Source organism: Peromyscus maniculatus, chromosome 2, assembly GCF_049852395.1.
Source record: "Peromyscus maniculatus bairdii isolate BWxNUB_F1_BW_parent chromosome 2, HU_Pman_BW_mat_3.1, whole genome shotgun sequence".
NCBI classification, from domain to species: Eukaryota; Metazoa; Chordata; class Mammalia; order Rodentia; family Cricetidae; genus Peromyscus; species Peromyscus maniculatus.
Window position 1 is genome coordinate 56,151,965 of NC_134853.1, and position 72,089 is coordinate 56,224,053.

Below are 72,089 nucleotides of genomic sequence, written 5' to 3' on the forward strand. Positions count from 1 at the left end.
AATAGTTCGTAGATGAGAAATATCTCCAAATAATCTTTGAAAGTCATTAAGAGTCTGTAGTCTATCTCTCCGAATTTGCACCTTTTGGGGTCTAATTTTTTGTAGCTCTATTTTATATCCTAAATAATTAATAGAATCTCCTCTTTGTATCTTTTCAGGAGCAATTTGTAATCCCCAGCGAGGCAAAATTTTCTTTACTTCTTCAAACATTATTTCTAAAGTATCTGCATTTGAGTCAGCTAGTAAAATATCGTCCATATAATGATAAATTATAGATTTAGGAAATTTTTTACGTATCACTTCCAATGGCTGTTGTACAAAATATTGGCACAGAGTTGGGCTATTCAACATTCCCTGTGGGAGGACCCTCCATTGAAATCTTTTAACTGGTTGAGAATTATTATAAGTAGGCACTGTAAAAGCAAATCTTTCTCTGTCTTTTTCTTGTAAGGGTATTGAAAAGAAACAGTCTTTTAAATCAATAACTATGAGAGGCCATCCTTTTGGTAACAGAGTAGGCAAAGGCATCCCAGATTGTAGAGAACCCATTGGCTGAATTACTTTGTTAATTGCCCTAAGGTCTGTTACCATTCTCCATTTACCAGATTTCTTTTTAATAACAAATACAGGAGAATTCCAAGGGCTGGTTGATTCTTCAATATGCTGAGCATTTAACTGTTCTTCTACCAGCTCTTCTAAAGCCTGGAGTTTCTCTGTTGTTAAAGGCCATTGCTGGACCCATACAGGCTTGTCTGTTAACCATTTTAAAGGTAGAGCTGTTGGTGTCTTTGGAAGATCATCAGTTATTGTGCCCTGTTCTTGTATAATATGGATGGCTGGTGACCACTCATTAGAACAATATCTTCTAATATTTCTCTCAGTAACATGTGCTAGTTTATGATTTGTTTCTGAGATTGGAGGGATGTTAATCTGAGTATTCCATTGTTGCAACAAGTCTCGACCCCACAGGTTCATAGTTATGTTAGCCACATATGGTTTTAATTTTCCTCTCTGTCCTTCTGGACCTATACATTCGAGCCATCTTGCACTCTGTTTCACCTGAGATAATGTCCCAATTCCTAACAGTTGAACGTTTACCTCCTGAAGAGGCCAAGTTGGATGCCAAAATTCTGGTGCAATTATGGTAACGTCCGCACCTGTGTCTACCAGACCAGACAACAAAACACCATTTATTTTTATCGTTAATTTTGGTCTTTGTTCATTAATAGAAGTTTGCCAAAAAATTTTCTTTATGTTTTCTCCTGAATTTTCTATTCTCTCTGTTTCATCATTCTGACCAGCATGATTTATTCCAATAGGCATTTGGTTATTTAATCGCTCTCCAGAGCAGGCATTTCCTCTATGGCTGCCGGAAAGGTTTGAACTGGATTTGCACTGGGGGCCTGCCTGAGGCCCCTCTGGGAGTTTCCCGAAGACTGAGGCAAAGGATTACCCTGTCTGTCCTTTGTTGATCTACATTCGTTGGTCCAGTGTTTTCCCTTACCACACCTTCTGCATACTCCAGAAGGAAGGGGCATTCTGTTGCCATTGTTCCTTGAAGAAACATTGTTTCTGGAAATGACCTGTCTACAGTCCCTTTTCAAATGTCCTTGCTTTCCACATCCAAAACATCTAACACTCCTCAAACCTTTTGAAATTACTTCTCCTACCCATGTATCATCATGCTCATCAGCTTCAACATTAATTGTTTCTCTAATCCAATCTTCCATAGGTGCAGATCTTGCCCTTAATGGCCTGATTATTCTTTTGCATGCTGCATTCGAATTCTCAAAGGCCAAAGATTCAATTATTGCCTTACCAGCTTCTGAATCCGAGACCGTTCTCTTTACTGCTGAAGCCAGTCTTTGTAAAAAATCTGTAAAAGACTCTTTTGGGCCTTGCTTCACCTTTGTAAATGACTCAGATTTTTTTCCTGGTTCCTCAACTTTGTCCCATGCATTCAAGGCTGCCGTTCGACATAAAATTAGGGTTTGGACATCATATAAACATTGTGCTTGTGCTGAAGCATATTGGCCTTCGCCCATAAGCTGATCCTGGCAAACTTGTACTCCTTTATCCCTCCACTGTTTTTCTATGTTTTTAGCCTCCTCCTTAAACCAAGTCAGAAATTGAAGTCTCTGGCTGGGTTCCAGAACACCTTGTGCGAGGTCCCGCCAGTCCTGTGGTACTATCCTATTATATGTTGACCAAGTGTTTAACATTTGCTTTACATATGGGGAATGCATGCCATAAGATACTATTGCCTCCTTAAACCTTTTTAAATCCAACATTTCAATTGGAGCCCAAGTATTTTGTGTAGCTATTTGATCAGGCATCTGCTGTACTGTTACAGGATAAATTAAGGGTGACTGTGTGAAAACAGGCTTTCTTTCTGCAACCTTATGATCCCGACTTGAAACAACTTCACTGTTAATTTCTTCTGTCTGAATTTTTACAGGTTTAACAAGTTCTTCTAACGCTGTTATCCTGGCACTTAAATGGACTATCTTTTTAAATATTAAAATGTGGATTATTATAGTGATGAGGTGCATAATTCCACCAATACTAATATTATATAGTTGTTCCATTGCCAGACTGCCTAAAATTTCGAACAAAAACCAATTTTCTTCCAATGCACACATAAAACCCATTTGTTTTTTAATGTGGAAAAAAAATTCTCTTTTAGATAGTTTCCTTTAAAATATCTGATATATTATGACTTACCAAATCTGCGTAGAACAGTAGAAATCCGAGGGGATTTTCAAAGCAGCCACCTAGTGTCCCAGGTGTAAATCCAGAGAGAGAGAGAGAGAGAGAGAGAGAGAGAGAGAGAGAGAGAGAGAAGAGAGAACGCACAAGAAAGCGTAGCCGGCTAAAGCTTAAATGCAGCCACGTGTTCCCTCTTGTGCCGAGTCAAGGCTTGGGTCTGGCTTCCTTAAGCTCCGACCACGTGCGTTGGCTTTACAGGCAGGGCAGGTCTGAGTTGTTTGTAGCACCGGCTTTAGGCAAGCTGCTCACAGACCTAGGCCCGGGCTAGAAGTTGCTACCCGGACTAGGACGCCAGCAGCTCGGACTAACAAGCCGATCGCCGCCGGCCGCCGTGTGCCGCCGCTGCCGCCGCCGCCGCGGGCCGCCTGCCGCCCTTGCGGGAAAGCGGACCTGCCGCCAAGCCAAGCAGTTTTTAATGGATTCTTGTCACGTTGGGCGCCAGATGTAGATGTAACCAACCGTCTTATTAAATAAGAAACACAGAAACAATGTAAAAGAGAAAGCCGAGAGGTCAGAGCTCAGAGCTAAAATCTCACCCTTCCTCCTGCTGTCCCAGCTTCGCGAAAAGAGAGCTACCTCCTGTCGGTTCGTATTTTTAAAGTATGTTGTTCTGCCTTCTCATTGGTTGTAAACCCAAACACATGACTGCCTCGTCACTGTCTGAATGTACAGCCCCCTAGGTCTTAAAGGCATATGTCTCCAATGCTGGCTGTATCCCTGAACACACAGAGATCTTATGGGATTAAAGGCGTGTGCCACCACCGCCACACTCTTGCTATGGCTCTAATAGCTCTGACCCTGAACACACAGATATCTATGGGATTAAAGGCGTGTGCCACCACCGCCACACTCTTGCTATGGCTCTAATAGCTCTGACCCCCAGACAACTTTATTTATTAACATACAATCAAATTAATATTTCAGTACAAATCAAAATAATATTTCAATACAATTAGATTACCACCACACTCGGGAGGCAGAGGCAGGCGGGTCTCTATGAGTTTGAGGCCAGCTTGGTCTACAGAGCAAGGTCGGGGACAGGCACCAAAACTACATAGAGAAACCCTGTCTCAAAAAACCAGAAAAAGGAAAAACAAGAATTTCCTGATATTTCTTATTTCTATGATATATGAGAATATACTGAACAACTGAAGACAACATCCACATGACCTGGAAATGCACAACAAATTCAATTTTCATCCACTAGTGGGATTCTTTTATTCTAACTCTCAAATGATAATACTGTTTTAGAATGTGAAAGGACAAGTCAAAAGCACATGGATTAGATATATGTCATTCTTAGTCTATAAGATGCTTCATTCACTTCCTGACTTATTTCTTGCTCATTGAAAAACATGCATGTACAAGAACAAGCAAGGAGTGTTATTTTATATTTAAAAATAAATCTAAATGTCCTTTAGCCATCTAGAAAGGTATTAAGAGCTAACATAAGTTTAGGGAGAGACAGTGGTATGATAAGCACTGCTTTAAAAATTCTTGCTGGTGTCATGCATAATAAACACTGAAGGAAAGCTAAGATGGAAGACCGATTAGGAGATAGCAAAATAATTAGATGATGGATGATAAGAAGCAATACACACTGTGACCATCACTGAAGATGAAAAATGAAAGTGGATTTAAAATATATGCTGAAGAAAAGTGGAACAATCATCTCCCACTGAAAGGGGATGTGCACTATTTTCTCTCAGGTGTTGCTTGAGAAGAATTCACACCACCATTTCTCAGTTGCAGAAGCTTCTACGATGAAGAAAGAAAGCAATGTTATATCCAAACTACACCCCAGGACTGAGTTGACTCATGACCTCTCCTGAAAATGCACTGTCATATCAATAGTCATGTCAGTGTGAAACATAGGAGTCTGTGGCCCTCTGTTAGAATTAGAGCATCCATATTCTTTGTAATGTGTTGAAAATAAAATTCAAATTTCACATAAACTTTTGCAAGTACCAGTGATATGGAAGTACCAGTGATACCAGCTGATTAGTTATACCTTCTGTTGGCATGAGTGTTCCAATAACAGCCTTCTGGTATATATTTTCCAGAATATTAAAGGGCACATTTGTAATATGCTGAATGGCAAAAAAAAAAAGAACAATGTATACAAAGAAATGTGCAGAAAGAAGGGCTTTGGAGCTCCACACATTTACATTCTTGTCTTGTTCCATTCCTACTTAGGTTTCTGACATTTGTTATGCGAAGGTTTTTAAATCACAATTTCTTTCAAGAAATTAAATTGAAATTCACTCAAAGATTGACAATATCAAATAAAGTAATTTATGTAAATACTAGGGACAGTGCCTGACACTTAGTAAGCACTAATAAATATGTATGATTAACTTGACCCTCCTTATAATATTATTAGGGATGATTTGATAAATGCAACTAGGTAAGTTGATTACAAAGATATTTTATTAAATCACTCTGAAGATTTAAAAGTAGCAACATTTAAAATATCTATGTTTTGCTTTATTTACATACAAAAGGAGGGTTTCTTGAGGACACTGAGAGTCTTTGTTAGGACATAGCAAGAATCTTGCCAATTGTGTTTACTCTACACAGTGATTTGCTGAAAGGGGAGTCACATTAGCAAAAGACAAGGCTAACACACAAATGTCTTTTTCACAAAATTGCTAAAAATCACAATTGACTTTAATTGCCCAATGAGCTTCATAAATGTGTGAAACAGGCCTTCTATTTAAAGAATAGTATCAGGCTGGGACTGTAGCTCAGTGGTAAAATGCTTGCCTAGCTGTGCGAGACTCAACGCTCAATTCTCAATACTTCAAATATTAATAATTGTCATTAACATAAAGTGATGTCATATTCTAATGCTTTTCAAAGGTTATAATTCCTTCTATATATAACCAAAGCAAAAATATAGGTGCTTTTACAATTTTCCAGTTCCTTAACAGCTGAAAAATCCTGGAGTACACTGTGTATTAGGTCAGAATATTCAACAGTTTCAAAAGCAGTTATATGATAACATTATCTTTAAATGTCAAAGAGATTAAAATAATCAAGCAAACGCTTCTTATATTACCTAAAAATAAAACCAAAAAATCATCCACAAAGTGAATAACACTCATTATACATTCTTAATGAACTATATTTTAACTTATATTTTATTACTTTTTGAGGTTAAAAATTCTATTAGTGCTTCTGTCATGTTATATTCATAGAAGGAATGGTGTATCACTTTATAATATATATGTATATATATATATGGCTGGAGAAATGGTTTGAGAGTAAAGCACTTACTGACATATCATGAGGACCTGGGTTCAAACCTCCAGAGCCCTTCTAAAGTTAATGCAGTAGTATGTCTCTAGTCCCAGGACTTCTAGAGGTGGATAGGTGATCAATTGAGACAGAAAATAACCCAAAAGTATATGGGTCAGTTATTCTGGCAGATATAGCAATGAAAAACAAAAAGAGACCCTATTTTACACAACATAAAAGGTGAAAAACAACTCCCAAGGTTGCCCTCTGATCTCCATACACAGTGGCATTCACATTTCCACACTTACACAAAACTAAATATAATGACATAACTATCAAATTATTCTTTTAATCATCAATCTATTATCTTAAGTATGATTATCACTAAATAAAAACTAAAAAAACTTCACTGGATATCTCATATATTATATTGGTTTTTTTTTTTGTTTGTTGTTTGTTGGTTGGTTTTTTATTTCTTTTTGTTTTTGTTTTGGTTTGTTTGTTTGTTTTTTTAGAGACAGGGTTTCTCTGTGCAGCCATGGCTGTCCTGGAACTGTGACTCACTCTACAGACCAGGCTGGCCTTGAACTGAGAGATCTGCCTACCTTTGCTTCCCAAGAGCTGAGATTAAAGATATACACCACCACACAACTATATTTTCTAAATACCAAAAACAAACAAACAAAAACCCTGCTATAAGTAATGTGACTATAATTGTTTCTCATTTTAGATGGGAAAAAGAGACTAACAATGTCCTTCAAGAGAATATAGTAGCTCTTAGCAGAGTGGTGCCCTTGGGCATGTAAAGAACAGCAAATAGTGCACATGCCTTCAGCCTTCATCACAACTGAAGTGAGCTGCAAGCTCCTCTGCATGCCTCTGGGCAGCCATGGCCATGGCCTCTCGCTAAGCCATTCCTGTCTCCAGGGAACATTGTTATCATACCACAGGAAGAAATGCTACTTCTTCTTTAACTGGGCATGATTATGTTTCCATGTCATGTACTGACGATTTACCTATATTACACAGCATTTTTCCTGTGTAGATACATCATAATTTTTCTATACATTTACTTATTTAAGGATAACTCCTTGCTTCCAGTTCTTGGATGAGGTGATGTGAACCTTTGTGTACAAGTTGTCTATGTCTATGACATACATTTTTATTTTTCTTGGCTGAAGAACAGAGTTATAAGTGTATACAAAGATGTTAGAGAGTCTGCCAGTTTTCCCAATCTCTCCCTTTACATAGAAGGAAAAAAGAAAGAAAGAAAGAAAGAAAGAAAGAAAGAAAGAAAGAAAGAAAGAAAGAAAGAAAGAAAGAAAGAAAGAAAGAAAGAAAGAAAGAAAGAGAAAAGAAAACAAAAATAAATAAAAAAAATCACCTTGAGCACATAGTCACAGTTCAGCTTTGATCTGATTTTTTTCTAGAGGAGGGGTGGTTCTTTTGTTTTCTTCTTCATTTATTTTCATTCTGAGGTTCATTATTTCTAATATTGGATTCAAATGACCACCTTACCCCACTTCCCTAAGACAGATGCAAATGTCATTTACTTAATCCTTCCATATTTCCTAGTATACAATTTAGCACCATAAATTGCTCCCTGTGGGTTGTGTGTAGTAGAATCCCACAAATTATGATGTGCCATGAGTTTGATTTCAGCCAGTTCAAAGTTCTAGATTTTACTTTTAATTCATTCTTTGATTATCAGTTGATTTAGAAATATGCTGTTGAATTTTCCATGGCCTGGGAACATTTAAGATAGCCTTATGTTTTTAACTCTTAATTTATTTTCAGTGTGTTGAGAGACTATACTTTGTGTGCCTTAAACATTTCTAAATTATTGAGTCTTGTTTTGTAGTCAGTGTCAACAGATCACGCATTCTGTTGTTTTTGGTCAGTGTGTTATAACACTGTCTATAGGTCAATGTCATCGATGCTGTTGTTCACTTCCTTAATATCCCTCCATTAAACATTCTATCTGTGTTCTATCAATTATTAAAGAGTGGGTATTGGAACTCCAATCAGGGAATTGTCTACTTCTTTTTTGCAATTCAGCCAAATTTCTCTTTTATCACCATGGTGAACTAGCCCCCTCAGAACCAGGAAATGGTATTGTGTGCTGTAGCTATTAGTGTTTCCCTGATACCACTCTGACTAACATGATGTTTCTTCACATTCACCTTCCTTCATATTCATGTGAGCATGATAGGTGTTTTTTCACACTTTTATCTTTAAATTGTTTATGCTTATATTTTACATGAATGTTAAAACTTGTTACCATTTAAAATTATTAGTAGTATTAATAGGGTAACAATCTGAGCTATGTTAATTTTTCTCATTTTTTGAATTTTTCTGTTTATATGTGAATTGAGTTCATGTATAACACTCCATTTTTATTGTATTGTTTATCAACAGTCTGTTGGGGTTTCAGCAATGGATCAGTAGTTAACATCTCTTCATGTCCTTGCAGCAGATCCAAGTTCAGTTCCCAGCACCAGCATCAGGTGGCTTATGCTTTCAGTAATTCACACACACACACACACACACACACACACACTTAAACGTTGTAAAATATCTCTCATTTTTTAATTATTTTTATGATGTTGTAGAGATTATCTCATACAACGACAAAGTAGAATAAATGACCTGAAAGTGTAATAGAAGCAAAAATCAAAAAGGAAACCCATAAAATTTAGGAAAATTGATAAAAATGTACATCACTTGTTCTACTTTGTCTAATCTAATGCTGATTTTACTTTTAAAAAATGTATGTGTAAGACTACTTTGCCTATATGATTATACTTGCACCATTTCTGAGGGCCTACAGCAATCAAAAGAAGGTGTCAGATTCCTTGGAAATGGAGTTATGGATGATAACTTTGGGAACAGAGATCCACTACCAGAGCATCGAGTGTTGTTGGCAAGTGAGCCCTCTCTCCAGGCCCCCTAATTAATGTTAAACCCAGTGCCTAGTTCAACTCTACTACCTTAGTTTTCATCCTTTATATGTGTTTTTCCTTTGTTCTTGTATCTCTATTAAACTTTTTAATGAAATGGAATATAGATATAATAACTACTTAATGTCCTTGCCCGCTAAGTCTGAGTCTGAGTAAAGTTAGACTTATTTTAACTGATCAGTTTGTTTGTCTTCAGTATGGCTTATCTACCTGTTCTTTGTATCCATAATACATTTTATTAGCTCTTCCATTGTGCATTGTGGTATTCTGCTTATCTTCCATTCCAATCCATATGCTTAATTATTATGATATGAAGTGAAATTTCTCAAGTATTTTCAGAATACATAAAAATATTTTGTAGACCTACATTTTCCTTTCTTACTTTGTAGTAGAACACATAGACTCTTATGATTCTCACTTTATCCGCATTCAAGAGGTCTGCTTCAATTTGTTCTGTTTTGTGGTACAGACTCATAGCATCTCAGAGGAGTAAAAAGAGGGAGCTGTTGATCTAATTTTATGCCTTGTCTCTTCTTTTGGTTATTTTTATTACTCCCCAAAATGACACGCTCAAAAATCACTATTTTATATAGTTTTTTCACCTTTTTGTTTCATCTGAGAGGACTAAATCTTCTCTGTGTAACTCTGCCTTGTTCAGAGATAGCAGATTGTCTTCTAAGTAAGAATTTAGTGGATTATCTTGAATCTTGGTCTTGGTCTTATTTCAGTGCTCAACACAACTAATACCTGTTCCTAAAGTTTCTTTATTTCTTAGGATTTATGGATTTCTCTTAACTGTGTTCTTTACTTCAGAACCCACTAGGTGATTACTTCATTTTACAAAGGATTCTGGAACCACAGAGTCTTTCAGGACCAAAAATTAAACGTATATGTTCAGTTCTTAGAAATTCTAACATTGTATGCCTGGGTGAAACCTATGTCTTTACATCCTGCTTGGTAAGTTATATTGAATTAATTTTCACATCACTAATCTTCCCACTTTTTTTCCTAATTCTTATGAAAATGTATTTACTTATTTGTATGCTTTCTTTATGTTTTCCTTATAAAAATCATGCAAAATACATTATATATATATATATATATATATATTTGTATGTACTGAGGAAAGTATGTTGCTATTCTGTGCAGAGAAGAATATTAAATAGTAACAATAGTTACAAGTTACTGAGTTTCTTGAGCAAAGAAAAGATATTTCTGCTTCTAATAGAAGTTTCTCACTGAAAAGAAGACAGTGCTACAGCTTGATTTACACACAGCCACACATTCTGAACATTCTTACAATTGTAGTCAGGCCAAATTCTAACATTGTATATGTTGTCATGATTTCCAAGGTCACTTCAAGAAGTATCGAGGACTACAGGGGTCCAGCCCCTCGATAGTTCCCCCCCCCCCTGCCAGGGTCCGAGAAGAATCTACAATCAGCTGATAATTAATCTTTGAAGAAAAGAAATGAATCTATGTACATGAAACTCTTTAGTCCGTACACTTTATTATTCTGTGTCGGTCCTCTCTCTACAAGCTTATACTCTGCTCTAATTTTTAGCTCCTTTCTTGCCCAATATCTCTTTACATTTATCTGCTGTCCCCTCCAGGTTCTATCTTAAATCCTTCATCTAGTTCTGCCCCTTCTAGTTTCTCATCCATTTAGTTCTTTCCCATATCATCTCCTCTCCCATCTCCTTCTCTCTCATCTTGTTCTTCCCCATCTGGCTCTTCCTCATCTTCCATCTCATTCCTCTAGTACTCTCTTCTAGCCCTTCAGTCTAGTTCTTCCCCATCTCAGTTAGTTCCTCTCAAGTTATTACCCATCTAGTTCTTCCATTCTCTGTCCAGTCATGCCCTGGAATTTCCGGTATATATATACACTTACAAGCAGTAATCCCTTGAAAGTGCTAAGCCAAGCTTCCAGGGGCAAATGGAGGGGTGATAAGAATCATATAGAGGGCCAATAACCATTAATTATCATTTGCAACCCCAAAGGGTAGTGACCAATGGGGAAATGAATTAACTAAAGGCTAAATTCGGGTAATATCTAAGAAGAGGGATCTTATGTACTCAACTATAGTCTTAAACGTGATTGGTAGAAAATGTTAAGAATTGGTAAGTTGCTAGGTCAATGGGAGAAAATAAAACTGTCTTCTTTTTCCTGTGGCTCCTATCTGTCCAAGCTATCTGCCGTTTTTCTGCAGGGTGGGGGAAAGTGTACTCGGTTGCTAGGCAACCAGTGTACAGCTAGATGCTTCTGGTGACAGGTAAAGGGAGATCTGGAACTAGAGGTAAGATTTGGGAAAGAAGGAAGTTAAGCTTAATTGGCACAGCCACCAGGTCTTCTCAAATAGGTAGTTTGGATGCTTAAGTCTGTTATTAGAGAGTACAGAGGTATCTTTAATAAGGTACTTTCCTCCATCTAGGGATGGACCCAGCCAGCTTTTGTCAATGATGATAATTACAGTGAGGCTTGAACTTGAACTGGGCTTCTGTCTGAGCATAGCTGTCAGTGCAGAAGGTTATCCAAATATTCCTAGAAGTGGTTAGGTAAGGAGTTAGAGGTCTATAAAGTAAGGCTGTAAGAAAGGAAGGTCTGAGCTGAATTGTGTAAAGCTATTATTTAACGTCCACCTGACCTAGGCGGTGTCTCCTTGTGGAATTTACCTTAAATCAGGAGACTTGCATGTGGACTGTTATTACTGTTAGTCCTTGAAAGTGGCTAAGGGAGATCTGATTCCAGAGGAAGACTTTCTGGGGATGTTCTCCAAATACCTTGAATGTGTATGTCCAGAGAGTGATCAGTCCATACTGTTAGCCCTTCTTAGGAAAAAATCAATTGGGAAAACTGTGAAGGCACACATGATTTTCATAACAGAATACAGCTGAAATATAACAAGCCAAATAACACCAAAAGCTTCTTGGAATTTGGCTTCCTCTGGAGGAATTCCTTGATCCCTCCAGGTAGTGACTTTGCCATAACCAGCTGAGTTCTTATGATCAAATTCTGTGGTCTGCAGCTAAGAAGCCATTCAAGTTTTCTTATGTAAACTGAACCCTGTACACTTGGGTCTTTGAGCCATCATTTGATACAAGAGTAGCATGAGAAGTAGAAGAATCCTCAACCCATATGCCAATGCTTCATGCATATGCTCTGACTGATAGCTTTGTCACAGCCTGTACTTTGAATAACTTGAAACCAGGTATCACAGATAGATAAATGAGAAAAGAACATCTTACATCTTTTTAGATATCAGCATATTTAGTTACCCCAATAATTTAGATTTGTGCAACTAATGTGCCAGATATTAAGGCAGAGTATAGAAACAAGTCAGCCCCATTATGTTATCCAAATTTTAGACTCAATTAGTGCATGTGGCAAAATAATCATTGCTCTGTACTTCATTTTCTTCTGCAACATATAATGACACGAGAACCCAAAGGACAGGGAAAGCAGATCAGTGACAGGATAATTCCCTAACAATCGTATGGTCCTAGGCTCAAGCCCTCTTTTTTTTTTTTTTTTTTTTTTTTTTTTTTTTTTTTTGGTTTTTTGAGACAGGGTTTCTCTGTGTAGCTTTGCGCCTTTTCCTGAAACTCACTTGGTAGCCCAGGCTGGCCTCGAACTCACAGAGATCCGCCTGGCTCTGCCTCCCGAGTGCTGGGATTAAAGGCGTGCGCCACCACCGCCCGGCAGGCTCAAGCCCTCTTAACTCAAAGAATATATTAGTATTAATTACTTTTCTCATTGCTGTGAGAAAATATCTTACAAAAAAGGGCATATCTTAGCTCACAGTTCCAGGATTTAGTTCCTAATGGTGGGGTAGTTATGGAGTATGAGGCAACCAGTAACATTATATCCATAGTTAGGAAGCAAAGAGTCATGAATACAGACTATCAAGTGCTTTACCCTCTTTAATTTGGTCTTTAATTCCAGCCCATGGAACCAAGCTGGCCACAGATATAGAGGTTCTTCCTACTTCAACCTAATCTAGAAACTCTTTCACAGACATATTCAGAATTTGTTTCTGTGATGTTTTGAATGAAAATGACTCCCACAGTCCCAGAGAAAGTGTCACTATTAGGAGGTATGGCTTTGTTAGAGTAGGTGTGGTGTTCTTGGAGGAAGTGTGTCACTGGGGGTGGTCTCTGAGGTTTCAGATGCTCAGCCAGGCACAGTGTCACTCTCTCTACCTGTTGCCTGCCAATCCAGAAGTAGAAATCTCAGTTCCTTCTCCAGCACCATGTCTATCAGTGTGCCAGTTTGCTTCCCACCATGATGATGATGGACTAAACCTCTGAACTGTAAGCCAGCCCCAGAATGTTTTCCTTTATAAGAGTTGCCATGGTCATGGTGTCTCTTCACAACAACAGGACCCCTAAGACAGTCTCCTGGGGGACTATTGATCCTATTCAATATTAACCTATGTTAACTCTCACAATATTCAAGAATCAATATTCACATATAAACACTGCTTATAAAAAATTATGTAGCAATGACTATTGATAAAGGCTGTGAGTAATATCTAAATAATTTATATCAGAAGTTGAGTAGTTATTGTCTGAGCATCAAATTTTAATAACTCATTTTTTTCCAGTAATTTAGAGCTTTCCTAATCATAAAATAACCCATCAGTTATAGTATAGTGTATAGGTTGTCGGGAACCTCTTTTGAAAATTCTGATGCAGCATGACTCAGGTATATGGAACTTAATTATTAATATACCCCATGCCTTTTTGAAAGCCATTTGGTCAACCAATAGATTAGATAGATTTAGACTCTAAAGTATAATTACAGTAGCCCATTTAGTGTCTTGCCATTTGAAATTGTAAACTTAATTTTATGAGTATCTGTACATTTTATTCAGGGATGGAATATTTATTAAATTTCAAAGGTGTTTCAGACCTCTAAGGCAGCAAGGAAATGGAAATCTAAAGGAGGTCTCAGATAAGCATTCATTAATAGTTTTTCTTTTATATAAACTTGTCTAAAAAAACTAACTAATTGGTAGGTGAAAGTTTTTTAATTTATTAAAGAGCTTGGACTTTACTATTAATTTCTTACTGTTTTGTTGGGTATAAATATTATTAAGTATTTAAGAATCACAGAATGTACTTATATTAATATTACTTTAAGAAACTTAATTGTCTCACAAAGTCACTTTAGTGAAAATTATTTTATCTCTTATTCTTTATTAATAGAAAGGAGATTAAAAGAAATCAGAAGCAAAAGAAATAAATGGGGTGAATATGGACAAAATAGACTGTAGACATCCATAAAAATATCACAGTGAAATTCTTTATTTTGCACAATTAATAACTACATGTGAACAGACAAATAATAATAATGAAAATAATTTCACTATGTGGTGAAGGTCACACAAATATACCTCATTCAGTAAACTAAACATTTTCAATCAAGTAATAAATTGGATAACTCTAATAGAAAGTGACCACCAGTCGCTAATTTTGTTTTGAGGCTCATAACACATAATCATTTTGATCTATAAAGAATTTCAAGCCATTGTAACACAATATACTCTTTGGTCATTGTACCAGACTTATAAAATTATAAACCTATTTTTCTACCTGACAAGAGAATTTCTGTTATCTAGACATTATGTACAAATTTATTATAGAGTCTAAACAGGACAATTACCTGTCAAATTTTACATCTCCTTGATTCATTTACCTAATCCTTTCAGATATTATGTAACAAATTACCTGAAAGCTCAATGGATTAAAATAGTAATGGCATGTTTTGTATGACAAGGATTCAAAGAGGTTTGTGGATTCAACTTAGGTGGGTGGTAGTGGCTTAGGGTCTTTGTTGAGGTTTCCATCAAAATATTGGCTAGGACTGCAGACAGCTGAAGGTCAGTTGGTGCTAAAGAATCCATTATTATTAGATTGCCCCTATGAAGAAGGGACACTAATGGCATTGGAAGTGAGGCTCAGTTCCTTACAAGGAAGGTCTACCTGCTCACATCACTGCATGAGTATCTTCAATACAGGGCTGCTTGTTTGAAAACAAACTCTCTAAGAAAGACCCCATAACTTAGTCACTATTCTATTGCTGTGAAGAGATACCATCACCAAAACAATTCTCGTAAGATAAAGTATTCAATCAGGGGCTTGGTTACAGTTCCAGAGGGTTACTTGATTATCATCATGTCGGGGAGCATGGCAGCAAGCAGGCAGGCACTGGAGCAGTAGCTGAGAGCTACTTTCTAATTCATAGGCAGAAAGAGACCTGACCTGGTTTGGGCTTTGGAAAAATCAAGATATTTCCCCAGTGACACTCTTCCTCCAGCAGGGCCATACCTACCCCAATAAGGCCCCAGCTAATCAGTCTCTCTCCTTGCTAACTAAGCATTCAAACATATGAGCCTAAAGGGGCCACTCTTATCCAAACCATAGCCAATCATCTTCAGAACCCAGTGTTAGAAGTTATATAATCTTAATCTCATTGGTTAACCTCCTTGAAATATTTGTGTATTACTCTCTTGTTTGTGCTTCTAAATAGTGCGGTGATTATTAATACCTCTCTAATTTAGGAAAGGACCTCACAAGTGAATCTCAGAAATAGAAATTTAAACGACTTTTGAGGCTAATCATCAGGTGACACACATAGTTAGATGTGTTGCCATGGTAGTGCCACTGGTAAATATAAAGTCACTGTGAATAATCCATCAAATAATAAAGATAATAAAACTGAACTCCTGCCAGTAAAGCAGGTAGGCTAAATACAGACCATCGTCTCTCCCTTTTCCCTCCAAATATACTCACCTAGTCTTATCCTCAGCTCAATAGCAGACCAGCCTGCTGAGAACCCTCCATCATGTCTGCCCCTATCTGAAGTGAATCATACAGACTTCCCCCTCCCACCTTCCTACCCCTGCATATCACTTTATCCATATCAACTGCAACAGATGTTCCCTGGGAAACTTCAGGAGACTACTACCTTGGAAGCAGATAGACTAACTGCTAATCTTCACCTCTTCCTTCTCTCCTACAAAACCAATCCTCCAGTTTCATCCCCAACTCTGTAGCAGAACACCTGCTTCAGCCTTGCCTCCCTCCATGTAACCACCTCCAGGAGATCACTGCAATCTTCTTCTCCAAATTTCTCCCCCCATTCATTCTGTTGTAACTGTCCTCAAGTCTAACAGGCATTCTCTGGAAACCTGCCAACAAAGCCTTCCAGAGAAGTAATTAGGCCAGCAAATCAGGAAGGCAATCTTCAGACAAGGACTCTACCTCCCAAACTCCATCTCCCCGGCCTCATCCCTAGCTCTGTAGCAAACTCTCTTTTTGTAGCCTCTCCTCCCATCCTGCCGCAAGGACTAAGCAATTCTGGTGGAACACCCAGGTTTACTCCCTCCTGTAGACCTCCTCAGCCCTCTATTGTTAAGTGTGAGGTACCAAGACCTAGAAACACATTTTACATAGAACCCTCTTTGGCCACAACTATCAGGATAGCAGATGAATTTCCCAACAAGTAACACACAGTAGCCACGCTTTCCTAAAGAACCAGAGAGAAAACAGAAACAAAGGAACAAAGCACCAGCTCAAGAAAGATAAGACCATATGTCAGCACCTAGAATTCTGATCTTCACAACCTCAGATCCTTAGATGCCAGGGTAAAACTACAACCAGTAACAGCTAAGACAATACATCTCCACCAGAGCCCTGCAACCCTATGAGAGTAGGTCTTGGGAATTACAACATAGATGATGCACAAGACAAAGGTATTAAAATAGCTGTTTTGAATATATTAGAGATCATTAAAGAATAAATTAAAAATCCCTTAAAGAAATGTACAAAAACTCAAACAGTAGAAGGAAATGCATAAAACGGAGGAAGACCTGAAAGTAGAAGTAGAGTCAATTAAAAAACCAAACTGAGTGAAGTCTGGAAATGAAAAATTTAGGAACTCAAACAGGAATGTCAGAGGCAATCCTCTCCAACAAAATACAATAGGCTGAGGAGAGAATCTCAGTGCTGGAGACACAATAGAAGAAGTGGATACCTCAGCCAAAAGAATCATTAAATCTAAAAAATCCCTGGCATAAAACATCCAGGAAATCTGAAAAACTATGAAATTTAAAATCTAAGAATAATGGGAATAGAGGAAGAAGAAGACACAGTTCAAAGGAAAAAATATTTTCAACAAAATTATAGAAGAAAATAAAAGGGAGATGCCACTCAAGGTACAAGAAGCATACAGAACACCAAATAGACTGGACCAGAAATGGAAGTCCCCTCAGTATATAATAATCAAAACATTGAAAGTACAGAACAAAGAAAACCATTGAAAGTGGTAAGAAAAAAAGACCAAATAACATATAAAGGCAGACTTATTAGACTAACAATGGAAAAAGGGCCTAGAGAAATGGAGAGTCTAAAAGACAAAAGGCCTAGACAAATGTTCTAAAAACTTTAAGAGATCAGGGATGCTAGGCCAGACTATTATACCCTGCAAAATTATCTTTCTCAATAGATGGAGAAAGGCATTCCATGATCAAATCAAATTTAGACAATGTCCAGTTATAAATCAAACTCATCATAGATCCCAAAAGGACAATATTCAAATTCATGTGGAAACACAAAAATAGGACACCTAAAACAACCCTCAAGAATGAACAGACTACTGAAAGTATCACCATCCCTGGTTCAAGTTATTCTACACAGCTAAAGCAATAAAATAGCATGCTATTGGCACAAAAAATAGACATAGTGATCACTGAAAATGAATTAAAGATCCAGACATAAATCCACACACATATGAACACCTGAAGTTTTATAAAGAAGACACAAATACACATTGGGGGTGGGGAGGAAGACAGCATTTTCAACCAATGCTGTTGGTCAAACTGGATGGCTGCATGTAGAAGAATCCAAATAGATACACACTTATGACCCACCCACACACACACACACAATTTCAAATGAATCAAAGGCATCAACATAAAACTAGATACACTGAACCTGGTAGAAAAGGAAAGTGGGGAATAGCTTTAAACTCATTGGCACATGTGAAGACTTTCTGTACATAACACCATTATCACAGGCATTAAGAGAAACAATACATTGTTGACCTCATGAAACTAAAAACCATCTGCATAGCAAAGGATGCACTCATTTATACAGAGCATAAGCCTATAGAGTGGGAAAAGATTTTTTATGAACTATAATTCACATCTGACAAAGGGCTAATATACAAAAAATGTAAAGAAGTAAAAAAACTTCATATCAAGAGTACAAATAGCCTAATTAAAAATGGATTACATCTAAACAGAGAATTCTCAATAGAGGAAATTCAAATGACTGAAAAAAAATTATAGAAACATTTAACATCCTTAGCCATCAGGGATAGGCAACTCAAAATTACTTTGAGATTTTGTTTTGCACTCACCTGAGTGTGTAAATTCAATAAAACAAGTAATAACTCATGCAAGTGAGAATATGGAGTAAGGTGTCTTAGTTAGGGTTTTTATTGCTATGAAGAGATACTATGACCACTGCAACTCTTATAAGGAAAACATTTAACTGAGGAGGCTTGCTTATCATTTAGAGGTTCAGTCCATTCTCATCATGGCATGATGCATCACAGCATGCAGGCAGATGTGGTTCTGGAGGAGTAGCTGAGAATGCTACATCTTGCAGGCAACATGAATTGGAATGACATTCACACTGAGGGAAACTTGAGCAAGAGACCTCAAAGCCCTTCCTCCCAGTGACACACTTCCTCCAACAAGGCCACACCTCCCAACAGTACCACTCCCTCTGGGGGCTATTTCAAACTACCATATAAGGCAAACACTTATCCATTGCTGGTGGGAGTGAAAATTCATATAGCCTCTATGGAAATCAGTGTGTTCAGTCTGCAGGAAGATGGAAATCAACCTATTTCAAGGTCTAGCTATAACATTCTTGGACATATACACAAAGGATACTTTATCCTCCCACAGACACACTTGTTTAACCATGTTCATTGCTGCTTTTTTCATAATAGCAAGAAGTTGCAATAACCTAGATATCCTCAACAGAAGAATAGGTTTTTAAAAATTGTAATTACATAAGAGTATATTATTCAGCCATTAAAAAATGAAATTCACAGGTAAATGAAAGGAACTAGAAAAAATAATCATAGTGACTAAGGTATCCCAGACCCAAAAGACAAATACCATATGTATTCACTTAATCTGGATATTAGTTGTTAAGTTATTGATAACCAAAGTATAATTCAGAGTTCCACAGGTGTTAGGTATAAAGTAAGTGACAAGAGAGGGTGCAGATAGATGTAGTTCAGAAAGTAAAATAGAATAGATCGCTGTGGATGGATGGGAGACTGCAATGGAAGAATCAAGTGAAAGAGGAGAGGAAGAGGGGACATGGAGGGAATCAGAGATAGGTAAAATTAAGGGGTATCTGAGGGGCAATATATATCAACAAAGTAGAAGCTTCCTAAATACATATATGAAAGTAATCTAAATGAAATAGGGAGACAGAGATCTCTCATCTCTAAATGAAACTTCCAATACCAGGATTAGTTTACATCAAATTGAGTTGTTCACCAAAGGGGTCCCATGGGAAACTTTAAACAACCCAGTCTGTTACCAAGGCTATATGTTGCTCTCCAGAAACCAATGGCAAGTTCTCATTGCTGCAGACAACACCTATGTAACTCATTGAAGATGGAGAAGTCAAACTTGTACCTACCTAGAGCTTTTGCCCTATATGTTCAGTACATGAAGGTATTTTGCACACTACCAAAGGAGAAACATGAATACCAACCCAGCCACAAACCCTTGGGTTGATAATGGTATCCTGCATGAAAGTTATGCTAGTGCCATGGTGAGACAAATCTTGTGGGAGTAACCAACAAATACTAGTTTGAATGAAGGCCTACTCCATGTGAAGAAACTTACACCTGACACTGCTTAGGTGACCAAGAACCTGAGACTAGATAGCCCATGTACCTAGAATAAACCAAACACTACTGTTCTAAAAGAAATATCATATCAATAAAATGACTCCTTATGATATCCTGCTATTTTCATATATCAGTGTCTTATTCAACCATCATCAGAAAAGTGTCTATCTATAGCAGATGGGAACAAAAACACAAACCCACTGCCAGACATATGCAGAGAGTTAGAGACCTTGGAACACTCAGCCCTAACAGGTTGTCTCCATTAAATTCCTCCCCTCAGAGCTCAGGGAAGACTCTGGAAGAGGAGAAGGAAAGAGGGTAAGAGCCAAAGATCATGGAAGGTGGCAGGAAAGAAAACAAGGTCCTGTAAAGTAATAGGATCAATGTAATTACGAACTCACAGGGACTGAGGCAGCATGCACAGGGCCTGCATGTTTCTATACCAGGTGGGGTCCTCAAGCAGAAAGGATACATGGACACATGCCCCTATCCCGAACACAAAAACAATCTCCAATGATAACCACATGCAAATGAAAATTTTGTTTCCTCCAAGGGAGTCTCACTGGGGAAACAGGTTATTTTTAAGGGCAGGCTGCATGCCCAGCAATAGATGTCCAACAGGAAATGAATTCAACAGCATCTTTGTAAGTTCCTTATCTCATAAGGAAGTCAGAGTTCCCTTCTTTAATTTTTATCTCATTATTTTTATTTTTATGATATATATTCTTCTCTTTGTACTCTGTAGGTCTCTTTTGCATAAATTATGGCTTCTAGTATTGTGGTATTGTATTCCCCCAAATATTGTGCATGCTAATAAACTTATCTGGGGTCAGAGACAGAGCAGCCACAATATTAAACATAAAGGATAGGCAGTGGTAGCACACGCCTTTAATCCTAGCACTCCAGAGGTAGAAATCCCTCTGGATCTCTGTGAGTTCAAGGTCATATTGGAAAGAGCCAAGCGTGGTGACTCAAGCCTTTAATCCCAGAAAGCCGAGCCTTTAATCCCAGGGAGTGGTGGTAGAAAGCAGAAAGATATATAAGGCGTAGAGACCAGAAACTAGAAGCATTTGGCTGGTTAAGCTTTTAGCTGGTCAAGCTTCAGGCTTTCGAGCAGCATTTCAGCTGAGAGCCATTTGGGATGAGGACACAGAAGCATTCAGTCTGAGGAAACAAGACCAGCTGAGAAGTTGGCCAAGTGAGGTTAGCTGTGGCTTGCTCTTGCTCTCTGATCTTCTAGTGTTCTCCCCAATAACTGGCCTCAGGTTTGATTTTATTAATAAGAACTTCTAAGATTCATGCTACATGGTATAGTGTTTTATGGGATTCATGAGTGTGTGAACATGTGGGTCTCCTTTTTTTATTTTTATTATTTATTTATTTATTTTGTGTGTGTGTGTGTGTGCGCGCGCGCCATCTCTTGAGCTCTTTTCTTTCTTCCATCAGTCACTGGATGAAGGTTCTATGATGACAATTAAGGTAGTCATCAGTCTGATTACAGGGGAAGGCTAGTTCAGGAACCCTCTCCACTCTTGCCAGGAGTCTTAGATGGGGTCATCCTTGTGGATTCCTGGGAATTTCCTTAACACCAGGTTTCTCTCTAACTCCATAATGGCTCCCTCTATCAAGTTATCTCTTTCGTTGATTTCTCTCTCTATCCCTCCCCCTACTTGGCTGTCCTGTTCCCTCATGTTCTCATCTACCATGTGTAAGACAAATTGCTAAATAGTATTATTAATTAAAAAAAAAAAACAGAGCCAGATATTGGGGTGAAAACTGAGAGATCAGAGGAATAGAACAAGCCAAGCCACATGTTCTTGCCTCTAGGAAATCCTCAGCCCAGGAGAGAGCTGCTTCCTGTATACTCATGCTTATATACCATTCTGTGCCTGGCCATCTTACTTCCTCTCTCTGCCCAGCTACATCACTTTCTCTTTCTGCCCAGCTCTATCACTTCCTGTCTCTCTGAACAGACCTACAGACCTCTATGGTTAACTAATGCTGGGATTAAAGGCATGTGCCACCATGCCTGGCTCTGTTCCCAGTGTGGCCTTGAACTCACAGAGATCAGGAGTAAATCTCTGCCTCCTGAATGCTAGGATTAAGGGCATGTGCTACCACTGCCTGACCTCTATGTTTAATATAGTGGCTAGCTTTTTCCTCTGATCCCCAGATAAGCTTTATTGGGTTGCACAAATAAAATATCACCACACCCATTCTCTCCCCTCTCCCCGCTCAGTTTACCAAGGAGATCTTATCTATTTCCCTTCCTTAGCCCTGTGTTGTTGCTTCCTCTTTTCAACTTTTCTTCCTCAAAACATGTAGCTTCAATATTTGGGGATGTAGAGGAAGAATTCACTTCATAACACGTTCGGAGAAAAAAGCACCATTTAGTAAAAATAGTAGATTGTGATTCTTTTTGGAGGCCTGGGGGAGAAAAGGATTTATTTCAGTTTATACTGTCACATCACATTACCATTCAAGGAAGTCAGGGCAGGAACTCGAGGCAGGAACTAATGCATAGGCTATGGAGGGGTGCTGCTTACTGGCTTGGTCCCCATTGCTTGCTGATCATGCCTGCTTTCTTACATACGAAGAACCACCATCCTAGGGGTGGCATCACCGCCAATGGACTGTGTCTTCCAGTATCAATCACTAATTAAGAAAATGCCTCACAGGCTGGCCTATAGGCCAGTCTTCTGGAATCATTTTCTCGACTGTGGTTACTTTTTCTCAGATACCTCTACCTTCCATCGTGTTGTACAAACAAAAACAAATAACAGTATAATCTGCGAATAATAAACACCTTTGTTAAAGCTAAGACACAAAAGAAAAACTAGCTCAGGGTTTAGTTCATTTCTGCATTTGCTTCTTTCTTAAGATGCCATGGACTCAGCATTTACTGAGCATTGGCTCCTGTGCAGCCATGGGCCCCAGTCAAAGCTGTTCTATGAATAAATATTGCCTTTTATAACATGAAGTCATTCTATTTCACTAACAGTTTTCAGGTTTTGTTGTTAGTTTTTCAACAGTGAACTTCTTCCCAAGCAGAACTCTTACACATAATCCCAGCCTTTGGAGCACAGGGGTGGATTTTAAGGTTGACATGGAGGTAGGGGTCATATGACCTGATCTGGTTATGCTTCTGTCCAATGTGATGTGGTTTGGTGAGGCTGTAGGAATTGGCATTGCACAGGCAGGGTTTTGGCTCTTTAGAGTGGTCCATATAGCCAGCCTTTTATGAGTACCATAGGCTCAGAGTGTTGTTATATAGGGGTCCATGACAAAGCTACACATTAATCAGAAACACTCTTAGGGCTCACAGGCATTTATGTTCTTGGTTGCAGTGTAAGACAGCAAGAGGAAAAATTAGGGTCCACCCAGGCAAAAGATGTATCAAATGGAGGTGAGTATTCTCTCAGAGGCTAAAGAGATATTTCAAGTCCTCTGTCCAGGGAGAAGAAGCCATCCAAGCTCCAGTTTAGGGCTTTTCTGGGCCTGGGAGGTAAGCACGCACTACCTGTGTAATCAGCTTTCAATTGTGAAACTGTTCCAAAAGGGGGGGAGGGAGAGTGTAGTGAGTAAATACTGGACAAAAACAAGACTGAAAGCCAGCTGGCAAACTCCAAACTCTGCAGCTCCACATCTGATGTCAACTGCATCTTCAGAGCTCCAACTCCTTTCAGCTTTGTGGACTGCAATACACTTCTTTATGTTGGGCTGATTTCCAGTCCCTGTTAGCTCCTCAGGACTCTGGCATCTTCAACATCTTGGGGTCATTGAGACAATCCAGGCTTCACCTCCACAGCTTCATGCAATGGTCTCTCTAGGCCTCCATGCAAGGACACCCCTGACACATGCCTGGCCTCAGTAGCTTTCCTTAGTCACAGAGGGAGAGTCTATAAACCCTTTCTTCTATCCTTGACTCTAAACCAGAACCATGTGACCGAAGCTGCCAAGTCCTGCTGCCTGCTGGGGCTGGAGCATGCTCCCCTCATTCAAGTACATTTTCATTGGCTCTCAGTTTTTGATGGTTTCCTTCACTGCCTATGCTTGCCTGTCCTGGAACTTGCTCTGTAGACTAGACTGACATTGAACTCTGAAATCCACCTGCCTCTGCCTCTTGAGTGCTGGGATTAAAGGTATGTGTGACCACACCCAGCTCTAAACTTTTCTTTAATTCTTTTTCACAAGTTGGAAGCTTAGCAGGGTGAGGTCTTGCTCAGAGGTCACCACTCCCTTTAGTCTATCTACAATCAGGCTTTACTTTCATCTTTCTGTCTCCTCAAACACAAGGTTTAGCTCCTTTAAACTTCCTGGTTGTGCTTTTCTCCTCTAACTGTATATTTTGTATTTTTCCTTGCTTAGCTTGCTCCTTTTCATTATAGATCTGGATAGGACTGGCCACTAATAACCACACAACACAGTCAATGCTAGGTTGTTCGGAAATATTCTCTGCCAGGGCTATTAATCTATAACCCTTCAATTTAGACTCAGGCAAAATTTTAGATAAGGGCCAAAAGCAGCCACATTTTTTTTAACCAAAATATCACAAGAACAATCTCTAGGCCACATATGAACATTCTCCTCTGAAACCTCTTGAACTGGGCTCTCACAGTTTGAATCACCCTCAGCACCACTGCCTTCTATGTTTCTACTAGTACAGCCCATTAAGCCCCACTTAAAGTATTCATTTCTAATCCAAAGTTCCAATGTCCACATTCTTCTAAGTAAAAGCATGATCCAGCCTATCACAGCAATACCCCAGGTCCTGGTACCAACTTCTGTCTTAGTTAGGGTTTCTATTTCTGTGAAGAGATACCATGAGCATGGCAACTATTATAAAGGAAAACATTTAATTGGTGCTGGTTTACAGTTCAGAGGTCCATCATGGTGGGAAGCATGGTGGTATGCAGGCAGACACGGTGATGGAAAGGTAGCTGAGTTTTCTATAACTGGATCCACAGGAAACAGGAAAAGAGAATCAGATCGTGATGCTTAAACATGTATCTCAGAAGGGATTCAATTACTCCCATTCTCTGATTCACTCAACAAATCCAGCACTGTACAACTCATTTACTACCTTTGTTTGAATTATAACTAATCTTTAATTTTGTTACTGGGGAACTGGGCTCCATTCTGGGGATTCTTAGTTCCATAAAGAAATTTATAAATAGACTTAGAGGAAAACTTGCTTTCGTTACTCTTCTTGCTATTACGACAAAACAACTAACAAAAACAACCTAAAGAAAAAGAGTTGGTTGTAGTTCACAGTTCCAGGGTATAGTTTATGATGACAGAGTCATAAGGTCAGGAGCTCAAGGCAACTGGTCACCTCATACCTGCAATCAGGAAGCAGAACACAGTGGATGCTGGTTATGTTTATTTCACTTTCTCACTCCTATACAGTCTAAAAACAAAGCTATCGGATAGCACTATCCATGTGTAGGATGGGCCTTTTTACCTCAGTTATCACACTCTAGAATCTCCCTCACAGACATGCCTCATAGATTGTCTCTTAAGTAATTCTAGGTCCTGCAAAATTGACAATCAATATTAAATACCACAAAGTACAAAGACTGTTTTATTAAAGTCTGCGAGGAAAAGCAACAGAACAGACAAGTTGTAAATATTGGCAGATGCTGGGATGAGTGAAATGGATGAGAGGAAGAGAAAAAAACTGGACTTTTTCAAATAGAGTTCAAGAAAGGCAGGTTAAGCAATGGGGATCTACAAGCAGCTGTATGGTGTAGGATAGTTCAGAGAAAGTTGGAGTGCTGTGCGATGTCTTTCTGTATGTTGTGAATATATGTTGTTGCTATTGGTTAATAAATAAGCTGCTTTGGCTTATGGCAAGGCAGTTTAGAGGCAGGTGGGAAATCCAAGGAGAGATACAGGAAAGAGAAAGGTGGAGTGAAGAGAGACGCCAGCTCACGGCCCAAGGAGAAACATGTCAGTAGACTGGTTATACCATAGCCATGTGGCAAAACATAGATTAATAGAAATGGGTTAATTTAAGATCATAGAGCTAGCTAGTAAGAAACTTAAGCCTTTGGCCATACAGTTTGTAAATAATATAAGCCTCTGAGTGATTGTTTTATAAGTGGCTGCAGGACCGCAGGGCTGGGTCAGACTGGAGAGACTTCTGGCCACATTAGAGAGCATTCAGAGTCTTAGGACAGGCATGCTTAAGAATTTTTGGTGTCTAAAGAAGAGATAAGAAGGAGGAAAATAATGTTACATTTTTTACAGTTAGAACTCAGAGTAGTGTGCAGGCTTAGCAGAGAGGATCTTTAAGTAATCATATGAAAGAAGCTTCTGGGGTCTATGCATACCAATCTCATTAAGGGCATAGCTATTCCTTCCCAATCTACCATGTTCTCAGATCCATCATCTTTCTGAGAGATAGCCTCCTGGACAGGGGACTGGCATGTTCAACTGGAGTAATTGTTAAGGAAGTGGGCAAAAGATACTCTGGAATCCTGTTCTGGGCAGGTCAGAATGTCATGTTACCACCTATGGTCCCCAGAAAAACCCTGACACTTCTGTCTTTTCATATGGAGGGTGCCATGTTTCCTTTACTTTAGAAAGAAAGAGTAAAGTAAAGATCAATATATTACCAGCTCAATAGGAGGTGGAGCCATAGGTGATTGTGAGGGAAGGCTCAGTCCCCAGCGGCTTTCCATGCCTGCTAATGCCTGAATACCTACCTAAGAATTTTATCCCTGTTTGGCTTCAGACAAGATCAATATGCAAAAATCCATACCCATCTATTCAATTTCTTATTAAGCATTCCAATTTAGAGACATGCACACACCAATATGCTACCTTTTTCTCTGCTTTTTTATTTTAATCTTTCTGGTTTTCTACCTCAGCTTACGCCAATACCGAATTTTCATGAACTTAAATCACAGAATCTAAAGTCATTCTTCATTTCTCCCTGTTTCACACCTGTCATATTCATTCAGTTGACACTTTCTCAAAACTGTCCTCCGCACCGTTTCTACACTCTGTGTAGAAATTCAAATTTTTGCCATTTCCTGTCTGGACAGTGGCAAGTGTGTCTTCTTTCCATGCATTTGCTGGCTGCCTCTGTAGCATCCATACTTCCTGTTCACATCCTTTTTCCTTTACAACCTATAGACATCCTTTCCTTGATTTCTCTCTACTGGACAGCTTCTTCCACATAGTAAGGATCGGTGTGACTCTCAGCTCTGCCTGCTGCCTCTGATTAGTCTTCAAAACCACGCTCCTTGTGCAGCAGTGTTCAATGAGCCAATACAGATATGACTTTGAGTTATTTAATAAATTGTAGGGAGAATGATCTTTCTGCATGAACATGAAGAATATGAATATGTTCTTCCTTTCTGATAGCAGCTATTCTTTTCCATGAGAAAAGCCAGGCCGAGGAAATGCCCACTCACAAAGGAGGGCAGAATAAAAATTCAGAGAGAAATAAGTTTAAAGTTCCACTAAACTCATGCAAGGGCCACTTTAACATGTTATGAGCTAATTATTCACTTTGTACTATATGTAATATTATTCTAATTTTCTGTTTGTTGAAACTCGTTATACACTATCTTAATGTGATTAACCCCATGTGTCTCATTGTTACTATAGAAGTAGCTGTAGTCAGGATTCATAGGATTCATCTTCTTACCAAGAAAATTGCAGTTTGTCACAGAAAAAAAATTCTCTGGTGGCTTTGAGAAAAAACACAAACTTTCTAGAACCCTGTATTCCAAACTTACTGCCTTTCTGCCAGTTATTTTGACAAAGTCATAATTTTTGTGACATAGCCTGATCACCAAAGCTGTTTATTTCAAACAATCTTTTCCTTCATGGAGGTTTAACTGTAACTGCTTCCTAAGTGCATCTGCAACTGGGAAGTTTTCTAGAATTTCTAAGCAGAGTTGTTCCTGCCTGTTGAAGACTTGCCTGTTGGTTTCTGGGATCCCTAAGCAGGGCTGCTCCTGTCTGGTGAGTACTTGCCTGTTGGTTTCTGGGATCCCTAAGCAGGGTTGCTCCTGTCTGGTGAGTACTTGCCTGTTGGTTTCTGGGATCCCTAAGCAGGGCTGCTCCTGTCTGGTGAGTACTTGCCTGTTGGTTTCTGGGATCCCTAAGCAGGGCTGCTCCTGTCTGGTGAGTACTTGCCGGTTGGTTTCTGGGATGATAGAATCTATGTTTACAGGGCAAGTGTTGTCTGCTTCCTTCCCAGTGTTACCATCACCATTGCCTTTCTCTCCTTCCCCTTTAGGAAATCCTGATTCAGCAACCTTTGTGCTCTTCTAACATTTACCACATGCTCAACAAATATGTACGGATTAGATCAAGTTGACAAAGACCTTGTCTCCAGGAAAATTTACATGCTAGGTGCCATATGCATATAATGCTGCAAAATAATACTGAACGAGCCAAGGGACATGGAAAAGGTCAAACGGACTGCCTCACAAGAGCTTGTTCCAGCACTTTCAAACCCAGATAATGCAATGATTGGTCTTTCAGGTAATAAAATACAGAAATAACTCTTGTAACACCACTCTTCCTACACTACCCCCTCTATAGACAAGAACCTTGTGTGTTTGATAACAGGTAATTGCTCTCATGATAACAAGAAGTCACTACAGAGTACAGCTTTGAGCATGGCCAGTATAATTGTAAGCCACAATAAACCTTGGGCACCTACTTTGGTATATTAGAACTTAGAATTCATAGATAAAAACTTCAAATGATGCAATATTTTAGCTTTTATATGCTCTGATACATACCCAATTTTTCTATGACTATTTTATTTGTATTCTTGGCCACATATTGAAGTCAATGCATTGAAGTTTTGGGTAAATATTAAAGCTGCCAGTATCAGGACTATAGCATTATATTGTCCATGTTTATCAGAAAATGAAGAAAACAAAAAACTGTAGGAAACAAATGATTTAAGTTGATCTATTTGATCTAATATCCAATCATCTATATAATTGTTTTAAATTATGAGTATTTTTATTTCTATGTATTCTTTGTGCAAAGTAACACATACCAGACAGGCAAAGTCGATGAGCCTGGGAAGCAGGAGCACATTTGAATACCATCTTCTGAACAAGGGCATTTTGCAGTGCAGGTGTTTGGGTAATTGTGAAACACAGAGGGGAAATTAAAGCCCCACACTGATGCTCAGATTCACACTTCCCCACTGTGTGGTGATGTGCACAGCCTGGTGCTCACACTGAGCTCTGATGTGAAACTCGTGGGAATAGTGCTGAGGCAATCGACCTTCACAGTGTTTCTCCATCATGTCTACGACCTGACGACAGCCTTCCCACTCACTCTATTCTCCATAGTCTCTCTAGCTTATAATGGACACCTTCCTTCACTTTTCCTTTTCTTTTTTGAAACATAGGTCAAAAGGTATATGCTCTATTTCCAATAGTGTATTTTATTACTATAGACATATAAAATAAGTACTATTAAAATCAGGAATTTCCTTTTTATCTTTATGTTAATTAAATATTCTTGCAACTTGTTTTCACATTATTTCATTACAAAAAAATCAGGAAAATTGACTTGATTCTACAGACTGTGTGCAAAGTTCTCCTCCACAACACACTCGAGAAGTTGCCACTTTTCCCTGCTTCTATTCCATAATGCATGCTCAACTAATTTCTGTATGTCTAAAATATGGTATTTCTACTCAGTTTTTTCTCCTGGGTATAGTATGTCTGGGGCCATATTTGTTCTGGAATTGTTTTGGGGTGTGTCTATGTCTTTCGAGTTTCAATTCTGTCACACATACACACACTCTGATCAGAGGGGCAAGTCAGAGGACGTTACTGATCCACAGAGGCAAGTCAGAGAATGTACCTGATCACCAGGGCAGGTGAGATGAGGTAACTGATCACCAGATGCAGGTAAGATGATGTACCTGGTCACCAGGGGAAAGTAAGCTGATGTACCTGATCAATAGAGGGGCAAGTCAGAGGTTGTACCTGATCATCAATTTCTCTGCAAGACATATGGCAGTAATCTTGAGTATCATTGAGTCAATTATGCTGAAGACACTACACGAGTCTATAAAATCCCTAGCTTTGGTCCTCCTCCTCCTGCCTTCCATGCGTGTTTACTTTTCTCATCTCTCACTTTGGAGCTACTTAGACATTTAATGGTTCCTAAAACTATGTGCAAACACAGGAAATCTATTCCTAAGAACTTAGAGGTTCTTTGTCACACATTCCCCCCACCTTGAAATCCCACAGTAATATTACAGTATATATTTCCACTTAAGAATATAGTGAAGGGTAGAATAAAGAGTAGATGAAAGTTAAATTGTTCATCCGCTATTCAACATTTCATGTCTAGTTTCTCTTGATCTAAATGCTGGTATTTTTAATAAGTTGAAATTGTTACCTCTATCTCATATTCTTCAAAGAACAGCATAAAATTAGTTCCCAGAAATATTTCAAAGTGAGTATATATATATATATTGGCTATTTTGCTTTGGTTCTGATATTCTGATAATTTTTTTGTCTCCTTTTGGTTTTGGCTTTCTGAGAGAGTGTTTCCTTAGTCTCAGACTAGCCATGTAGCTGAAGTTGGCCTCTAGCTCTGAACATTATTGATCTCACCTCCCCAGGTGCTGTAATTACAGGCATGGACCAAGTTACACAACTTCTTTTGATATTGTGCAAACAACCCATAATCTAAACCATTCTACTTTATGTATCAATGTAAGTTACTAGAAGAAAATATTTTTAGTGACAAACTTGGACAATGTAGCACATGTAACAAAATTTATAATAAATGTTCACATGTGTTAAGAAAATATTACATATAATAAATGAGCAAAGATAATTTGAGTCTCCGGTTTAGGAAGTTCTAGAATGCTTTCTCATTTTACTTCTCCAGCAGATACACTTGGTAGTTCAGGTACTAGCCATTTTCCCAACAGGATGCTGTACTTGTTTCTGTGGTAGGTCCCTTCTATATTTCAGTGACTGTGGCATCTTTGTCCAGCTGATAGCAAGCCATGAAGTAAATCTTTGTCTCAGTCAATCGGTTTACTTTTCTGGTGATTGGAATGAGAATGGGTCAGATGAAGTTCTGACAGATGAGAGATGAGATTCTGTGTGGGGACTCAAAGATTCACATGGAGGGGGTGTTTCTTGTGTGTGTGTGCTTTAATGGATACATACAAAGAATGAGTTTGAAACTTGCTTTTCAGTTGCTTGGAAATTATCAGAGGTCACAGCTAGAAGGGGCCAGACCTGCAAATAAATATCAACTGCTTGCTTGTTGTAGAATGATTAGAAAGGTGATAGTCTTTTCATCTTAAAAGGAAAAATCCCTGAAAACTCACTACAGGATGTGCTGCTCTGTGAAGGCTCATACAAGCATCCTAGACTGTTTTCTAAGCAGGCATTCATTTGAGTTAGAGCAGTTCAGTTCAAAACTATCAAAATAATGTTAATATCAAAATAAAGTGAGAGACATGTGTGTCATGATTTCTCAACAATGTCAACTGCATTTCTGGTCCCTGCGACAAGATGCATGACAGAAACGATGCAGACAAGGTTTATTTCAGTTCATGGTTGCAGAGGTCCAGAATGCAGAGTGAGGAGGCATAGTGAAGTAGCTGCTCAAACCATGCCAGACAGGGAGCAAATGGGAACAAGGACAGAACAAGACCAGGGCAAGACAGTGACCATAGTGACCTCCTTTCTCCACCCAGGCTCCACCTTCCACAGTTAACACCACAACCCAACAGACTGCTCAAATATGACTCCATCAGTGTGTTAAGCCATTCATTAGATGGGACCTTTCATAATCTGATCATCTCTTGAGACAGAGAATTGTACTTCACTAATGATTCTGTTGTTTTCAATAAATGATAATACATGTAAAATATATCAATACATACAAAGTTATATTTACTCTACATTGCTACAGTAGTATAAATAGCATTGTGTTCAAAAATGTAAATAACTTAATTAAAAATACATCATTGCTATTTGTACTAAAAACAATTCATACCTTAGAGGAAATCAGATTTCCTTTGGTAGAGGGTCTTGCCTTATTGTTTGTATTAGGCAGTATACTGTCACTGTGCAAAAGAGCTGAGAAAATAAGCTGAAAGGGGAGAAATATTTGTCTCATTGTTTCAGAGGCTCCAGCTTAGAATCACTTGCTCTGATTTTTGCTGGGCTCTAGAGAGGCAGAAAATTAAGCACCAGGAACCTGTGGCAAAGGCAGATGTTCATTTCAAGGGAGCATGAAGTAGAAAGTGAGGAGAGGATAGGTGATGAGATACACCCTCCTTGGCATGCCTTAAAGAATCACTTCCTCCACGTAGAGGGCTCATTGAAAGTGTTTACAACTTTCCAAATGCACAACTAGCTAAGGACAAATTTTTCCACCCAGGAGCCTCCGGATAATGCATTCCAGATCCAAAGAAACATTTCTGCTGGCTGATCAAGGCAGTAGTTTCTTCAAGTGCAGTGTGGAGCTGTGGAAATTCCTTTAACAACACAATAATGAATTTTGCTGTATCAAATATTCACAGAAGATCTTTCAGTAAGAAGGTATGCTGTGTGATAGACTTTTCCCCACAGTAAAAGCCCATGAAGGACTCAACTCTCTCGAAACATACTGTGGGCTTATCAATTAAGTTTGCACTATATCCTAAGCCCTTTGCCATTTTAATAGGATTTATAGCACCGTCACCAGAAAACAGTTCCAATTACATTAAACCTTTTTAATTTAAAATTTGTAAGAACATGTGTATGTTTGTACATAACTGTTTGTGAGGCCAGAAGGGAGCATCAGATTCCCTGGTGCTGGGGTTACAGGTGGTTGTGAGCCACTTGATGTCAGTGTTGGGATTTGAACTTTGTTCTCTAGAAGACCATGAAGTGCTCTTAACCACTGAGCCACCTCACTAGACAAAAGAAACCACTTTAAAATCTGTGCATAAGAAACAGCACTTAATTCTTTAAAGTTGTATCTTATGACATTACATTCACTTTTCTAGTTCCCTTGCTCTATCAAAGTCTTGAACCTTTCAAAGTTGAGAGTTGGAGTGACCATACCCTTCATAATGCTGATATTTTGACCTCCTCCCATGTATCACCAAAGCCCTTAAAGGCATTTATACGGAAGAATCTTTTCCAGAAGATTTTCAGGGTTTTTTTGTTTTTGTTTTTGTTTTTTTTCCCAGATCTTTCCAAAGACTCAATATGTAGTAAAATTATTTTACAAAATAATTTTTTCTAAAACAAAAACTTGAATGTGAGAATTACTCTTCAAGCCCATGCACTTCAATTTTGTTCAGGTATAGAAGCAAGATGGTGCTAAATATCTCCATCACATTCTAGGGGTTACTGGATACATAGCCAGTAAGAAGATATATTTGGAAGGGACTCCTTTTTCTCTCCAGTGTCTCAACAGCAGACTTAAAATAATCCACAACACACAATGAAATAGGTGTGCTATCATCCAAGCTTTGTTGTAGCCACAAGTTTCTCTGTTATGCAGTCAGGCAAATCTCTCCCACCCGTGTCCCTCAGCCACTTGGTCCCAAGAAAACACACAATGGCTTATATTATTTACAAACTGTATGGCCTATTGCAGGTTTCTTGCTAGCTAGCTCTTTTATCTTAAATTAATCTGTTTCTATTCGTCTATGTTTTGCCACATGGCCGTGACATTACTGGTCTGCTGGCATCTTGCTTCTCCTTCAGCGGCAGCTGTTGTCTCTCCTACCTTTGCCTTTCTTCTTCCTGTCTCTCCCCTTGGATTTCCTGTCTGGCTATAACCTGACTCGCCATAGGCCAGAGGAACTTCTTTATTAACCAATCATAACAACACATATTCACAGCATACAGAAAGACCATCCCACAGCACTTTGCTGTTGTACTGATAACACAAAGGCAGAGCAGAGTTAGTATAATTCTTAAGGGCCCAAGGATTCTCAGAATGATAACTGAGCAGTGCCCTCAACTGAAAAGTCATCATCTGTATTAGCTACTAGTAACAAAGCCAGCTGTTATGGTTAATGCTTTGTCAACTTGACACAACCTAGAGTCAACTGAGAAGAGAGGACCTCAAATGAGAAAATGCTTCCATCAGATTATTCTGTATGCAAGCCTTTGGGGGCATATTATGATTGATGATTCTTGTGCAAAGGCCCAGACCACTGTGGGTGGTGTCATCTCTGTGCAGGTGATCCTGGGGTATAAAAACAAGCAGGCTAAGCAAGACATAAGTAGCAAGCCAGTAAGCAGTGCACCTCCATGGTATTTGCTTCACTTTCTGTCTCCAAGACCCTGCCTTGAATCACTGCCCTGAGTTCCTTTTAAAATCATCTGTGACTGGAATGTGTAATCCAAATAAACCCTTATTTCCCCTAATAGCTTTTGGTTATGGTATTTATCATAGAAACAGAAATCAAACTATATGTGTCTATTGCTGTGAAGAGACACCACGAACACGGAAACTCTTATAAAGGAAAATCCCTTTAATTGGGATTGCTAACAGTTTCAGAGATTTAGTCCATTATCATCGTGGAGGGACATAGAGGCATCAGGTAGACATGGTGCTGGAGAAGGAGCCAAGAGTGAAAAAGAAGCTACATCTTGATCCATGGGTAACAGGAAGCGATCTGAGTCATTGGGCATATCTTGAGCGAAGGAGACCTCGAAACCTGTCCCCCACAGTGACACACTTCCTCCAACTAGACCACACCTACCTCAAAGGCACACCTCCTAACAGCACCACTCCCTATGAGCTTATGGGGGCCAATTACATTCAAGCTACCACAATCATCAACCTATTCTTTGAAGTTTTGAAGGCAGGCAGGGACTTTTATCTATCTGGGTAGTTAGCATCTTTCAATCTAAAATCAGGTTAGTGCAGCACAGCCATCAGTCCTCAGAGCTAGCACTTCAGGATCATTTCTGGTAGCTAACCCACCAGCATGTGCAGGTTCAACTTGTTGGTTTGGAAGAAGATATTAATTCTGTCAGCTTCAATTTTTTTTTTATTGGGATTAATCCTAATGATCAAAGAAATTTATTTGGGGGTTAACTCACAAGACAGAATAAAGGAATTTCTCACAGAATCATGGAAGGATGAGGCATGGTCCAACATCATTCTCTGGCGAGGACTTCTCTGTTCCACATCAGCATCCAAAACCATGAGGTAGTAAAGCAGAGAGACAGCCCCATATGTGCATCCCAGGTCTTAAGGGTACATCCCAGGGGCATGTACCTCAAGGTCATAGGCAGATGTAACATCTACCTGCTACCTTACTAGGGGCAGTGCTTTGGGGTATGGCTCAAACAACCACCCACTACACTTTTTAAATATCATAACTGCATTAATTTTAAACTTTTTTATTGTATACAATGTATTTTGATCTTATCTACCTCCCAACTCCTCTTCTTAACTCCTCCAAGATTGACCCCCTCCCAACTTCATTTCTTTCCTCTCTTATTTTAATAGTCCACTGATTCTACTTTAAGGTGCTCATATACTCAAAGGTGGGTCAAGCTTTTATACTTCATTTGCCTTACAGTGTTTGTTCTTGTGGACCCAAAGCCATTAAGACTTAGCTCCAAATCAGCTGGCTAAAAGGAATGTAGTGCGTGCATTAATCGTCCACTCAGCCCACCAAAACTTTCTCCATTTTGGGAAAGAGGTTCTCTGTCTTCCATATAGTGCTCGTGTCCACTGCAGTAACATTATTACCTTTCTCCAAGAACTTTTTGAATGCAATGATAGTTTGCCTATTTGCAGCAAGAAGCCAGGTTTGGCTTTTTACATATCTTCTCACAGCTTGACTTTTTCTAGCACTTACAGACAGGGATGTGAAGCTTCCTTCCATTCAAATATTAAGATGTGTTGGAGAATTAGTGATTACTCTAATTTCAACATTGTTATGTATCAGGAGAGAGAGACCACTACCCTGCCACCACCCACAGTGGAGCAAGAACACTTACAACTGTTATTTGTTATTTTGCTGTTGTTTATGGAGAGGTTTGTGGCAATCTCACCTACAGAGACAATGATAACCTCAAATATCACTGATAATAGACCACAATAACATATGATGATCATGAAAGAGATTGAAATATCCCTTACATTATCACAATTGGCAGAGTGACAGGAAGTGAGCACTTGCTGTGTAAGAACTGACACTGACAGATTGCTGAAGGCAGAGTTTCCACAAACTTTGATTTGTAAAAAAGTAAATATCTGAAAAACACAATACAATGAAGCCCAATAGGAAATGCTGATGCGTATCAGCAAATGCTACCTGAAGTTGAGTTCACACAGAGTGAGGATTTCATTAGTTCACACGTGATACAAACTATAAGGATTATCTGGATATGGATAGCTTAAGAGGAATTGGGAAAGGGTGCATGCTCTGTTGTCTTCATTTGTGGAAGATTGGCAGGCTACTCCGGGGAGTTCTGCAATACTCATCAGCAAATGGTTAAGGCTTATATAATAACCAATTACCGAGAGAAATCCCAGGCCATTAATTACATGCTGGGGAGGATGTCCTCTTACTGATTGATTCTGTTCTCAACTGAAAACTGTTCTCACCTTTTTTCTTTTGGGATTCTATCTTGAATTACTGTTACTCCACCTGCAACTTTGTTGTCTCTTACACAAATATTCTATGATACCTTCATCATTTTTAATCATACTGTGATTATAGGAACATGTGGGATCATTTCCCAGGCCAGACAATAATGTGTTGTTTCCTCCTTGCTTAGTGTGTAACCATGGTTGTTCCATAGGATACTTATTAATATCCACTCAGAAGAACTTGGAAATTCATTCATTATGCATGGAATAAACCATTAACTAACAATTGTTCAATATAGAATTACTGGGTGAGAAAATTAAAGTTCATGCAGTAATAAGTCAAGCTCCCTCTTAATTTATATTTACTGGCAGAATATGGGGGGTTGGAGAAGTATAGCAGCCATAATAATGATTCTCCTTTGTAATAAGCCCCGCAGCTGACAGGTATGCAGAGACTGGAGGAACAGCATTTTTCATTACATGTCCATAGACTCTGCGAAACTGTCAGATGTTAACGAGCTTACCTTCTGCTCTTTGGAAAAAGGTTAATGGATACAGCACATTTTCCAATGTGACTCTGAAAAACAAAGAATTGCAAAAGGCATGTGCTAGTATTTGTTTTCATTCTTTTCAACAAATTCTAGGTAAAATCCAGAAGTTTAAAGCCACATCAAAGTTCCCAGATACTAAAAAAGTAGTGACTATATACATGTGTTGGTGCCAGGGCAGGGTCGGCGTAATGTTTTGAGCTGTAATAGAAGAGAGGAAGGTAAGTTGCTGGTAATTAAAATATGACAACAAGAGGAAGCTTTATACACTTAGGTATCAGCCATATGACTTTAACTCTTTGCAGGACACACTATTCTATCGTTTCTCTGATTTATTCTGAAATATACTTTCAAAAACATTTATTTATTTTTACTGATGCATGTGAGTGTTTTGCCTGCATCTATGTATGTGCACCAATTACACACCAGGTGCTGGTGAGATCCCAAGAAGGCACTGGTGCTCTTGGAACTAGGTGTTAGAGACAGTTGTGATCTGCCATGGGGATGCTGGGAACCAAACGAGATCCTTTACAAAGGCAGTGAATATTCAACCGCTGAGCCCTCTCTCTAGCCCTGCCTCACACTTGCTTTAAAAAATTAAAAATATTATTTCTGTTACAGACCATAGCTAATATACAAAGAGATTAAAATGGCACATATAATGAGCGGCAGCTAGCCTGATATAGAATAGTTTTCAGTGATGTCCACCTTTCTCCCTAGGCAGTGCCCACTGAGCCGCATGCCGAGTGAGCATTCCCCAGATTTCTATTGCACTACCATGGATTGCATCTGAAAGCATAATTAAGCTTACACTGTATGTTTTGTGGTATTCATGAAATCACAATATGTGTATTCCTGTGTGCTTTAGTTTTATTTTTTTGTTTGTTTGTTTTAATATATTTTTTCTTGAGAATATCAAATATACAAGCAGGGAAACAGGATCATAGATCCAATTTATTTCTCTCCTTCAACTCTCTCTAATATTTTCCCCTCTCATCTTCACATCCTCCCTGTCCCCTCCCTTCCTCCCCGTCCCCTTTTTTTATGACTCAGACAAAAACTCCTCAGTAAGCAGTGGGGACAATGCACCCTGTCTCTGTGCCAGAATTTTGGCTGGATGGATTTGTGCATATAGCCACAGCTTCTGTGAGTTTTTTAATGCTGTGGCTGTGTTAGGTTCAGAGGACACCATTTCACACAGCATTCCTTTTCAATCATTCATTGTCTCTTCTTACACAAAGTTCTGTGATCACTGGGTTATGAAGAGGTGGATAAAGATGTTGGATTTAGAGCTGAACATTCAGTCTCTTCCTTTCACCACTTTGACCGGTTATGTATCTTGACAATGAATACTGCCTACAGCTAAAAGATGTTTCTTTAACCAAGACTGAGGGCAGCTCAGGTCTATGGGTATAAGCATAAAAATTTAGAGAGTGATATGAGAACATGAGCCTTTAGAAAGTGATGCTGAGAACAATCATCAGCAGCAGCAGGTTCTACTCTAGTGCCTGACATCCCTGCCAGGGGCTATCAACCAGGGTTATAGTACCAGGGTTCAAATTTCCTCCTTTTGTACAAGTCACAAATCCAATCTGAAAGTAGTTAGTTATGCTGTAAGAGTCATGCCACTGTTGCACCAGTGAGAAATCTTATCTAACAGGTCAGTACTGTAGCAGGCAGATTCCAGAGCTGGGCAAGACTATGACTGTCTTTTCCCCCACAGAAGCCTGAGTAGCATCATCTGGCACTAGGAAAGCTAGCCAGCAGGAAAGAAGCATCCCACTTGAGTTGAGAATGAGTTTTCTACCTCTCAATCCAAAATTATGGGATGTCTCCAGCTATTGGGTCTTACAAAGAAGCTATGGAGACTCACAAGGACAATGGCGATAAAGTACATTATTTTGAAGACTTGGGGATTCCCTAATCAAAATGTCATAAGGAAGATCTAATGCCTTGAAATGAAATTTTTGTTTAAAAGTCATTGTCTTCTGACAGAAAAAAATTGCCCACCTATGCTGGCTCATTCTGCTCAAACTCTTTTTTTTTTAAATCCAACATAATGCTTTTATTGATTATTTGGGGATTTTGCATAATACACATAAACATACTCACTTTTCTGGTCCACCCAGGTCTACCATCTACCCTTGTGTCCTCTTTCCCCCAAAAAAATGAAGAAAGAAAAAGAAAATACCAAGTCTATTTTATTTTGCCCCTATACTCACTGGAGCATGGTCAAACTCCCAGTTACAAGTCCCTTAAAAAGAACTAAGTCCTTCCCCACCCCAACTACTGTAAAGGGCTACATTTCAGCATCCCTATCACACCTTTTAAGAGTTCTCTTCAATGACTTCCTGTCTAGACTCTCTCTCTCTCTCTCTCTCTCTCTCTCTCTCTCTCTCTCTCTCTCTCTCTCTCTCTCTCTCTCTCTCAATACTCTGTCACCTCTCTGCTTAAGCCTTTTACTTTGAGTATTCTATATCTATCTTTTTGTATCTACAGTCTACTATCCAACTTTCCTAACGTGTTGTCCCCAAATTGATTGGCCCGATTCCAGTTTCCTGCCTTCCACTTGTTTTTAAACTGAACATAAACAACAACATATTTGAAGCTAGGACCCACATCTGAGAAGAAATGCTAAGTTTGTCTTTCTTGGCCTGGGTTCTCTCACTCAGTGTAATGTTTTGCAGCCCCATCCATTTAGTTACAAATTTCCTTATTTCATTTTCCTTTACAGTTGACTCATGTTCCATTGTGTATATGTACCATACTTCTTTCCTATCTAATCATTTATTGATGGCCATTTAGACTGATTCCATTGTCTAAGCTGTTGTGAGGAGGGTGACAGTGAGTATGGATGTGCCAACATCTCTGTAGCAGAATATAAAGTCCTTTGAACAAATGCCTAGAAGATGTATAGCTAGGACATGTGACAGTTCTATTTCTAGCTTCCAAAGGAATTGTGACATTCTCATAGTCATTGCCTTAGTTTACACACCCACCAATTGTATAAAATCTTCCTTTATGGACCCCATGACACACCCATTTTGTCATTCCTGGTGATGACCATTCTAACCAGGGCGAGAAGGAATTTTAAAGTAGTTTTAATCTGCATTTCCCTTGTGACTAGGGATATTGAGCATTTTATAAAGTGTGTCCTAGCCACTTGTATTTGTCATATTGAGAATTTTTGGTTCAACTTCATAACCGATTTTTCAAGTGAATTGTTTCCTTGTTGCTTATTTTATTTCTTTGCAGCTTTCTAGATAACAATTCTATAGTATATTCTACAATATGTGAATAGCTGACAACGATTTTCTCTCATTCTGTGGGCTATTTATTCACTCACTTCATAGTTAGTCTGCTGTACAAATGTCTTGATTTCATGAGATGCCATCTGCCTATCATTGGTCTATGGAAGTCCTATTCAGGAAGTGCTTACCTGTGCATGCATGTAAGTTGAAGGGTGCTTCTGAAGTTTTCCTCTCTCTGTTTCAGATCATCAGATAATATATTAAGGTCCATGATCTATTTGGAGTTGAGTTTCCAGCAAAATGAAAGGGAAGGATCAACTTTTAATTTCTTTGTGTTAAAATCCAATTTCTCTGGCATATTTGTGAAGATGCTGTCTTTTCTCTGTGGTATTTTGTTTTGTTGTTTGTTGTTTTGTTTTGCTTTTAGGCTTCAGTGACAAACGTGAGGCAGCTCTTTTTGGATAGACTTACATTTGGGTCCTCAATTATATCCCATTGATCTATGTGTCTGTTTGGTGCTAGCACCACACAGTTTTATCACTATTGCTCTAGACAATAATTTGAAATCAAATATGATAATAGATGCTGCAATATTGTTTTTGACCAAGTTTGCTTTTGTTATTTAACCATTGTTTTTTGTACCTTCATATAAATTCCTGGATTTTTTTTCTGCTCATGAAGAGTGACAAAGGACTTTTATTGTATTACATTACACCTGAAGTTTTGGTAGAATGGTCTTTTTCATAGGATTAATTCTTGTAATCCATGAGCAAGGGATAGGTTTCCATCTTCCACTGTATCCTTGGGTAATTCAATGTCTTAACATTTCTCTGTAGAGGTCTTTTGTTTTCTTGATCTCATTGAATAAATTTTATTTTATTTGTGTGTCTATTGTGAATGATCATTTACTTAATTTCTTTTTCAATGTTTGTTTTTGGTATAGAAAAAGGCTATTAATTTTTGCATGTTAATTTTTCAGCCTGCTACTTTGCTGAATGTGTTTGTTAGCTGTAAGAGTTTTTGGTAGATTTTTAGTGTCTTTTATGTATAGAACCACATCATCTATGAAAGGGGCACTTTTACTTCTTCTTTTCTCCTCTTTATCTATTCCTGCTCATGTCTATTGCTCTAGACAAGACTTCAAGGACTATAATGAATAGAAGCTAGAGAGTGGACACTCTTGTCTTCTTACTTAACTTAATGGGAGGGTTTTGAGTTTTCTCCTTTCAGTATGTTGTTGGCTATAGGGTTTTCATACACAAACTTAATTATATCAAACCTCTTTCTCTGTCCCTATTCTCCCATGACTTTTATCATGAAGGAACATTGGATTTTTGTCAAAGGATTTTTTCTGCATCTACTTATATTATCAGATGAATTGTTATCTTTGAATCCATGTATGTGACAAATCATACTTATCAATTTATGTATTTTGAACCACTCTTGAATCACTGGTTTAAACTTAACTTGGTCATAATAAATGATCATATAGGAGTGATATTGAATTTGATTTGTGAGTATTTTTTGAGAGTTTTGCAATCATGTTCATTTAAGAAATTAGTATGTAGTTTTTCTTTTCCTTTTTTGATGGGTGTCTTTATTTTTGGTAGTAGAGTAATTCTGAGTTTATAAAGAGAGCTTGAAAGCTTTCTTTCCTTTACTACTTTATGGAATAATTTGATAAATACTGACATTAGTTGCCCCTTGAATTTCTAATTAAATTCTGAAATGTTTCCTTAGTCCTGGGCTTTCTAAGCCAGAAGACTTTCATTACTGCTTTAATCTCATTGTTGCTTATAAACAAAAAATGTTTATTTCCTTTTGATTAACTTTAGTATGTCATGTGGATCTAGAAATGCATACATTTCTTTTAAAATGTTCAGCTTTGCCAAGATTTCTAATGTATATGTTCACAACTTTCTTAAGGTAATTGGTATCTGTTGCACGGTCTCTGCTCTCATTCTTAACTTTGTTAATTTGGGTCTCCTCTCTCCTCCTTTTGGTGAATTTGGTGCTGAGGCCATCAATTTTGTTTCTATTTTCAAAGAACTGGCTACACTTTATTGAGTGTTGATATTTTTTGTATTTACCTCATTAATTTCTGTCTTGACTTTAGTAATTTCTCCCTATATAATGTTTGGTAGTTTGTTTGCCCTTGTGTTCCCTAGACTTTAAGGTAGAATATTATTTATTTGAGTTTATGATGATTCTTTTATGTAGACACTGAGCACTGCACACGTTTTAAAAGACTTATTATATTTCCCACAGTTTAATATGCTGAATCTTCATAGTCATTAAATTTTAGGACTTATTACATTTCCTTATTGTTTTTATCACCCACCCATACACCGTTTAATTTCCATGAGTTTGTTTATTTTTCATAGTTTCTATGGCTGTTGACATGGAGTTTTATTTTATTATGGTAAAATAGGATATAGGATATCACTTCAATTTTTCTATAATTGTTAGGAATAGCTTTAATTCACACAGTTTATATAGTATTAACATTTTATATTTTGAAGTTTACATATCTTATTATATTATTAACATATCATATAGTATATTGTACATAATATATTAATTATATTAATAAAACATATATTAATATGATATATTAAAATACATATGTATACTTTATATATAATTCATAGTTTATACAGTAGCATTTTTTCTTTATATGTGACTAATCTTGGGGAAAATTTCATGGGCTGCTGGAAAGGATATGTATTATTCAGTGTTCTAAAGAAGACCATTAAATACCAGGAAGTGAGCATCTCAGGAACATCATAATCCCTAGAATTCACTAGATGCACTAGGCCCCTCGTCCTCCAAGATTCTACCAGCAGTAAGGACTGCTGAAAATACTAAACAAGTATAGCTTCTGAAAAGAGGCAGAGACAGCTAGAGTTACCTCAAGTTGACTCAGAACAGCTGCGCTGAGCAGAAGAGAGGCTCTCAGCCCTTTCCTGCTGCCTGCAAGTTCTGCAGTGTCCTCCAGGTGTCCAGCTTTCCTGAGATGTCAATCATGCTGGGAAATGCTTTGAGTGATGTAGCTGCCTTGGGCCATTGCTGCTGCTTCAAGTAACTCCAATAAACTCATTGGTTCTCCATGTTGGATTTTGCTGGATCTGTCCACTGGTTTTCTATCTGGGATGAATAGGGACTTCTGTGTATCCAGCCAGGAAATGTGTCACACAGCATAGTTGTTTCAATGCTTGGGACACTTATCTTTCCAGGCCCCTCTTGCTTAAATTTTTTGTATTGAATAATCTGGTGTTATTCTGATGGGCCTGACGTTGAAGTGGCCTAACTCTTCCCTCTTTCAGCTTTTACCTCCTTTTGTTTTTCTCTGTATCTTCAGTATTTTAAATGTATTAGGTCCTGGGGAATTTCATTTCTGATTATGTCTCTTTCATATTCTGTAGTCTTACTTTACCAGGATGAGTATGTTCTTCTCTTGGTTTGGGAGATTTTCTTCTATGATTTTATCAATAAACAATGTGTATGCCTTTGGTATAATATTCATCTCCTTATCCTATGCCCATAATTCAGAGATAAGGTATTTTCATAGTGCCTCACAGCCTATGTTCCACATGGAATTTTTTTACAAATTGTCATTGACCTTTACTGAACGATTTCAATTATTCTCCTTTGTCTTTCAGCCCTGATGCTACATCTCCAAATGTTCCATTTCTTTGGTGAGACTTTCCACTGAGTCTTTAATTAGGCTTACTGGGTTTTCATTTCCAGCATCATTTCACTCTGATCTTCCTTCAGCAATTCTCTCTTTATCCATGTCTTGAATAGACTTCCTTACTTCATTCAGCTTCAGTCCAATTGGAGTGACTTTCGGTCTCTTTTGAGCTGATTGAACATAGTTATAAGCATTCTTTGGAATTATTTGGGCATTTTCCTGAATTCTCATTTGAAGCTCATACCATAGGATCAGTAATTTTTGGAGGAGATATGTTGTCTTGCTTTTTTATATTGTCTTTGTTTCTGCATGGGGATGTGTATGTCTGCCATTGGTTTGTTGGTTGGTTTTTTGTTTTTTGTTTTTCTAGATACCTTTCTTCTCTTGGTGTAGAAGTTTACAGTGCTTGTAGGAGGACTGAATTTTAGGAGGACTGAAGTGTCATTTTTCTTAGTGGGACTGGTGTTCAGGGCTGCAGGCTGTATCCACATTCTCCCTCCCTGAGTTCACTACTATCTTCAGTGAAGGTCGCTATCTAAAGGTCCACACACCCCTGCTTGGTCCCATTTCTGCTGCTGTATGGCATGGGTCTCTACAACTGCACATGCTTCCCTAGTTCAGCTCTATCCTGATCTCTCTTCCTACAGCCTCCCATGCCCATTGTGGGACTCCGTGATCCTGGACATCTTAACCTGTATTAGCCTTTGGCTTCCTCTCTGGGTCCACCCTGCTACCCGTATTTACAGGGTCTATTGGGAACTATGGAACTCCTGCCTGAAACCATCTTGGACATGCTTCCCAGTGCATTGGCCTTTGGAGTGTGCAATATAGGCAGTAAACTACTGAACTGCACGAGTTATAAGAAGACACTTGAAACAAGAATTAAAATTTCTGAATTTACTTTAATTCTTAAAAATTTGCCAGTAACCCAGACCACTCTGATGGAGGAGTATGTAGTATCACATATAGTGTTTTCCTCTATCATTACTTAGGAAAAGGCAAATTAGTAAATATATTTTATAATTATGTTTCTGTCCTTTACCAGCTTTATTGAGTCCTCAAATGCTGCTAGCCAAAAGCATTCTTTTCTTGTTATTTTTATTTATTATTATTATCACCATCATCATCATCATCATTAGTGTGTTTGTGTGTGTGTGTGTGTGTGTGTGTGTGTGTGTGTGTGTGTGTGTTTGCCTGTATAGGCACATGTGTGAGATAAAAGAGGCATCAGGATGTATTCCTCTACTGATCTTCACCTTATTTTATTTTTAAAGATTTATTTTTATTTTTCACTTATGTGTATGTGTTTGTGTCTGTGTGAGTGTATGCAACTTTCAAATGGCTTCCTGCCCAGGCTAAAAGAGAGCTTTGGATCTAATAGAGCTGGAATTTGTGAACTACCAAATGTGGGAGCTGATAACAAAACACTAGTCTCCTGGAAAAGCATTAAGTTCTCTTTCTTGCTGAACTTCCTCTCCGACAGGGTTTCTTACTACCTGGCCTTATGTTTACTACCATGCTTTACATGACATTGTGTAGTCTTACCATCCTATTAAGATTACCAAGTTTAAGTTTCCATCACAATTTAATACTTGAAAGTCCTTGATTAGGCCTGAGCATGGAAAGTGATTCAATGCTCTGATTGTTAACATTGTTTAATATGTGTGACTCTGCAGAAACTTCAATGATATGACCACCACATCCTGAAAAACAGAAACTTATTCTATATGGGATGGGTTAGATAAGAGAATTTCAAACTTTGTATTATATTCAATTTTACAAGATGCTTAAAAGTTCAATGTAGAAGCATATTTAAAACCCTGCCCTGATCTTTTTCAGTAAAAATGCATTTGTATGCAAATTATACTCTACAGTGTACACCTGAAAGTGTATTGCTCTGCACTTTTCCTAAGCTCCAGGAAAATAGTTGAAGGACGTCTGAAGGATGTTTGATTTGAAAACACTTTTGAATAAGAATGTAAAATAAATTTAAAAACAGTTTTCCTATGCCCGCCACAAGATAGTACTTGGTAGAAGAAACCTGGCTCAATGGAGAATAGACACTGTTCTCACTGACCTCATTAGTACAGATATATCCTGTGGTATTATTTGATCTACATGTCCATGGCAGCATGAAGCATACACATCATGACCAGTGTTCTACATAAAACTACATGTTCTTGCCAGGTCAGTCATGGGAAGACTGGAGGAGAAGGGAAGGGCAGAGGACTGGGAAACATTCACCTGAGAAACCAAGCACATTTCCTTCAGTGTCGTCCCTGCTGCTCATGGAGATCCTGTTTTGTAAGCTTCTACTTGCAGTCAGAACTTCATTTCCTTCTGCATAGACATACAAGGTTTACTTAAAGTGAATAAGAAGTATTTAAATAGTATAGTATAACTTTTAAGTCTATCTTTCAAATCAAATATTTATCTAAATTACATTCAGAGGCAAGTCTGAATAAGTCTGATAGAAATGTGTCTGAACTGACTGGCATTTCATTCTAATCTCCAGGGGTTCAAGGAAGCAAGGAATGCTGAAATACTTTAAGCTCCTCTGCTTCCTTAAATATAAGGTAGTCCACCTCTAAAATTTTCAGACCAAATCATACATGAAATGATGTGCTCTAATCCAGGCTATAAATTACATGGCTGTTATTTCAAAAAATATCTAACATATATTCTAGTTAAAATGCCTGTGGACTTCAAATGATTTTTACATAGGTAAAGAAACCTTAGGCACAGCTGGCAATAAAAGCAGATTTTACTTTGTACAGCCAAATCACTTTTGGGTTAAAAATAAATGAGTGAAAATTGTAAAGAAAATGATGGTTTTATTAATGTGTCACTGTTCTCTTTTGACTAGTGATCTACATTGAGGCATCATGTTCTTACCAGGTCAGTCATGGGAAGACCAGAAATGAAGGGGAGGGCAAAACACTGCAGAGCTCGTTAACTGAGAAGCTAAGTATAAGCAAACTCTAAAACAGTATAAATAAGTTGCTTTTAATAACTTACGTTATTGGAGATACTCATTGAAAACATCAAAAAGGTCAAATGTTCCTGTTTTGATTTTATAACCATGAAAACAATTTTTATTATTATTATACTTATAAAGTGAATGCTAATTTATTTTACAGCCTGACCACAGTTTACCATCCCCTCTCACCTCCTGGTCCCCCCCCCCAAAAAAAAACTCCCCTCTTCATCCCCCATCCTCTCCTCCTCCATTTCTCTTAAAACTCAAAAGTATGTTTCAAGAAAATACTAAAATCTTATTAATAGAAAAATATTTTTGCAGATTGACCACACATTTTATTCACTAATTCACAAATTCATATACATTCATTATGAAACCCATCACAGCATTTTGCGCCACGTAACACAGAAGGAATGTACCTCTGAAGAACAAATGATACGTTTGTCTTCTTGTCTGTAATTTCCTATCTAGTTCTATCTATTTGTCTGTCTATTGCTACGTAACTACCTATCTATCTCCCTGTCTGTCTGTCTTTCTATCTATCATCTATCAGTCTTACCTATCTATTAGTTATCTGTCTGTCTATGGCTGTATGCTTTATTTTATCTTCTTGATTTATTGTGCAATACTCCAGAGCAGTGATTCTCAACCTGTGTGTATGACCCCTGTGAGTTGAACAATCTTTTCATGGGGTCATATATCAGCTCTCTTGTATATCATATATTTATATTACAACTCATAACAAAAGCAAAATTACAGTTGTGAACTAGCAAAGAAATAATTTTAGGGTTGGGGGTCACCAGTACATGTGAAATTCTATTAAAGTGTCCAAGCATTAGGAAGGTTGAAAACCAGTGCTCCAGAGTATCCTAGAATATTAGACAAAATGAGTCCAAAAACTAAATATTTGTACTTGTTACACATCATATTTTTTTTTGTTTGTTTTTTTGAAACAGGGTTTCTCTGTGTAGCTTTGAGCCTTTCCTGGAACTCACTTGGTAGCCCAGGCTGGCCTCAAACTCGCAGAGATCGCCTGGCTCTGCATCCCGAGTGCTGGGATTAAAGGTGTGCGCCACCACCGCCCAGCACATCATATTTTCTATATAGAACAATAGCTTCATTACAGTCAAGAAGAATATTGATTTATGGTGTTTCTGGTAAATAATGTAGTTTTAATTTTCTAAGCATTCAAAATCTTTCAAATGAATGTAGGTGTGATTTCAACAATAATAGTTTTTAGTATAATTATGATGACAAGCACAAGAAAAAGTGCTGGGATTAATGGCATGTGCCACCATGCCGTTAAAGGCTAGGCTCACAACCAAAAATATAAAATGTGTATTTTTAAAATTTCAATTGCCTCAATTTCCTTTGTGTGTGCATGTACATATTTGTAAATGTTGAAGGATATATGTGGAGGTTATAGCATGATTTGGGGGAGCTAGTTCACTGTTTCCATCAGGTGGATTTGAGTAATTGAACTCATGCGGTCAGGATTGGCAGCAAATAAATTTATCCACTGAGCCATCTACCAGGTCCTTGAAATGTACATTTTTAAAATGTACATTTTAAATATTTTTGTTGTTCAAGGAATCATTTCTACTTACTGATAAGATTTTTGTTCTATTTTCCTTAGCTTGGTTTTGATTCTTTGAGACAGGATTTCACTAAGTCTTAGCTATCCTTGGACTCAATATGTAGGTCAGGCTGGCCCCAATTCCCAATTCTGTCTCTGTGTCTGCCTTTAGAATTCTAAGCAAGTGCCTCTGTTCCTGGCCCTGATAAGATCAGTAATAATGACTAAATTAAAGTGGGGAAAGGTAGGGGTGCAAAGACAAAGAGGCAGAGGCAAAGTCTCCCCTGACTGACAGAAAATACAGAGTCCGGGTGGTGAACCTTTCTTCAGCTATCAGTACAAATGAGTCTGCATTTACTAGAAATGTTTAACTCTGGATGGAACTTACGCTCATCAAATAGGTTCTTTCTGTCACGAGTGAAGATCATTACAGACAGACACAACTATGAAACAACTCCTCCATGTAGGCTCAGGAGTAGACATACTGTAAGAGCCAGAGGATCAGAGCATCTACTTCAAGCTGTGTCCTCTAGAGATGAAAGAAAAGCTGGACCTATGGATTGTAACAACCAGAGGGCCAAAGCATCTGCTATAAGCTGTCTTTTAGATACTGGAGAAAAGCTGGACCCATGAAATCTCAAAAATGTGGCCACATAAACAAGACCTGAAAATCATAGCACCTGCTGATGTGATCTGATGTGATGGATGGAGGAATTCTCACAAGGCCCCACCACTAGATGAAGATACAGGCTATTAACTACTGCTAAGAGGAGAATCAATCTACTCTAAGAATAAATTCTCTGATAGGTGATTCAGTCCCATATGGTCGACCCTAAACACACACATGAACAATGCTGAATGGACTTGCAGGTTGTGTGTGTGTGTGTGTGTGTGTGTGTCTATGTGCACATGTGTCTAAAACAATAGTAATTAAACAATATGAGGAGTGAAAGGTACATGGGAAGGGTTGGAATGAGGAGAGAAAGGAGAGAAATGTTGGAACTACAGTACTCATAGGAAATTCTCAAAAAAAATAAATAATACTTTAAAAAATAAAGAATATGAGCAATAAAAAATAAACACAGCTACTCCAGAGTAAGTGGAGTTCCTGGGCTTTAAGAAAACAGCTGCTTACTTGCTTTGTGTTTCCTCTTTTTAAGTTCACTATACTTCATGAAGACAGCAACAACCTAACCTCTCTGACTGAGGGTCCTACACGATCAATGAATACAACAGCTTTCCCTATTTTAAGAAGCCATGATGTGGTCTGAATGTAATATATGAGAGAGGAATAAATAAATAAATAAATAAATAAATAAATAAATAAATAAATAGCACACACATACACACACACACACACACACACACACACACACACACACACACACACATTAGAAGAAGACATGGAAGTTAAGTGAGTTAAAGTGAAACAAATCAATTGTCATATTCTGTTAAAACACATTTCATATGTGTAGCCAGCTAGATGGCTCATCAACTAAAGGTGATTGCCACCAAGCCTGACAATCTGAGAAGAGGGACAGGACCCACTACTGAAAGTTGTCCTCTGTCTTGCATATGCCCTCCATTGCATGCATAAATACAGGCACATATATACGAACACAATAAATAAGCAAATGTTAAAAAAACTAATGTTATTGATTATCCAACTGAACAATTTATATACCTACATTTTTTATAAATTATATATACTCAGATAATACATTTTTGATTATAAAATACTATTTTCTAAAACCTTTGAAGAAAGTCATTCCTCACTAAGTTCTTTCATTTTGTACTCATGAAACAGTATGATGTGATGTTTTTCTATGATGCTGAATCCATTACAAGTGTTTCATAGAATGTAGTCACAGAACACTGAGCAAATATTTGGCTTGCTCTTAAACACCACAGCTGACAAGGAGTAAGAAACTCCTGTGATGTTCTTGGAAGTAATTTCAAATCACAGAAGGTTTTGTACAATGCAACAGAAAAATCAGAGGCACAAAGAGAGAGAGAGTGCAGAAGATAAAGTGAGACGTAGCTGGAGTTATCTCCAGTCCCGTCCAAGCCTGCTGCCACTCAAGCCCAAATACACACAGAGATGCTTATGTTATTTAAACTGTTTGGCCTAATGGCTCAGGCTTCTTGCTATCTAGTCCTTATATCTTAAATTAACCAATTTCTATTAATCTATAAGTTGCCACGTGGCTTGTGTCTTACCAGTGTCCTTAAATCTTGATTCTCATGGCAGCAGCAGCTGGTAGCGTCTCCTGACTCAGCCTTCCACTTTCCAGAATTCTCCTCTCTCTTGTCCTGCCTATACTTCCTGCCTGGCTACTGGCCAATCAGCATTTTATTTATCAATCAATCATAGCAACACATTCACAGCATCCAGATATCCACAGCAGTGAGATGAGAATGTCATTAGGAAAAACAGATTAGCAGATAGTTCAGTGGTCAAGTAGCACACCCGTTCAATGCCTATATGCACAACTAAAATATGATATGCGAGAAGAAAGAGATAGATTTGGGCTGAGGAGATCTATACATAAACATGAAACATTCAAGACTTTCCTGATTGATAATAGTGGCATTGAGCACTTCAGTGAGTAGTGACTGTGTGGAGCTACATAGAAACACTAGGAAAGGGAGGTGGAGAGAAGGGATCAGTCTAAAGCAAGTCTTCCAGAGAATGACAAAAGTATTTACTGACCTTGCTTCTTAAATCTGTTTTAAACTAGCATTGCATGTGGAAAGAGATAGTATTCACCACCTGGAAGAGAATATTAAATCCAAGTTGTGACTTGCCTGTTTTAAGGGAGAGCATGAGGGAGGGGAAGTTTCTTTCAATGAGCACTTTAGAATTCCTGGTTTCAAGTGGCAGCAGGGGCCTCTGAGAGCCCCACCCCACTGGAGCTGCCCTGTGCACGCATGGTGGACTCTTACATGCTCTCCAGTGCTGCCTGTTAGAGGAATCATAAGGCAGAGATCAGTGAAAAGAATCTTTACAGAAATAGACATTATCCCAGGAGCCAGTTTTAGGTTGGGCATAATAGGAGATAAAATAGAGAGATTGTGACCTTCATTTTTATCTCCCTTCAAGCTGATGGCTTATTCTTGGCATAAAGCCTTATAGCTGAAATTTAGACATAAAAGAATTAAAATATGACTTTGCAAAGCATATATGTATCAGGGTAGGGTGTATTGTTGTGAAGTAGGGCTCTGGTTACACAGTGTGCACCCGACTGTATTTCAGAATAAACTTTATTTTATATCATTGACTCTTGGAGCATTACTTCCTTATCCATTTGCAGTATGAGCTCATCAGGTAATTCAGAGCATTTTGGCATCAAGAATGAAAGCACAGTTTAAATTTAATTCCCTAATCTATCAATTATTTCTGCCTGTGTATGTTTTCATGATCATGCATTTTCATGGATCTCTACACTGAGAATGCTAACTTGTTGTGCTCAGCACACTTCATATACCCAGCGCTCACAATGCAGCAGCACACGGCTTATTCCACAAGAGCAGTTCACATACTTCCTTGTTGTTGCACGGGTATTCACTTAACTAGTCCATGAGTTCACTAACTGTCCTATTAAATGTATACCATTTAATTCACAATTATTCTAACTCACCCTTAATTCTGTTCTCAGTGACTTAAGGTTTCCCAATTCATAGCAATTCAAACAAAAGAAGAGGAAAAAAGAGGAGGAGGAGAAACAGGGGAGCAATCTTTTAGTTTTGGTCTAATAGGTTGAATATCAGCAATTATTTCAGGACAGACCACACCACACTCTAGGCTACATGACTCCTGTATAAAAAATAAAATAAAAAAATAAATCCAAAGATTCATGTATGCTCTATGCTACTCATGTTAAATGACATGTATGTTAAATGACATGTATGTAGTATTACATAGTGTAATTTATAGCATGTGATAAAATATGTTTTGTGGCATAATGAATCCTATCTAATGTACCAACTACATAGTGAGCAACTTGATGTACAATCATGGGACAAATAGAGTTGCTTATTCTGCCAAGTGTCATTTTTTTAAACTATTAATAAAACAAAAGTGATATGACTAAATATTTTTCTTAATCTCAATAATATAATCTTATTACAGTTGACTATAAAACTGAGGAAAAATAGTTTGCAGAACTATGTTAAAAAGATTTCTATCTTTCTAAATGTCAGAGTTGTTGGAAAAGTCAAAATAACTATATAAAATATATTATTAAAAGCTGTTTCAATGAGTAGTGAGCTGACTCAGCTCAAAAAGTCCTTGTGCATAAGCACTATTGTGGAACCGAAGTCAGATCCCCAGCACACACATAAAAATAAACCAAGTATGGTGATACATGCCTCTAATTCCAGCTCTAAGAAAAACAAACAAACAAACAAACAAAGGATCCTTGGAGCTTGTTGACTACCTGGTCCTGCCTAAATGGAGTGCTCCCATTTCACTAGGAGATTCAGCCTCAAAAAGTAAGGTGGAAAGAATTGAGGAAAGCTTTCAAGTGTCAACATCTGATCTGCACATGTATTCATTCATACACATGTGGACATACATGCATACAAACATGTCACATGTATACATCCTCCTCTCCAAATAAAACTCATTTTAAATCCAATGTGCCCCTGAGAGAGGAATTTGACAAGAGTTCTGTCCTGGGACTCAGAAAATCCTGGTCAATGAGAAAAGAGCCAATCACCAAGGTTATATGTATGATATATTAATTCACAGGAATTCTGAAGGTTGAGGTCAATTATATTCTGAAATTTAAACTAAACAAAAAATCAAAACAACAGTTTCTATTTAAATAAGAATGTATGTTGGACCAAATTTGAGATTCTTAGTTCAGATACAGCTGACAGAATACTAGCATGTTAGAAAAAAAAATGTATCTAAGGGAAGATAGAAAAAGAAAGTTTATTAAATCTCTGATACATAAAAAGAAATTCTTGCAAAATTTAATGCATCAAGAGTAAACTCATCTCACATTGGGCATATATTATAGATTGCAATGTTTTTTTTGTATTTAAGTTACATTATTATTTCATTTTCTTTTTGCATTCCTGCTATAGTAAAAATAATGAAAGCACAGCAAAAACATAAAATCAAAAAAGCAAAGCATGAAACTCAAAGGAATATATTCAATACTTTATATGTTCCAATTTTCTGAGAACTAAATCTAAAAATTCAAGCATGACACAATGGGATGTACTTGATTTCTATACACATTTAATTTGTGAATGTGACTTATGTCCCACAAATGGATTTCCAGCTTGGCTCAAGAACTGTGAATTCTAGTTTTAACTCCCTTACTAGTAAAGGGACAGCATTGAGACTCAATTTTTCTGTTTCATATATTTTGTCTGTTAAGAGAGTTATAGGAGTATACAAGTCCCCAGATCTCTCTAGTTTAAAAACAATGTCATTGAGGGACCATAAAAATTCAGATTCTGATCACATAGATCTCATATTGTATTTGTTTCTTTTACTAGAAAAGTGACATCCTCAACCACCTGAGACTAGCAAGGAGATCTCCCCAAGGCTGACCAATACTGCCACAGCTGGCTACATAGAATTTGTCTTGGCTCTGTCTTCAGGACAACTGTCTGACAACCTTTTGTGCAGCCTTTGGAAGTCTGAATAAACACACTTAGAAATGATGTCAATGTAAACCGGCCTGCAGGAATGAACGGAAGGCAGAGTGCATGGCAGAGGAAATAACCCACTTGTTTTCTTGCCCGATTTTCATTCACTTTGGAGTAACATATTAAGCATTTTGGATCTTGAAGATAGAAATACAATAAATGGCTTGTAAAATAGTAAGTTTCTACTCTCCCAGTTAAAAAAAAAAAGTTCTCTCTAAGCCTGATGGAGTAATGTCCTGTTTGTCATTCTTCTGACCTTCCTTTTCAAATTTTAGTTCTCTCTTTGTAATGACTTTTAAAAATAAAGTGAAATCAAGAATAGGAATGTGAAGTCTATAGCAACACTGAATTTCTCTCTCAGCTTCTATAAATACTTATTCCTAACGATTCCCTAGCAATTTCGGTAATTAGTATAAATGATTTAAATTAAAGCATTTTGGCTCAATGACAATAGCTACTGCTACTATGGTTATTTATTATATGAATTGCGACAAACTGCATCTTTTCATTCCCCACAGTAATGTTAATTTGTTCTGCTACTAGCAGAAAAAAAAGCAATTGTCCCATCAAATCAGCTACTCTTTTGGCAAAGAATTATTTTAATTACTCATTGAATGTACATAGAATGCATTAGAAGCAGATTCTGTTGTTGAGTGCCTCAGTTTACATATTTCCCATATTTATGCATCAATAAATATGCATGTGCATCTTCAATATCATGCAATACATGCACTACACATATATGTCCATACACTTACATATCAATGAGGCTTAAAAACAAATTACTATTTTTGAGCAGTGATTTAATACAAAGCATGCTGGCCTTGTTTTCACACATACACACTGTTCTAATTGGAGGAATCACTCTCAAAAAGATCTGAACAAATTTTAATTTGCTATGCCACATTGGCTCATATACCAAGGATTGTCATTTTTAAATCAGTAATGCTCAGACCCCTTCATTCAAGGTTATTCTATAAAAATGTTCGAATGACTCATGAAGCATGAATATTCATTTGACACAGATACATACATCCCAAGCTTTGTTTTCATATAAGTTACTGCTGTGGCAGACATTTCTCATTAAAAGAGATCGTTTGTGGTTGAAATCTGTTGCAAGCTTATCAAAGCACCCTCTGCTTTCACAAAACAGAGGGCATTTGATCCAAAATGCCACATGGGTATCACCATCGGCTTGGCACTCTGAAATACATACCCAGGATCTGTTCTTCCTGAAGCTAATTGAGTCTGCCTCCCTCAGATATATTCTCCACATCACGGTCACGTCTGATCAGTGTGATCTCTTGTCATGAAAGGAACTCAATGGTTTCCCAAATCCCTGGGGATAAAGCATACAATTATTAACATGGCAGAGGCAATCATGGTTTTCTGCCTTGTTCCTCTGCCTTGTGATCTCTGCTTCAGCAATACTGACACAGTTTCCAGAATGTATTATTTGTATGCCTCCATATCTGTGCACATTTGTGGGAGCCCGTTTTCAGGTTCCTCACGGCTTTACCCAGCAGGTCTGCATAGAGAGGATGATTGGACCATGGGCCTGAGTGCAGGTGTCTGAGATGGTCTGCACTTAGCTGTGCTGGGGAAGGGGAGGTCTTTTGCTCCACCCCTTGGCACTTCTGTAAATACCCTAGGGCAGAGACAGTCAGGGTCTACTGGAATAGGCTCCAGGCCCTCTCGGGGCTATCCTGTATTTTCTCTCTGTCTCTATAATCTAAATCATTCTATCTAATATTTCCTGCCGCTCATACTCAAGAAAACTCTGGGGAACTGAGGGGTTAGTGGGTAACATTCTGTCCTTTGCCTAGACTTTAGCCTCTTTGCCACCTGGTTCTTCTGCCCTCAAACCCCGCCGAGTGAGCTCTCGGCCCCTCCCTTAGGAGCTAGTATAACCTGAACTTCCTCTAAGTACCTGTCACTGACAGCCACCATCCAAGCCTTTTCTCAAGAGCTAAACAACCCTTTTGGCATCCTAGAACTTGTAATTATCCAAGTGAGTTTGACATACTATGTCATTACTGATGTTTAATTCTTTGACTCTCCCATAAGTTTTCTTATAAATTCATTGAATATAAGGATTATTTTATATTATTAACTACTATGTCTTAAAACATATTAATGAATAGGTGTATAAAAATATCTAAATGAATGTGTAAAAATAAATGGGATTAGATGAAACATGAGATATTCCTATTAATGTAAGTGACAAATGAGAATCTTGTTCCAAAGCCAGGAACTGTGCCCTATTAACAAAAGAGGAATAGCAAAATGTAAAGTCCTTCCATGTTGTTTTACAGAAATCATTATCTCTCTCTTCTGTATAGAAATTTTAAAGTTTATATTTATTTGAAATTCTTCCTTCTCAATCATTGCAACAGGAAAAAAAGTAAATAATAATTCTGAAAATTTTATTTTGAGTTCTTAGAAAACGGAATGAGCCTTCATTTCTGGTCTGCTGATTTCTCTCCATATAGCTCATGCACCTGTCATATCTTGATCATTTCACTGACTGTTATGGTTATCTAATGCTACATAACAAACAGTTTGAAATTTTGTGGTACAAAAAGTCATGATCATTTATTATTCTTGTTGCTCATGGTTCAGGGAGTTGACATAACTCATCTAGGTAGTTATCACTCAGCACCTCTCATGAGGCTTGGTCAGACAGTAGAGCTGGGGTTTTTCTGACAGCACCCTCATTTACATGTCTGGAGATAGATGATGACTGTCAGCTAGAACTTCAGTGAAAGCTTTCATCCAACACTTCTACCAATGATCTCTTCATATAGACTAGGCTTCCTGACAGCATAGACATGAGGTTCCAAGTATTAGGCCAGAGACCATCAGAAGTCGCATGGCTGTTGCTCACATGGACTTGGAACCAGGACTCTCATTTCCCCTGAATTTTACTTTTTAAAATGTATATAAGGGCCACTAATAGTTGAATGGAATAGAATTACATTCAAATTGAGTGTGGGGATGTTTTAGAATCAACAAACTTAACCTCCCACGAGGCTGCAGACACTCTTCTTGCTCATTGCTTCATTCTTTCCTCACCCACTTTCTCATTTAGACAAGCATCCTTAGTAGTGGGATGCCTATTGTCAATGTTCTACTGTATGTGTATTTGAACTTTTGTCTGTGAGATAATCATGCTGGAGAAGTATGTGACCATGAGCTTTACAACTATGTCTCCATGTGAATGTGAACACACTTGAGTAGGCTCTGAGTGCACAGGAATATCTGTGCAGTCTCATAGACAGAAGACGCAGGCATTCCCTTCCATTAATAATTCAAAAATAATTTCATAAGGTTGTGAATTACTTTTTCTGAATCATAACTGACTGATAGATTTTTTAATGGCTCAGCTGGGATGTTAAAATGTTTTAAATTAGATAAATGTGATGGTTCCACAAGACAGTCTAGCTGGGCCGTGGTGGTGCATACTTTTAATCCCAGCACTTGGGAGGTAGAGGCTGATGGATCTCTTTGAGTTTGAGGCCAGCCTGGTCTACAAAGCTAGTTCCAGGAAAGGCTCCAAAGTTACACAAAGAAACCCTGTCTGGAGAATAAAAAAAAAACAGTCTATACAGTTATATTCTTAAAATGATTAAAGTGACACATTATTATTGTATTCATATGTATATACAAATATTACAATTTCTAAAACCCAGAAATGTTATATACCCAACACTACTGAGTTATGTGCTTGGAATGGGTCAGCTGTACAGTTTGAGAATCAAATCTCAACACAGACTTTTTAGAATGTTCAGAGTATAGATCAATTATTCTTAATAAATACTTGAACTAATATCCTATGCAACATTGAAAGATACAAGCTACATACTGTGAAGCCAATGGGTCCAAAACACCATTCTATAAACTGGTTCTCTCACACCCCCCTTTATTGTTCAATAATTAAAATAATTTGTATTATCTTTCTGTCTCCAGAGACTTGTGTTTGCCTGTTAATTATCAGAAGCTCCTTTCATCTAAAGAATGGCTTCTCTAGAGTGATGCTCGCACTAAAGCATCATAATGTCTACAGCAAAATAGCTGAAGTATCCCTAAGCCAAAAGACAAGAAACTCGCGTCAAGCAGTGGATGCTTCCTCAGACAGTTCACAAATTATTGTCAATTCTGCATGTGCAATTCTCCTTTATTTTATTTATAACAAATTCCATTATTAAAGTCATATTAAGACTCCCATGTTAAATATGTATAAGCAAAAAATATATGTGAATAAAATGCAAAAATATAAAGGCATGTAGATATAGACTTGCTGGTTATGGTTTGCTTTCATTTAAACTAGGCTCAAACAATTAAAAAAAAACTCAACTGTTAACCTTCGGTGAAGCTTGGCAGCTGTCTGGATTTTCAGATAGTCTGGTTGAGCCCAGACTGTCAACTCCCAGTTAGAACTGTGCTTTAATTCCACAGTAGGCACCAGCTCAACATGGGATGCCATGGCAGAAGAACCAATAACAGTATGTAGATGAAATGTTTAGGTTCTCCAAGAAAAGATTTTTAAGGTAAACTTTGTTCTAACTCTGATATCATCTCTGTTTCTTAGTGATCTTGTATTCACTCTCCCTAGTGGACAAGTTGAATAATAATGGATTGCATAATTGAATCCAGGATATTGGTAAACATAACTAACAAGAAGCTTCTGCTCAAATATGTATGATTTATGTATGATGTATAATAACATCCTTAGGCTACTCCCAAGTTGTTGCTATATTCACTACATAGAAGGAAGTTGATATTCTGCAAATAAAATTTTACAAAAACTCATCATGTTTGAAATATCCAATGTGTTTATTGCCTCCCTGCCTTAGGAACATCTGAAATTAAAAAGTCAATATAAACAAAGGCCACAGTATTCCATGTAATTATCTAACCCTGCTTTACCTAAACCTAGACAACATTCCTATATAATGCAAAAGTTGTTTGTAATGATAAAACAACAGAGAAGACTAATGTCCAATCCGCTGATGTACTTGAATTATCATGCTGTGTATTCAAAACCAGGATCTTTATTTACCAAATCAATTCTGAAAGAATGGGTTGTTCATTAAATCTTTGCTGTGATTTTCAAGTGTTTTATTTCTGTGGGTTTTCCTCTAATATTCTTGACCCCCCCTGTATCCTACAATCTCTTCTCCCTCTCCTCAGCATGACTCTCCAAGCAGGGCCCAATGTTTGGTTATGGGTCTCTGAATCTGCCTCATCAGTCACTAGATGGTCATTGTTATGATTCTTAGGCTTACAGCTGAGTAAGAACATTTGTTGCTTTTCTCCCTTGGCACCTTGCGTAGTTCTGTCTGCCACTAAAAGGGCTGTTTCTCAGGAAAGATACTTCTAGGTCTGTCAAAGCTGGATTCCTCCAAGTCCTGTCCCCAGTGTGTGTTATCTTCAACATTAGGATTTTACCTTCAAAACCTTACAGGAAACCAAGGGCAAGAGCAATAGCCGATATTGTTTGGGGAATGTCTTGGACTTCCCAAAACAACAAATGAAAAGGAAGTTTCTCATGTTAGACAATGATTTTTTTTTTGTTATATAGTCAGTCACTGCTAAGGAGACCATTGTCATCTGAAGTATCATAGCTTCCTTTAAAAAATATACACATATATATGGTGTTATTTTATTTGTGCTGAAATGTGATTTTTATTTGTATGTTAATAAATAAAGTTGCCTGGAGATCAGAGGTCATTAAGCAGAAGTCTGGCAGTGGTAGCCCAAGCCCTTAATCCGATCACATGGCAGGCAGAGTCTCTGTGTGTTCAAGGACACAGCCAAGCATGGTGACACACGTCTTTAATCCCAGTACGAACCATAGAGACCTGGATGTATGTATAGACAGGCAGTGACGAGGAAGTCATGTGGTTGGGTTTAGAGCCAATGAGAAGGCAGAACAGAAAGGCAATAAAAATACAGGACACAGGAAGAAGGTCTCTCTCTCTCAGGGGAAGGACGGCAGCCAGAGGTAAGCTAAAGGCTGTTTGCTAATGCTCTGATCTATTGGGCTTTTAATTCTGTACTTGGCTCTGTGTTTCTTATTTAATAAGACCATTTAGAATTTTGTCTACACATATATGTATGTATGTATGTATATGCACATATATGTAATTGTAAGCAAACAAAACAATATGATTTTATGTCTGTATAAAATATCCATAGTGTAGTTTATCCCTTCTCCCTCCCTTCCATTCCCTCTGCATTATCTTCCCCTCTCTCTCTCAGGAAAAGTCTTCCTCCCACTCCACCCTCGACTCTGTTTTTTCCATTTTCTCACTCTTAGAGCCTATCTCTTGCTTTTTCCCCTCTCTAGAGCTCCTCCTCTTCCCACCCTTATGGTCTCTTTTTACTTTCAAGGTATTTGCAGTTACTTCGGGTTGTATATTCGTATATAAATATGTGGAGCTAAGATTCATAAATAAAAGAGAACCTGTAACATTTATTTTTCTGTGTCTGTGTTACCTTGCTCAGTATAATATTTTCTAAAACTTTCCCTCCATTTACCTGTGAAGTCTATGGTTTCATTTTTCTTTACAACTAAGTATGCAGTGGTATAAATAAGAATAACCCCCATAGGTTCATGTATTTGAATGTTTAGGGAGTGGCACTATTGTTTCAAGTAGGTGTGGCCTTGTTGGAGGAATTGTGTCACTGATGATGATGGGCTTTGAGGTTTCAGAAGGTCAAGCCAGGCCCAGTGGTCTTCTCTTCCTGTTGTTTGTGTATCTGGCTGTAGAATCTCAGCTCCTTCTCCAGTACTATGTCTGTCTGAATACTACCATGCTTCCTTCCCACCACTGCTTATTATTGGTGAAATTATTATGGCCACTCCACGTAGTTAAAAGGATATTTATTTAATGGTGTAACTCACAAATTAAGTGATAGGTAGGTCGCAGGGTCTGGGGAAGGTGTATTGCAGTCTAGCGGTATTCTCTGGAACTCTGCTTGGTTCACCTCCACGGCTCAGGGTCCCGGCACAGAGAGAGCGCTGGCCCATCCAGCTCTTGGGTCTCCAGGCGCCTCCCCTGGCCCCACCTCGTAGGCGTGACAGTTGCCAGAGTCTCAATGGGGGTTTGAACTTCCAGATCCAAGCTGGAATGGCTACCCACTACAGCTTATAATGGTCTAAACCTCTGAAACTGTAAGTCCCAATTAAATGTTTTCCTTTATAAGAATTGCCTTGGTCACAGTTTCTCTTCACAGGAATAGAACGTTGACCAAGACAAAGTAGCATTATATTTTGTGTATGCCCCACATTTTCATTATCTACCCATCTGTTGAAGGACATTTAGATTGTTTCCTTTTCCTAGCTACTGTGAATAGAGCAGCTATGAACATCGCTGAGCAAATGTTTGTTGGAGTCGGATGTTGAGTCCTTTGGACATAGGCCAAGGAGTGGTGTATCTGGGTCATGTGGGAGATTTCTTTTTAGTTTTTTGAGGATTCTCCATACTGATTTCCCAAGGGGCTGCATCAGTTTGCAATGGCATCAACAGTGAATGAGGGCTCCTCTTTCTTCACATCTTCCCAAGCACTTGTTGTCAAATGTTGTTTTGTTCTTTTCACCCATTCCGATTGAGGTCAGGCCAAATCTCAATATTATTTTAATCTGCATTTCCCTAATTGCTAAGGAAATAAATACTTTTTGAGATGTTTTTTAGCCAACTTTATTTATTTATTTAACTTCACAGCTTTCTGTTTAGTTCTATAACCCCCCTTTTTTAAAATTGGGTGTTTTGTTTTCTTGACTCTTTTTTGAGTTAATTGCATATTTATTCTGGATATTAATCTTCTGTCAGATACGTAGCTGACAAATATTCTCCCCCACTCTGTAGGTTTTCTATTCTTGGGTTGTTTGCTTTCTCAGCGGTACAGAAGCTGTTTAGTTTTATAGGGTCCCACTTGATAATTATTGATATTAATTTGTGGGTACACGGAATCCTATTCAGAATCCTTTCCTTACCTGTATCATGTAGGGTACTGCCTGTGGTGTTTTCTAGCAGTTCAGCATTCAGGTTTTCCTAGTCTTTACATTATCATTCTCCCAGTGTTCCTTCTAGTTACTGTCCTGCTTTCTCTAGGGGAAGGTTTCTGTGCTCCTCCCATGCAGCACTCAGTGGCTGAGTAAAGACAATGATTCCCACAGTCACTGTACTTAGCCTTTGTTCTGAGGTTTCAGCTTGTGAATTTTGTTGGGGTTTAGTTGTTGTTGCCTGCTGGCATAAGCACGGCTATTTCTTAATCTATTTCACAGAACTACTGCCCAAGGAGGGATCAATCTGTTTTTTCTTAATTCTTCTAAAGAATCTTGGGCTTTTCAGGGTGGAGCTTAGGCAGAAAGGCAGAAGCAAAGCAAAGTGCTCTTCATTTAAAGGCAGCCAGCAGGGCACAGCTTCCCAGGGCTGGGCAGCTTCCTGGGTCCCTGAGCCAGGAACTCTGCTGATTGCTTTCCTGAGGCCTCAAGCCTTCCTGGCAGTGATGCAAGAAGAAGCACAATCCATTTGAAGAGCACACCATTTTGTTTCAGATCTTCCTATGCAGCATCAGGGGACCCACTGTAAGAACATCATGGTTCGCCCTTCCCTGGTGAATGCTGAGATCCATTCTAGAAAACGCATGCTTCTAGCTGCTCAATAAGAAAATTACAAATATTGGCAGTGATTTTAGTTATCAATATGGTTTATCAAAGGCCTAATGTGCACAATTAACAATACTTAGCTCTTTGTTTAATTCCTCAGTTTAACCTGCAAGACAGTCAAGTGATATCAAAAGAGGGATCTCTGTTACCTTTAAATCATATCTCACTTTCAACAAATTAGAATTTAATACACAGCAGCTGTTAACTCTTAGCCTGATAAAATCTACACTGCTATATTTTAAGTTTTGTAAATTTGTCTTAGGGCAGAGTTTCACTTATTTTCAACTTCTCTGAATAAACTTAGGGCAAATCTTGATACACTACTCCACTGATTAAATACATCACTCCAAAAATAGTTTCTGAACTGTGCTGATTAATGTTATTTTAATGGAAATTCAAGCAATACAATAATTGGGCTTTCCATAGCTAAATTTCTACAAGGGCTTTCTAGTTGTGAAGAGTTAACGTGACTTAACCTAAAATTTTCAACTGCAAGATTTTCTTTATAAATTGAAGGTTTTATAAAATATATCATTTATGTTGTTTTCTTTCCATGTACTTTATTAAATGTATAATATAATACACATAAAATATCTAGCATATATGAAAAATTATACTTAAAACTAAATTAAGACAAGATTTAAAAAAAAACAAGTACAAGAGGAGAGAGGTAGTTCAGTGTTTAAGAGCACTGATTGATGTTCCAGAGGACCCAGGTTCAGTTCCCAGGCCATACGGTGAAGATAAAAGGATACTAAACTATGAAATATGTTTTCTGATCTTTTAAAAGTTCATTTATCAATTAAAAAATCAATTACAAGATTTTTCTTCATTCATGCTAATGCTTAATATTGAACTAAGACTAGGCAATCTCTGAGCTGTCTTTTTATCCTTCATTTCACTTTTTACTTTGAGAAGGCCTCACTAAATTGTCTAGGCTGAACTTGAATTTACTGTGTCACCCAAGCAAGGTATGTTGGCCATCTTCCTGCCTCAGCCTCCTGAGTAACTGTGATTACAGGTTTCACCACCAGACCTAGATAGCTGTTGAGGTGTTTGATAAATCTGTCATATTTTATCTTTAGAGGTAGACTTTTTCTCTTTTTTCTGGTACTACATTATGGTTACAATCATGACGGCACTCTTTGAGTAGACTTTTGGATTTCATTTTGCAGACCTCAGTATAGGGAGCTAGTCTATCTTAGGTACTCTGCAATAAAGAGCATTACAAATGCAGGCTAACATTGCCAGGGTAATTTTGTCCATCCATTTAGCCAGAGTTCATATGTACACAGAGAACAAAGGATAAAAAAAAAATTCTCCAAGCTTCCATTTTAGTTTTCTCATTTCTTATAGTGATTTATGACATTTAGTTATTCCTCAATAATATTTTAACTGTTCATGAGCTACCACACTAAAAAAAAAATACTAATTTGCAATCATCCTTCCTCATCCTGGGATCTTGAAGAACAAAGACTTTGTAAAGACTTTTGTACAGGTGGCTTTTTCATGTGACTGCAGGTGGTAGGACATGTACAAGGAAGAAAAAGAAAGAGCCAACCAAAGATGTGTTGCAGCCTCTTGCCACTCAGATCAGTGGTGTACCTGCTCTACCATCTGAGAAATTTCATAAAATGTGCCGGTGAATCATTCATATAGGACACACTGCCTCCTATTGATTAAAAGACCATCAAGCACTAGAACCCTCACACTTTCAAGTTGCATGTGGGCAAATGTGTTTGGTTTTATCTAGTCTCTCCTATGATATATATCATATCCTATGAAGCAGTTCCAAAGACTCCCTAAGTAAGAAGACAAGGAGAATCGCTGTTGTCTCAGCTTGAATTAGGAGACTCTTGATTGAGCTCTGCACACAACTAATCACTACTCTCATAGATGGATGTAAATGTGATATGTAGGGCATACACGACAAGTTTTAAATGGCCAAATTAACTTCTTACCTTTATCTAAAACTTAATTTAAATTAAAGATAGCCATTGCAAAAAGATGACAATTTCATAGCATGCATGCCAATGTAATTACACCATTTATGCAGAAATATGTTGCACATATTCAATGCCAACTGTGTCTAAAGGCATACTGTTAGCATCACAGGACTTACTGGATTCTATAATTAATGCCATACAATAGAAAGTCTTGTGCCCTAAAGTGTGAACACTAAGACTCATCAAAGATAAAAACTCTTTTAATCTATAGGTCTCACATTTCACAGACTTTATTTAGCTTTAACATTCTGTTTAAAATAAGAAAATATCAATAGCAGTTAAAATAATTTTATTCTCATAAAGCTTATTTTTCTTTTATATATAATGAGGATTTTTTCCCTTAAGAGCAAAAGAACAAGGTAGAAGGATGTGGGAGTGAGGGAAAAACAAAAAGAGGAAAGGTTAGAGAGTGGATGGGGGCAAACAAATAAACAAACAGATAGACAGACCAAGAAACAGAGACAGATAGAGTGCTTTCTTACTTTGGATGTTTCATTAAAATAAAGTAAAATGCAAACAATATGAAATGACACTATGAAGCACTTTATAGTCCATTCACTTTCTTTTGAAAAATAATAGTTGGACTGAAATGAATACTTTAGAAGATATTTCATTTCTTGGCATTTAAAATCAATATTCTTCTCACTGTCATGAATAGTGTTTGGAGAACCTTGGCAGCTATTTTTATTCATAGTGATCGTGCGTCTTCTGGAGGTGAAGATGGAACACCTTGCTCTCATTATTAAGAGCTCAGTAGCCTCAAGCTAAAGGTTGTGATTCTACATGTCACCACCATGGTGCCAAATAAGAATTCCTGTTCAGTATCTGGTAACCTCATTTGTCAAGAATTCTGTATTCCAAGTGTATATAGACTTAAGGCAGAGAAAAGCTAGCCAGCTTCATACTTTGGCCATAAAATGTTTAATTTATTTAGGGAAGTGGCTACATTAATAGTATACTAATATTTCAACTATACTAACCTTCTAATATCTTATTTTTTAAAGATGCACTAAGATAATTTAATTTCCACATTGGTCCTTGGTTAGTGATAGTTTTAGTACTCCAATAACAGAAAGGAGAAACCCACTCCATGAGCCCATCCCAGGCAGAGAGATTTCAATTCCCTAAACTGTGAACACAAAAATGAAAATGTGTTGGCAGACTGTTCAGTGCGGCAGTTTAAAAAGGTATGTTTAAGTAAAAGCTTTGAAATTATTCTCAAGTCTTTCTTCATGCTTTCAATTTTAGAGTGAGCTGATCAAGAATTTTTTAAAAAAGGTCATGCTTTGAGAAATTTTAAATCTGTCTCAATCTTGAAATGACAAGCCTTTCAAGCCAAATGACTAAACCCCTCAGAGGAGAAATGCACAGTGGGTCCCTTGATGCCTCGGATAAACTGCAGGCTTCTTACTAATGCAGCCAAGTGCTACTCACTTGTGTACCTTTAGAAATGCTTCAAGAGTTCATACCATTTTCAGTTATTTCAAATTACATTGTCTGCCACTTAGAAATATTGGAGTTAGCTTCCTGTTTAGCATCTAATGTGATGAGATATGCTTCACAGGCAAATTAGCACGCATTATCACGCTTCTTCTCCCAATCACATCATTTATTGAGAATACAGTATATACCCCTGACAACAATAAACACCAGATAAGCTCTCATTTCCACATATGCCATTTCAACTTCTGGAGGTTTCAGGTTCTTTAAGAACTTAGATATTTAGTTTAGTTCACAGCATCAAAATTCCAACTAACATCAAACTGATAGTTCCAAGTTCTCAATCAATATTCTTTTTATTTTCCATCAATTTATCAATATAATGTCTCAAATACGTTTATTTTCAGAAAAGTACACAACATGGCAAACAGTAAAGAGATCAGTCTTCTTATGATGACTCTTCTATGTACCCTAACTAGGGACAGAATGTTTAAACAGAAGGAATTACCACCTCTATATCTGAGGAAATTTGCAGTTATTTTACTTTAATATCATATTTGAACATATTAAAATTTTATGATTAGTTAAATCATATTATTCCAGCTGCTATATTTATATACAATAAATGCTTAGAATAGACAAAGCTAGAATAAACCAATTTGTAGTTCATGCTGTATGCACTTGCAAAATCATAGAGCCGCTACAGTAATCAGTATGGTGGATCCTCAGGAAGATGAGAATCAGTCTATACCTCAAGATCCAGCTATTCCACTCTTAGGCATGTACCTAAAAGACACTTCAACCTACCACAACTATGCATACTTGCTCAACCATGTTCATTGCTGCTTTATTCATAATACCCAGATATTGGAAAGAACCTAGATGCCTTCAACAGAAGAATGGAAAATGAAATGTGGTACATTTTCACAATGAAGTATTATTCAGATATTTAAAGAGGGAGGAAAAGACAAAGAAAAGGGATCATAAAATCAGCAAGCAAATGGATAAAACTAAAAAAAAAAAAAATCGTCCTGAGTGAGAGATTCCAGACTCAGAAAGACAAAATTGATATGTATTCATCTCTTATACGTGGATATAAGCTGTTAAGTCATTGATGCCCCAAGCTACCATCTATAGAACTACAGAGGGTAGCTATAGAGTAAGGGACTATAAAGAACAGATAGATCTCATTAATCAAGGGAAATGGAATAGCTATGGATGTACATGTCAGGGACTGGATGGGAGGATCAAGTGGGAAAGTAGAGATGAGAAGGGTTTTGGGGAGGGAATATGTGGAGAAATAGCTAAAATTAAGGGGTATTTGAGAGGTAGTATGGAACCCAATACAGTAGAAACTTCCTAAAATATATACATGGATAAAGACAACCTAAATTAAATCACCAAATAATGAGGTATACAGAGTACCAACAGGCTAATTCTTGTCAACAGATGAATCTTCCAGTACCAGGAACAGATTACATCTAACTGAATTGTTGGCCAAAGGGCCCCCTTGGGAATCCCCAAGCAACCCAGGCTGTTGCCAAGACTAAAGGTTTCTCCACACAAAATAATGGAAGGCCACTTTGCTGAAGACAACATGTACACAACTCATTGAATATGAAGATGTTGAGGTGGCATCAACATAAAGCCTTTGCCCCTACCCCACACCCCAGAGTCTATGGGACAGGAAGGCACTCTGCACTCTAGCAAAAGAGAAACATAAACACCAAACCAGCACCAAATCTTTTATCTACAATGATGTCCTGCCTGCAAGATATTCTAGGGCAATGGTGGCACAGCACTTATGGGAGTAACCAAGAAATAAGTGATTTGATTTAAGGCCTACACTGTGAGATGGAACCCAATACTGCTTAGATGAAGAAGAACCTAAGACTAGATAGCACAGGTACCTGGGGTAAAACCAAATGATACTGTTCTTAAAAAAGAAAGAAAGGAAGGAAGGAAGGAAGGAAGGAAGGAAGGAAGGAAGGAAGGAAGAAAGAAAGAAAGAAAGAAAGAAAGAAAGAAAGAAAGAAAGAAAGAAAGAAAGAAAGAAAGGAAAAATACATAGTAATAAAGTGAAATGTCTTTTAATGACATTCTACTATACTCACAGATCAGTGCCTTACTCAGCCATCATCAGAGAAACTTCCTTTTGTAGCAGATGGAAACAAATACAGTGTCCTACAGCCAGACATTATGCAGAGTATAAGAGACCTTGGAACACTCAGCCTTAAGTGGGATGTCTCCATTGATCCCTTCCCTCAGAGCTCACAGAACCCCACAGAAGAGAACACAGAAAGAATATAAGAGGTAGAGGGGATGGAGGACACCAAGAAGTCAGGGTCCTCTAAGTCAACATGAGCAATGTTCATATGAACTCACAGAGACTAAGGCGGCATGCATAGAGTCGGTTTGGGTCTGCACCAGGTCCTCTGCAAATATATTATGGCTTCCACTTTAGTGTTTTGATAGGCTTCCTGAGTGTGTGAGTGAGTGGGTTACTGATTAAGGAGTGCCTTCTCTTGGACTCTTTTCCTTTTGTTGGTCTTGTCCAGCATTCTTGTATTTGTTCTTGTTTTTATCTTATTATATTATTTTGTTATATTTCAAAATTTGAATGGATGAATGGGTAGATGAATGAATGAGTGAAAACCTGGCCAATAGGGCAAAAGTAAACAACTGAACTGTTATTTTTACCTGACAGGATAGGAAAAATGAATTATTTCCAATAGAATGACACTGGGTATATCAACCACTCCAGGGCAGGCCTCATGTTCAGGAGTAGTTAGTTGTCCAATATCTAATGGACTTCACAGTTTTTTAGTTTGTACTTTCATTTGGTTACAGTATGGTATTTGTTTATGTTGTTGTTGGTAGTGACTTATTTTATGTTTTTATTTTTATTTTTGGGGTGGTACTTTATTTTTTTTTCTTGGTTTGGGGGGTTGTTATTGTATTGAGGTTTTGTTTATTTCAGAAAGAACTTAAAGTTGGGTGAAGGGGGAGAGTATTTGAAAGGCTTTGAGGGGGAGGTCAAGAATATAATCAAAATATATTTAAATTTAAAATTGTTTTAAATAATAAAAATATAATAAAAACAAAAAATAAGTAGATTGTTCCTTATTTCCTAAAAAATTGCCATTAATCTCAACAATTATGAAGTAGAAGCAAGAAGGCTCAAAAGTTCAAGATCATCCTCAGCTACACAAGAAGTATGAAGTTAGTCTGGGCTACATGAGACTCTGTCTTTATAATAGTAATAATAACTTGTCCTAGAAAAACATTGTAATTTGCTAAAATCTGGAAGTTGTTGAGAGTCTATAAACTAGTATATCACTCATGGATTTTTTAAGGGTTAGAATTGGAGATAGAATATATGTGCCATCTTAATATTTCATCTTCTGCAGCTGGTGATTACATGTAAACACTTGACTCTACTAGGAAATCTGACTTACCTGCACAAGACTGATGAAGCTACAATGTCAGAATAAAACAGATGAAGATGACGTCAGAGCAAAAGGACATTTACATATTGCCAGTGGAGATTTCATGCCACTGAAGTTGCAAGATTATCAGCCAAGCCAAAGTCACTACGATGTCCCTAGATAGCCCAAATTCCTAACAGTGTGTCCTGAGTGCCTTTGTCAAAAGGTTGAGGCAGATGATGCATGATCTATGCCATGAATTTGTTTCTCTAAACACTGGTGAGCTGGGCATGACATATTAGTTTCTTTATTTCTTCTCTCTCTCTCTCTCTCTCTCTCTCTCTCTCTCTCTCTCTCTCTCTCTCTCTCTCTCCTCTCTCTCTCTCATGTTGCTAATTAGTATTGTCTAAATGAATGTAGCTTTGGGAACAAGGGAACAGAAGAAAACACTTGATAGGATTTTTTTTTATTTTACATTTTTTTTTCACTTACAAAGGTTCTGTGAAGAACATTAAGAAGAAAACAAACTCTTACCAGGACCAGGAAACAAGATTGGATATTCCTAAACAATAGGAACCCTGAGTTAAGCTTCTGTAGCAGAAGGGCAATACCTAAACTTAGGCCAAATGGTTCATCAGGTCGTCATTGCAGCAACCATCACACAGGTCATTGCTTGCCACTTGACACCCCAGCTCTAAACACTTCCATAAGTGCACTTACCCACTACAGACTCCACACAATAACAGAAGCTTGGCTTTGATGTTTCTGCTGTCTGCCATCTTTGTTTTGTTTTAGGGTGGTGTGTGTGTGTGTGTGTGTGTGTGTGTGTGTGTGTGTGTGTGTGTGTCTTTCTGTTTGAGATAGCATCTCCTGCAGTCTAGATTTTGCATGTATCCAAGAGTAATCTTAATCTCCTCTTCCTCTATCTACTACCTGTCAAGCGCTGGTATGGTAAGCATACACTAAACAGAGGGTTTCTCCAAGTTGCTGATATTCACCACACAACTGGTCTTCTGTGGATGTAACTGAGCAGTGGAGCCTGGCTCACCTGTTTGTCCTTAGCTATGAAATAGGTTAGTAAGTAGTCTGTCCTTTTAGGCTTGTACGTGGGCAAATGGTATAATGCAGGAAGTTTCCCAATATTAGAAATAAGAGATAAATGCAGTGTGCTGAACACATGACAAATGCCAACCATAAGAAGACATATATTGAACAATACGTGCTCACATTATAGATATGGAAATAAATGCTATATATATTATATATAATCATATATTTATATAAATATTATGTATATATAATATATATAAAGTTATATATACAAACTACTATACATAATAGTTTTTTGAAAATAACAGTTAAATCTTTCCAAGAAATAATCCCATCTTATACTAATTAATAGATATTCAATATATTATTTGTAGTAAAATTAGCTCTTCGTATTATGAAAATCTCATTAAAAATTCTCAATTTAAATACAAAAAGAGATAGAAAGTAGAAAATTCCGGGGAAAACAAAAATTTATTTTCCTTGCTAAATATCAACAATAGAGATGCCTAACAATGAGTATCCTATCACTGAAAACTCGTATACTAGTTGTCTAAATAGAAAAACCCAAACAAAACTGTCTTAGGGTTTCTACTGCTGTGAAGGGACACCGTGACCACAGCAACTCTTATAAAGGAAAACATTTCATTGGGGCTGGCTTACAGTTCAGAGGTTCGGTCCATTATCATCACGGTGGGAAGCATGGTGGAGCTCAGGCAGACACGGTGCTGGAGATGAGCTGAGAGCTATGCAGCTGAACCCTCAGGCAGCAGGAAGGGTGAGCCACTGAGTCCAGCTTGAGCTTCTGAAACCTCAAAACCAACACCCAGTGGCACATTTCCTCTAACCTCTAGGCCACACATAATTTCACAAGGCCACACCTCCAATAATGCCACTGTCGATGAGTCTATGGGGGCCATTTTCATTCAAACCACCACACAAACTAATGAGTAAAAAGAAGTTAATAAATATTATATTGTTTATATCATCTGACTGATAACGAAATTTTTATCCTCAAAGAAAATTGTGGTTTATAGGAATTCTTAAAAAAAAAAAAAAAAACCTGTGCCCAGTTGGATGACCAGACAAGACCTAACTGAGGATGATGGTTCCTATTCTACTGTTACACACATATTTGTCTATGTGCAAAATAACTCAACATCAATATATGAAGAAGTGTTGTACTCCAAATCATGATATTAACTGACAATATAATATAAGGGTATAAAGACTACATCTGATGGTTAATAATGATCATATCTAATAAGTTTTAGAGCATA

The 72,089-nt window shown here is 37.8% G+C and overlaps 1 long non-coding RNA gene across 1 annotated transcript; it reads left to right on the forward strand.

Annotated features, from left to right (window-relative positions):
• Window positions 1–11,221: 11,221 nt before the first annotated feature.
• Window positions 11,222–59,023, forward strand: LOC121827189 (uncharacterized). The gene is made up of 7 exons (XR_013049035.1): window positions 11,222–11,266; window positions 23,262–23,320; window positions 28,172–28,419; window positions 32,323–32,483; window positions 46,855–46,886; window positions 54,059–54,385; window positions 58,181–59,023. It is a non-coding gene; the product is annotated as an uncharacterized LOC121827189 (long non-coding RNA).
• Window positions 59,024–72,089: the final 13,066 nt, after the last annotated feature.